The sequence below is a fragment of the Rattus norvegicus genome, chromosome 2 (assembly GCF_036323735.1).
Source record: "Rattus norvegicus strain BN/NHsdMcwi chromosome 2, GRCr8, whole genome shotgun sequence".
NCBI classification, from domain to species: domain Eukaryota; kingdom Metazoa; phylum Chordata; class Mammalia; order Rodentia; family Muridae; genus Rattus; species Rattus norvegicus.
This window is the reverse complement of record NC_086020.1, coordinates 213122127-213194215: the sequence shown is the minus strand read 5'-3', so window position 1 is coordinate 213194215 and position 72089 is coordinate 213122127. Positions and strand designations below refer to the sequence as shown.

Below are 72089 nucleotides of genomic sequence, written 5' to 3'. Positions count from 1 at the left end.
CACATACAGATAAGGCACACTATACACACAGACACACTATACACACAGACACACTATACACACAGACACATACACACTATACACACAGACACGCTATTCACATAGACACAGACAGAGACACACTATACACACAGACACACTATACACACAGACACATACACACTATACACACAGACACACTATTCACATAGACACAGACAGAGACACACTATACACACAGACACACTATACACACAGACACACTTTACATAAACACATACACACACTGGCAAATATACATACACAAACTACATATACATACATAGACACAAAACTACACACACACCATGTACACACATGCTTACAAACACACACATAGACATAGACATACACACACAGACACACTACACACAGACACATGCACACATAGGCAAATATACATGTACAAACTATACACACATATATACACACGTAGACACAGACACACTACACATACACAAAATATACACACAGTACACACACACATACAGACACATTGCACACAGACACAGACACACAGACACACTATACACAGACATATACATACATACATATATACATAGACAAATATACACAAAAACTATACACACATACTACATACAGACACATACTACACACAGACATACACTACACACCCACAGACACAGGCACTCACAGCATGCACATGTGTACATAAATACATAAAAGGAGAGTGAAACTCATATGGGGTCTTTCACCCCTTGTGAAGGGAAGGAACTTGGACAACCTGGTTTCTAGAAGCTTCCCTGCCACTCAAGGGTCCTTTCTCCTGCTGCCCCTTCTCCATTTTACAGGCTAAGAGAGAAGCTCAGGTCAAGGTCAGAGCCAGTAAAAACGTCAGGACTCTTTCCTGCATCTGGGGTCTCAGAGTACCTAAGACTCCAGCAATGTGCTAATTAACACCTTCAGAGTTTGCTCTCATCTAGCTCTTCACAGGAGACAATTCCTAAATGCGTATTTATCTGGTTGTGCCGGTGGCAGACATCTGCACTGCACTTGAGCATCCCTAAGGGGCTCAGAGGCTAAACATAGCTTCCACCTATGGGTTAAATATAGTCTTCCCTCCCCCACACCCCAGCAGGCGGATGCAGACAGAAGCCAGGAGGAACAACGGAGCCTCACACATCCAGCAGAGCTCCAGCAACAACTGCAAACACTCCCTGTGAAGATGGCAAATATTTTGATAATCTTTCCCCCGACAGGATTCTCCTGCGCTGAACGAATGGACACAGTCAGGAGACATCTCTCAGAATCCCACAGGAAGAAACATTACATCAGGGGAGGGATCGGAGCGCCTTGACTGTGGAGGGGGGAAATGGCTTACTCTCAGGTACACATAGAACGGAGCGGGAGGAACCGCCCTGAGGTGTCTGTGGAATCCTGGAGCTCCTGATGCAGGGTGGGCAGGAGCTGAGCCTTTGCAGGACAGCATCCAGAGAAAGGTGACAGTATGGTGACAAGCACAGCCTTGGGGTCGCCCCACCAGAGCTGAGGGCTGTGTCTGCTGCTTCAGACCGAGTGATCTTAACCAAATCCTTTCCCTTTCCTCAATTTCCCTTTCCTGCTCCTCAATTTCCCTATTGTGAAATGGGATATTATCAAGGTTCAGCTCTTAGATCAGCCCTTGAGGATGAGACACAGTGATGCCAGGTAGGCATGGGGCACAGGGACTCACAGCCTGACTTGACTTAAAAGGAGCCCAATGGCTCTCCCATCCTGAGCCCCTCATCAAACTTCCTTCAGGGGGACCCAGGGTCCTCTCCGCCTCCAAAAGCCTCCCCCCGCCAGGAATGGCAGGAGAGGCCTTGGAGACCATTGCTCCAGGGAATGAGCCTTCTTCATTGCCACTGAAATGGGGCCTCATTTTACCAGAGGAGGATTTGGAGGATATCCCCGTCCATGTCTGTAAGGAAAGCCCTAGAGACTCCTTCAGGTCACATGTTCTCAGAGACAGACTATTGCTTTGAAAGACACATGGGCAAACTAGGAAGTGTTTGCAAAAACTAGACAAAGTATAAAGCCATGGGGGTAAAAACAGACTGTACGATGAGCAGAGAGTGGGCAGAGTTACGGGGCCACTAAGGGTTCCTCTGTCCTCACTTTATGCACTTTTCAGGCCCTGGCTCTAGGGCTGATGGGCAAACAGGATTTTGTCTTTGGCCATGGCGCCTACAGTTCTTGTTAAACAGGCTTGCCCTGGGGCCTGGCGCACTCCGAGTGACTCCCAGTGAGACAGCAGGTGCCTGAGACATAGGAGGCATTTCCTGTGCCTCTGAGCAGTCAGGCATCCTAGAGAGCCCCACCTCCGGTGTCTTCAAAAGTACCTGAGGGACAGGGTAGAACCTGCACTAAGGCCTGGACAGTGGCCTGCAGCTGAAGAACTTGTGCCATGTTCTAGCCTGTAGACAGAATCAGAGTGGGCACAATGGTCCTGATACATTTTTTTCAGGAAAGCGATATAACCTTTCTAAATTTGGAAGGGATCATCCCACTGGCCCCCAAGGAGAGAAATCCAGCAAGGATCCACTCACAACATGGCATTATCATGTACAAAGTTTACATTCAAACCTACCATAATTGTGTTACCAAAAAAAAAAAGGTTCATGTTTTATAAAAGGTTAAGTTTTATACTGGGCCACATTCTTAGCTATCTTTGGCTGCATGTGGACTCTGGGCTTCAGGTTAGACACATCTAGAGGGGCTAATCTTCCTCACACATGTCCCTCTTCTCCGACAACCTTACCATAGCAATAAACCATTTTCTGAAGCCAAGACTCCCACTGCTTCAATATTTCCAGGATCCCAGTCTCTGGTTTGATGTTATGGGGGAAAGCCTATGTCTAGAGGTGAGATAGGTACACAAGAAGAGGACTGTTGACAAGAAAGTCAAGCACATTGACCATGAAGGAGTCTTTAAAACAACAGATCTCAACAGGTCTGTGCCAATGACTTATCAGCTTAGGCCCAGGACAGGTGGCCACTGCAACCTGATCCAGGTTCTCAGACACGACAGCCACAGTCGAGCAGTGCAAATAGCTCTGATGACCACCAGGCCCTGTTCTGGTGTGGCTGCGTTCTGCACAGATTCTGCAGAGAGATGACCTGCATGGTGGGGCTGCCCTGTGTCTCTGACTTGATTTCTACTGCTTTGGTCACTGACTGCTCTCAGCAGACCTGAACCCAAAATATGTCATAAAGACAGAAAGTCAGATCACAACCAAGCCCCCTCTAAAAACCATTCATCCTTATATGGCCTGGAATCAGCCGGCTTCCGCCTTCCAGGGTGTACCAGCCTTGTCTTTCGAACCTTGCTTGTCTACTTCATTGTTTCCACAGGAAGGAGAGCTGCTTTGTTTCTTAGTTTCCGCAATACTGAGTTAGGAATACGCATGTCACTGTGGTAGGTACAGAGGCGGCTGCCCACACACTTCAGAGGTCTTGAACCTGACCCTGGCCACACCCATTGCTGAATTCTCTGGGCAACAGATAAATGGGCTGAGGCCAGCGAAGGCAGCTGATCTTTGCGGTCTGAGCTCTTAGGTGTGTTCTATCTCAGTGAGAAGATGGGCTGCCTAGAAGTTACCTAGAAATAGAACTGTGGCCAGGCCAGGTCTTTAAGATGTAGAGAGGAGGTAGATAGTATGTGCAGTTTGTAAAATGTGGAGTCTTGCTAGGAGAAATAAAAAATGCACTCATGGGTTGGGGATTTAGCTCAGCGGTAGAGCGCTTGCCTAGCGAGCACAAGACCCTGAGTTCGGTCCCCAGCTCCGGAAAAAAAAAAATGCACTCATAAACAGGAAAATATAAAGTTTCATTTTATAATTGATTAATTACTCATGCACAGGAATGAGATGCCCGGACGGCACAGGGCACGTGCAGAGTCAGAGGACAGCTTGCTCCAGTCCAGGGGTTCTCAACCTTCTTAACACTGTGACTTCTAACACAGTTCCTCACGTTGTGGTGAATCCCCGACCATAAAATTATTTTCTTGCTACTTTATAACTGTAATTTTGCTATGAATTGTAATGAAAATGTCTGATCTGTGATCCTGCTAAAAGACTTGTTTTATCCCCAAAAGGGTAGCAGTCAAGTCTCTTCTTGTACCATGCAAACATCAAGGAACAGAAAGATTGGGGTGGTTGAAGTGTAATGACTGGGCGTTATAAGTACAGGTGACAGTTACTGAGTGCTCTCCCTGGGACAGGAGGATCAGTGAGGGGGCACCGTTATCAAATGGACGAGGACAATCAGGTCCAGTGGATACACACTGCCAAAGTTACACAGCCAGTGAGGGAGCAGACTAGAGTCCCTCTGGGGGTGTGGCCATGGGTGGGATATAGGGGGTCACTGTACGTTTTGAAAGCATCTATTCAGTGGGAAGAATGACTGCAGAGAACCATGCCGGGAACTACCTCTTTATCTGGGGCCATACCTACCTTGGCTTTAGCTAGCAACTCTTCGATTTGTTTTTCTTTTAAACTTTTGGTTCACTGTTTTGCTTATAAAGAGGTCTCACTCAGCGTCCCAGAACTGGCGTTGGATTTACAGTCCAGATATTGAACTTTTGAGGTTTTTTTTATCGTTTACTTCAAGAACTACAGAAAAATAAACAATTTATGTCTTCAACTAAAGCATGTATCATACCTCTAAGAGTTGATAGCTCTAAAACACAGTGCATGTACTCCAGCTCCCCAGTCCTTGTAGGAGAGCATTTCGACCCATTCTTACCTTGTTTGGATTTCAAGCACCTTGTCTTTAAATGGCCGTCAGATCAAACCACGCGTCTTCTGCTTAGAAGTCTGAGTTGGGTTGGTTCTGGCTCTACTCGGTGTTGTTTTAGTCTCTGTGAGGAAAGGGTGGACTCAAGTGAGAACCTGAGGAGTAGGTTTCCGTATGAAGCTGGTGCTGCACACAGAACTAACACATCTTGCTTTTGAGCGTCTTGTGGGCCTGGATCTGAAGCTACAGGGATAATCACATCTCCCCAGACCAACTCACTCTACAACACAACCCTCATTTTGCATGTAGGTCTGAGTGCTCCAGGATCCTTTGTTTTGTTTTGTTTTTTCTTCCTTTTAAAGATTTATTTATTTATTACATATGAGTACACTGTCTTCAGACACCAGAAGAGGGCATCAGATCTCATTACAGATGCTTGGGAGCCACCATGTGGTTGCTGGGATTTGAACTCAGGACCTCTGGAAGAACAGTCGGTGTGCTTAACCATTGAGCCATCTCTCCAGCCCCTCCAGGTTCCCTTGTAGAAGAAGAAATGAAGTAACGAAATTGACAAACCTCCTGAGAGGGAAACTGGAATATTATTTTATATCACTCCACTCTCCATGTCTCTACACATGATTGCCTAGGTTGCTTAAATAAAACATAACTTCAGTTGGGTTTAGTGGCACAAGCACTGGGAAGTTAGGAGGAGGATTAGGAGTTTGAAGCAAGCCTTTAGGTACATAGAATCCAAAGCAAGTCTGAGTTACATGAGACCCTGGCCCAACAACTCTTCCTGATCTATTCCAAGTGCCTTTTCAATTCTCTTCTACTAGTGATGGGCCCACAGTTCAATCATCATTTCCCTGTTAGCCATAGCTACTTCTGTGGTGACCTGCTTCTGGGTACAGGCTTGTACCAAGGTTGTAACTGCAATCCTGTCTATACTGATACCCTTTCTTCTATTGACTGATTGGTTGGCTGGTGTTATTTGAGACAGTATCTCACTACGTAGGCCCAAGTTAACTTGAACCCTCTGTAATCTTTCTGCTTTGGCCTTCTGAATGTTCATACTAAAGTGTGCATCACTATACCTGCCCACCCTTCCCTATTTATGTCAGGATACTTAGCTTCTCTGGGGTGGCCTTCCTTTATTACTAAAATGAGGTTCATGGTTGATAAGGGCTATTCTATTCCTTAGCACTGTCACTTGAATTAAAGAAGTTAAGGAAGAATTAATGAGGTCAAACAATCATCATGGTCAACAATGATGTCATATTATCAATACTGAAAAGAGAGGCAAGGAATGGAGGTGGCCATTCCTAACCCAACCTCAACCCAGTGTAAGGATCCCTGTGCTCCTAAGGTCCCCCACAGGTTAGCCGGAAGGTTTTCATAAGCTCCAGAGGCCGTGCCAGAAGTCACCCAGAGGCTGGAGGAGCGTAGACACAGGCCCCACTGATGCCTGCTGGGTCAGCAAAGTGGCAGCCAGCCAGCCACTTCCTATCTGTCTCTCTGGCCTCCAGCCAGCTGGCTGGCTCAGAGCAGCAGCTCCTATGCAAAATGTAAAAGAAAAAAAAAACAACCTTTTCTGTATCAGGAAGTTAACATCAGTCGGGGGAAGCTGCGCTCTCTCTGGTTCTGCCTAGCGGTGAGTAACCTGGGGGTCAAGCTCCTTCAATCCCAAACTGTGGCCTTCCTTGGGCTTGCCTTCCTAACACCCATCCGGTCTGGCTGCTTCTTTGCCTGTTGTCTCAAGAACTGATGAATTTACTCTCTAACAATGACTCATAACTATTTCTTTCTCTTTTTTTTTTCCCCAGGGAAGTCTGGTGTAGAAGAAGCAATCACCAGGTAAGGGAATCTTCACTCCCTTTTTGACATGGTAGAGGATGGCTTGGAGTGTGTTCAGAGCACAGGCTGGAACCACACTGTCTGGGTTCAAATCTGGATCCTCCACTTACAATGTTAGGAATGACTGGGGACAAGCTATTTAACCTCTCTGTGACTGTGTCCTCATTCGCAAATGGAAATAATAGTAGGACTTATATGCTAGGTTACGGTGAAGGCTAATTGAGTTGACACATAGAAAGTATACCTATCAGTGTTTGATATATACAAACTCCAACAGTGGGGAATGGGTTATATAAACTCTACATAGCCATTAAAATATCCATAGTAGCTTGGATATACATCCATGATCTATTATAAGTGAAATTGGTTTTTAAAAATGGCACCGTATATATACCATTAAAAAAGAAAATAAATCCAGGACAGAAATGAGGTCTCCACAGTTGAGAACGCTAACTTTTCTCATACAGGACCAGAGCAGCCACACCAGGCAGCTCTCGAACACCTCGAACTCCAGCTCCAAGGGATTCATACTCCTGTGCTTTCATGAGCACTTGCACACATGTGTCCATAGGCACACGGAGACCCAGTACATCTTTAAAGCGAGAAAGAAACCCATTGAAATGAAAATAATAAAGTATGTACTCTTATTATATAGCAAAAAGATATTTCTGTTTTCCAAATACCCTGTAGTTTGTATATATTATGTAGGTAATTAAAAAAACAATAAAAGTTATTCAGAAAGTGTTCAAATGCAGTAGATGTACAGTAGATCCAGGTGAAATAATCCTGCTTTAAAACCATATCAACGGGTTGGAGATTTAGCTCATCGGTAGAGTACTTGCCTAGCAAGCACAAGGCCCTGGGTTCAGTCCCCAGCTCCAAAAAACAAACAAACAAACAAACAAACAAAAACCATATCAACACGATCCCCCAGGGGCCTGGATCATTAAGGGCACCCGTGAGGCTAAGCCATGATCCACATCACGAGCTTTAAGGGAACTCCAATACGACCACCAAAAAGAAAAAAATCCATAACATTGAATGTTCTTGTGAGTGTGTTGCATTTCGGCCCCTGCTTTCCGTGGGATAGTCAAAAACTCTACCTACAGAGTCAGACCTGAATCTTACCTAAACAATAGCTGACCCTAATACGTCAAATTGCCTGCCCACTGCATAAAAGCAATGGGCTGAGCAAGGCTGTGCGTGCAGAGGGAGTCACTGGAGTTTTGAGCACAGGCGGGACAGGACAGGGTGGGGTAGCATTCCTCCAGCCACTGACTCAGAGGTTTCAAGGAGGAAATGCAAGCCTGGGGGCTAGTGAAATAAAGGAAGAAGATAAGCATCACATCCCTGTGCTCATTTGTGGAGAATGTGATTGGGGAAAGGAAGGCAATTCTGCCCCTGAACCACCAGCCTTAGTAAGTCACTACTCACCCTTGCAAGACTATTACAACCCAGGTACCCTCAATCTGGAAAGAGCACCAAACCCCAACCCCTGGACACCAGGGATGCTAATTCACCTCATCTGGAGCCAAATTGTAAATAAGTAAGACCCCACCCCAGGCATCCAGCATCAGGGCTTCAGATAGAAGTGACTAGTGATACATGGAAGCCTGCGTGACCAGAGAACAGGCATTAGGATGAATCCAGAAGACATTGCCAACATCCTCCCTTGGCTTGGCCTCCCTCGCTTCCTCTGATGCCTGTCATTTTATGTCTCCCTTTCCTGCAATTTAGGCCATAGTGGGTCCTTTGAGAGACGACATAATCTTTTTCTTCTCTGCATGAGTAGCTTGTAATTCTCTCTCCCTGGAGGACCATTACACCCCACAGATGTGAGGAACTGAGGAAGAAAACTAAATGCTAGAAAATTAGGAAGAAAGCTAAACGAGAGAAACTGGTTTCGTTTCCTGCTTTCAGGTGTCAGGGCCATAGGGCCCTACCCCGTACACTTTATTGTTGTCTCAAACTGCATAGGTGACTGTATAAAAGAGGCCATCATGATAATCTCTCAAACACCTGAACTGACTGGAATTGCTTCTTTCTTCCCAAAGAATAAAGGTGTCTGGGGTGGCCTTTGCTCTACACGGGACAGCCCAAGGCTCAGGCAGGAGGTAGGTGGCTGTTCTACTTCCCCATGAGAGGTGACAGTGATGACAGCATTCCGACATTTCTAGGAATGCCCATCGGGATCTGCTTCCAAGCCTCAGGCTTGCGAAGGTAGGGATCGCACGTTTTCTATCAGGAGAACGGAGGGTATCTTTTAAGAAGGTATTTCTTCTGAAAAATCTTTGATAGTCTTTGTTTGGAAATGTGGTGGGGGAGGGGGAGGGGTGCTGTGAGGATGTCAGAGTTATTTCTCTTCACAAGCATGTAGTTCATGGGGCAGAGAGAACAAGGGGTCTACAGATGCCAAAGGAGAGTGGTTGGTAACGCTCGGCACTAGTGGTAACAGCAGGCCTGTGAAGTGGGAATCATGTGACTGCCAAACAGCCCACACTGCTTTATGTCACATCGCTTTTCTTGTCCTCTGGTCCTTCCCAGACTGTGGTCTGTTCAAAGCATACCCACCAGGACAGTGGGACCAAGGAGTCGGCCAGACTGGGAAGTGGTTTGGAAAAAATGCTAAATTCTAAGTTGCTCTCTTGAGCTGCAGGAAGGCGGGACCGAGGTCTATACAAGTGTTCGCTAGTGTCTCCCTGAACATGGAACCGGCTCTCTTAGCTTATTACGCGCTACGGTTTGAATGTGTCTCCCAGGGGTTGGGGATTTAGCTCAGTGGTAGAGCGCTTGCCTAGCAAGCGCAAGGCCCTGGGTTCGGTCCCCAGCTCCAAAAAAAAGAAAAGAAAAAGTGTCTCCCAAACACTGGGTTGGGAAGTTGAGCCTCACAGTCATGTGTTAATGGTATCTGAATAGAGCATACCTGAGAGTAATTAGGAATAGATATATACATTCATTCTGTGACTTTATAAGAAGAGGAAGAGAGACCTGAGCTAACACACGCGCTCTCTCATCACGTGATGCCTCCTGCCCTATCATGACAGAGCAAGAAGATGGGGCACTTGTACTGCCCACCTTCAGAGCTGTGAAATAGTAAGTGTCTATTCTTTATAAATTTCTTATACATTTCACATATCTGAATACCTTAGGGTATTCAGGGATGGTTACAGAAAATTGATGAAAACATCCTGTGTGTGGATGTCTTAAACTAGAGGCATTAATTTAGGATTAATGGCTCAGTCAGTAGTCAGCCCTCCCTCTGTTTCTTTTTAGAACGGGAAGCCAGAAGAAGGGAGATCCTTTCCTGTGCTAGAGAAAAGGGAAGGGTGGTTCACGGAAATCCTACCGTGTTGTCTTAAATGTCTCTGTTTATTATTTAGGGGATGGTACACGAAAGAAAAATCTTCATCCTGATAACTTGATTCTCCTCTGTGTCCAGGATGTCACTTCTTCTGTGAGATCACAGAAGAATCTTTTCCCTTGATGGGCCACTGTGTAATTAAATCACATATCTACTTTACACAAGTAATGCAGTTTTGAGAAAGGGAGTTATGTATAAATTATCTTTCTATGCTCAAACCACAGAGTAAGTGAGCCCCATGGATGCTGTGTTTTCCTTTGCTTTTCAGATGCTTTGGGGGTTACACTCATAGCTTTAGATACTCTTTAAATAGAAAAGGAAAGACAGGCCAACTTAATTAACAGTCTGAGTGTCTCAGAATTCAGCCAACCATACACATGCACTCCTGGTAGGACAGGGATTGGGAAGTGGGAAGATAGAAACCAAGAAAGGCTGGCCAAGGGGCAGGCTCTTTCTCAAAACAAGCAGCCTTTTCCTTCTGCCTTCGCAATGGCTGGAGGCCCTGGATCTGAATGGAAAACCTAGCAAGCAGGATTTTGCTATCCCTGACATACAGCGAGAGCCAGGGAAGCCTTACTCCTGCTGCGTTACTACTGACCCTCTCTGTTTCCTTCCTCGGAGATCTTGCAGGATACCTCTAAGAGAGGAAAACTAGATCCCAGCAGATACTCATTTGGAACACTGGCAGGGAGAGGCTTATCTTACCCCAAAGTAACCAGAAAACTCAGTACCTCAGAGATCCTACTGAGCATTTCCCCAAGCAGAGCACAGTGCCAGCATTCTAACCACCATTCCTCCCCAAAGCTCACAAAGTTCCCTAAGGCTGTGAGCTCATAGCAGCCTCAGCGGATGCTTGTGAACTTTAGGCCTAGTACACACAGGCCATTCAATCCCGTAACTCATGACTACTGGCCAGTTCTGTACCAGACACTCCTCTAACCCCACTTAATTTCTTGTTTTCAGCCTTTCTGTTTTCCAAACAAAGTGATTACTAGTTTTCTACCCATAGAACAAACCCCTCAGATGAGTAAGTCTAGCTCTCTGTGTCGGAGACGTTGACTTGTGGGCCACCAAGGTTGTTTTTGGCTCCTGGTAGCACACTGTGGTGGCTATAGAAGGCAGGGCTGTCACTCACCTCATGGCCAGGATGCAAAAGAAAAGAGAAAGAAACAGAGTCACAGAGTCCCACAGTTCATCCAACAGCCCATTCTCAATGACCAAGGGAAGTCCCAGCAGACTTCACCTTATGACACCATCTCCCAATAGGTCCACTGGGGACCAGACATTTAAAAAAGAAAAAAAAAAAAGGATAATACGTTCATTAATCCTTTGAGCATTTCCAACAATGTATCTTGACTGGGGAACAAACTTAACATAGAGAACTAGGAGAAACACTTTTCCAAACTACAGCAGTGACTGCTCCGTCCCGTGAACCCTTTTTTTTCCCTTTACTAAAAATAGGGTGGGTTTTTTTCATGCAATATGTTTTGATTATGGTTCCCCTCCCTCTGCTCCTCCCAACTCCTCCCCACATCCCCTCCCATCCCACCCCCTTTCTGCCTCTCTTTAGAAAACAAGCAAGCACCTGAAAATAATAATAAAATAAGACAGCTACTTTTGGTTGTTAACCGTCTACATCTGGAGCTAAGAGGGTAAACCTGTGAGTGATTTTTTAATTGAACCATTTGAAGTGGGAAGACCCACTTTTAGTCCATGTCTTTTAAGGTGGGAAGATCCACTTTAATCTGGGCTATGTGAAGGACTCAGGAGACAGAAACTTGCCCTCCTTGCCTGCTTACCCTCGGTGTCCGGCAAGTGCATTCCTTCACTGGCATTAGAGCCCTTTTCTTTGGAATTCTGGCATATCCTGGAGTACCTGAGACACACAACTTCATGGACTGAACAACTACTAGATCCTTGGATCTTCCGTTGGTAGACAGTCACTGTCGGACTAGCACAGAGCTTCTCAACCTCTGGATCACAACTCCTTTGGCAAACTCTATCTGCAAAAATGTTTACATTATGATTCATAACACTGGGAAGTTGCAGTTGTGAAGTAGCAATGAGAATAATTATATGGCTGATGGTCACTGCAACGTGAGGAACTAACTGTACTTAAAGGGTGGCAGCACTGGGACGGTTGAGAACCACTGAATTAGCAGGACTGAAGCCAGTAAGCCATTCTAATAAATCCTGTGTGTGTGTGTGTGTGTGTGTGTGTGTGTGTGTGTGTGTGTGTGTGTTCATTAAGTTCTGTTCCTCTAGAGAACCATGATAATATAATAAAATACACAAATCTGAATAGAACAAAATAAACAAACAGAAGATAAAGAGCCTCCCAAATACATGAGAAACAGATACAGATGCAGCTACGATTGTTCCCACATTCAGGAATCCCATAAAAACACAAAACCAGAAGCCATATTATATATGGAAAAATGTAGGGTAGACAGACAGACAGACAGTTATAACTTTATGAGACAAGGAACCTCTAAAGATGATGTTGAGTTTGTTGTCTATTGGCCATCTACTCCTAGACATGAGGCCTACTCTTTATTTTTTTTTTCTTTTTTCTTTTTTTCTGGAGCTGGGGACCGAACCCAGGGCCTTGTGCTTGCTAGGCAAGCGCTCTACCACTGAGCTAAATCTCCAACCCCGAGGCCTACTCTTTAAAGGAGTTTGTTTCTGCGGTCAGACTCCTTTGGAGAACTCTTAAGTTTTCATTCACAGTTGGAGAGGGTTTCTGGGTTAAGAGTAGGGACTTGTGTTTACTTCTCCTTTCAGCTCTAGAACCTCACGTGCTGCAGACCTGCCCAGGTCCTGTGCATGCTGCCTCGGTCTCGGTGAATTCTTATGTGCATGGGCATCAGTGCCGAGATATATCTAGAGGGCCTTGTTCCTTGGTGTCCTCCACCTGCTCTGGCTCTTAGACTCTTTCTACACGGGTTTTCTGAGCCCTGAGAGGAGGGATTGGATACACACATCTCTCATTTACAGCAGCGTGTTCCAAGATCTCTCACGGCATGTTGCCTGGCAGAAGGAAGTTTTTCTGATGATGGCCGATCTGCTTCACTGCCTACTTGCTTCTCTGGCAGGCCTGGTTGGTGGGTCCCCGGGGTACGCCAGCTGTAGTTGGGGGCTGCTTCCCGGGCCTGTGTGCCCTTGGACTCTTTTTTTTTTTTCAATTATTTATTCATTTATGAGTACAGTGTAGCTATCTTCAGACACACCAGAAGAGGGCATCAGATCCCATTACGGATGGTTGTGAGCCACCATGTGGTTGCTGGGAATTGAACCCAGGAACTCTGGAAGAAAAGTCATCGCTCTTAACTGCAGAGCCATCTCTCCAGCACCCTTGAACTCTTAACACAAGCTGTTTTATGATTCTTTTTTCTTTTTTTTCTTGGATTTTTTATTTACATTTCAAATGTTATTCCCTTTCCTGGTTTCCCGGACATAAGCCCCCTATTCCATCACCCTCCACTTCTTTGGATAAGGGTGTTCCACTCCCCAACCCCCCTTCCTGCCACCCTCCAACATTGCCCTACACTGGGGTCCAATCTTAGCAGGACCAAGGGCTTCTCCTTCCATTGGTGCCCAGAAAGGCCATCCTCTGCTACATGCACTTCTTAGAGGTTCATCCATCTTTATCTAGTTTTGGTGGCTATATATATATATATACATATATATACACATATATATGTATATATACATATACATATATATATATGTATATATATATATATGTATATATATATATATATGCCACATGTGGAGCAGGCTCTGAATGGCCGTGCCTTCAATCTCTGCTCCAAACTTTGCCTCCATATCCCATTCTATGGATATTTTTGTTCTCCCTTTTAAGAAGGATTGAAGCATCTGCATTTTGGTCATCCTTGTTCTTGAGTTTCAAGTGGTCTGTGGATTGAATCTTGGGTAATTCGAGTTTTGGGCTAATATCCACTTATCAATGAGTGCATATCATGTATAATTTTCTGTGATTGAGTCACCTCACTCCGGATGATATTTTCTAGTTCAATCCATTTGCCTATGAATTTCATGAAGTCATTGTTTTTGATAGCTGAGTAGTACTCCATTGTGTAGATGTACCACATTTTCTGTATCCATTTCTCTGTTGAAGGGCATCTGGGTTCTTTCCAGCTTCTGGCTATTATAAATAAGGCTGCTATGAACATAGTGGAGCACGTGTCTTTGTTGTATGTTGGAGCATCTTTTGGGTATATGCCCAGGAGAGGTATAGCTGGGTCCTTAGGTAGTGCAATGTCCAATTTTCTGAGGAGCCCCCAGCCTAATTTCCAGAATGGTTGTACCAGTCTGCAATCCCACCAACAATGGAGGAGTGTTCCTCTTTCTCCATATTCTCGCCAGCATCTGCTGTCCCCGGAGTTTTTGATCTTAGCCATTCTCACTGGTGTGAGGTGAAATCTCAGGGTTGTTTTGATTTGCATTTCCCTGATGACTAAAGATGTTGAACATTTCTTTAGGTGTTTCTCAGCCATTCGGCATTCCTCAGCTGTGAATTCTTTGTTTAGCTCTGAACCCCATTTTTTAATAGGGTTATTTGTCTCCCTGCGGTCTAACTTCTTGAGTTCTTTGTATATTTTGGATATAAGGCCTCTATCTGTTGTAGGATTGGTAAAGATCTTTTCCCAATCTGTTGGTTGCCGTTTTGTCCTAACCACCGTGTCCTTTGCCTTACAGAAGCTTTGCAGTTTTATGAGATTCCATTTGTCGATTCTTGATCTTAGAGCATAAGCCATTGGTGTTTTGTTCAGGAAATTTTTTCCAGTGCCCATGTGTTCCAGATGCTTCCCTAGTTTTTCTTCTATTAGTTTGAGTGTGTCTGGTTTGATGTGGAGGTCCTTGATCCACTTGGACTTAAGCTTTGTACATTCCCTAGGTTTTCTATCTCCAAGGTTGTTTCCCTTTGTGCTTTCTTTATTGCTTCTATTTCCCCTTTTAAATCCTGGATGGTTTTGTTCAATTCCTTCACCTGTTTGGTTGTGTTTTTCTGTAATTCTTTAGGGGATTTTTGTGTTTCCTCTTTAAGGGCTTCTACTCGTTTACTTGTGTTGTTCTGTATTTCTTTAAGGGAGCTATTTATGTCCTTCTTAAAGTCCTCCATCATCATCATAAAGTGTGATTTTTTTATCTTAATCTTGCTTTTTGGTGTGTTTGGATATCCAGTATTTGCTTTGGTGGGGGAACTGGGCTCTGATGATGCCAAGTAGTCTTGGTTTCTGTTGCTTAGGTTCCTGTGCTTGCCTCTCACCATCAGGTTGTCTCTGGTGTTAGCTTGTCTTGCTGTCTCTGACAGTGGCTTGGACCTCCTGTAGGCCTGTGTGTCAGCACTCCTGTAGACCTGTTTTCTTTCAGCTGAATCTGGGAACAGAGAGCTCTTCTGTCAGGTGCGTTGGCACTCCTGACAACTGGCTTTCCGCTCTCAGCACAGGCAGAAACCTGAAGGGTCCTGTCCCTGACTGCTCCTAGGTTCCTGTGTCCAGGGGGCACAAATGACACTAGACGATTTCCTCTTGGGTTGGGAATCTGTTTTATGATTCTTATTCTTAGGTTTTCAGATCTCTAGTGTCTCCAAGATCTTTATCTCTCTGTTTCCAATGTTCAAGTGACCAGGTTAAGGACAGCCAAGCTTGTCTCTAAAAATGTTTTAGATTAAGGCCAAAAGGGTTCAGTTCTCTCTAGAACTGGGCCCTCCTCTCCCCTCTGCTTTCTCACTAGACTGAGAAGCTGAGCACCCTCAGATTCTTCTTTCAATGCTGGACCCTTAATGACCTGTTGCTTTTGCTCCTGGATATAAATGTCTTAGGAACATGTAGAAGGACACACCCATCAGGGCTGGTCCCCATTGACCTTTCAGCCTCACGTGGCACTGCTTGTGCTCTGAACTCCTGGCACTTGGTTCTCCCATGCCCCTGTTCCCCCACTCTGAGGGCCTTTGCTATGGCTAATCCTTCTGTATGGAACACTCCATCCCTTTCCACACCCTCTCCCTGTGAATCTATACATATCTTTTGTTAGTTCTCCATTCCTATGCAGTAAATTACCACCAAACACAGCCACTAAAAAAATTTGTTCTCTCCCACTTTCTTTTGGAAACAGCTTAATCAAGTGGGTTCAGCTCATGGTCTCATACCCATGCTGCCAGCCAGGCTTCAGGTATCTGGAGCAAAAGGGTCCCTCCCCAGGCTCCCTCACATGTATAGTGGTAGACTTCAGTGAACTGACTCAGCCTGTTGGTGGAGGTCCCAGTTCCTTGTTGCATGGCTCTCAGTAGCTCATCTGACATCATTAGATGCAGATGTAGATTCTCCCAGAATGTTGCTGCTGCTGTTGTTGCTGCCGACAATGGAAAGTGGGCATTTTTGTAATCCAATCTCAGAAACTGCACACCCTCCTCTGTTGTAAGCTATTGGCCACACAAACTAAACCCCACGCAGTATGGGAGACTTCAAATGGAATGTGTAGAAGAAGCAAGCCAAAGATTCCCTGGGCTGGGTTAGTTATAAATTCCTTGTCCTTATTACATATTTTTTGAGTTTTGTGATGAAAGTTAGCCTTCTCCGTTAGACCATAAGATTCTTGAGAAGCGGGCTGGAGAGATGGCTCAGTGGTTAAGAGCACTGACTGCTCTTCTGGAGGTCCTGAGTTCAAATCCCAGCAACCACATGGTGGCTCACAACCATCTATAATGGAATCTGATACCCTTCTCTGGTGTGTCTGAAGACAGCTACAGTGTACTCATATAAATAAAGTAAATAAGTCTTTAAAAAAAAAAGATTCTTGAGAAGCACTGTTTGTGCTACTCGTGAGGCAATTAGACTTTGCTGAAAAAACATATCCATGGAGACTCAGTGGCTCAAAAAACAACCATCTATCTATGCTAGCCATCCCATGTATCCGTGGATACACGGAGTTCCCCTGACCTGGATCAGGCTCAGCTGATTAGGCTGAGCTAACTCATGCAACCTATATCATTCTTAAGTAAGATGGGACTGACCAGTCTATGATCACTTCCTTTGTTGCTCTGGCAGATGATGGCCATTGGCAATTGGAAGTATAAGGCCTTTGTTCCTTTCTCCATCTAGCCAGACAGCCTGGGCATGTTCACCTTGAAGCTATAGTGTTTCACGAGGTTCAAGGAATGGAAGGGTATAAAGTCTCTTAAGATGAAGATTTTCAAGGGATATAATATTACCATCACTGGCAAGCTTCTTCACCCACAAACTGGATAACCACTGCAGACTGCTGAAGGGCTGATGTGTAGCTGCATATGCCAGGTATTAAACATATACAAGTCATTATTTTCCTTTACCCTAATGTCCTATGTCATCTTGACCTTGATCTGGTCCCTCTGGCCCCAGTCCTAGCTACATTTGCTTATTCCAGCTAAGCTACATCTGTTCTATACTTCTCTTGGTCTCTTGAATGTAACCAATGACAAATACATGAGGGCCTCTAAACTGTAATTAATCAACAATTAATTCCTGGGGCCACAAGTGGATAGGTGGGTACCATGTGACTTACCCATTGGCACAGCTTCTCTAATGCTGGTCAGAGGCTTCCTCTGCTGAGGCGTCTGGACTCCTTCTGGCTGTCCTCCTACCTGTCCTTTAGCCATGATAGTTCTTACTGCTCAAGCCCACTGACCCTCTGGACATGCTTTCTTCCCAAGTTAGTAGTCTCATATCTAGATTCTTCCCTTTCTTTTTGTGTCGTTTCATTTCTTTCCACCCCCCCTCCTTGCTGTCCTGATCTTTGTGTATATGCTAAGCAGTTGCTAAGTACTTTACTCTAAGTCTGATTCATCCTGACATCAGTCCTACGACACAGGAACTATTCTACCTACCATTTTCCTGATGAAAAGATTGAGATGTGTACAGTTCACCTGCCTACTCAAGGCCACAAACTGTGTGAGTGGGAGAACCAAAATTAAACTCTAGTCCTGCTCCTAAAACCCATCCTTTGTTGCTCAGTTGTGGGTTCAGTGGCAAGGTCCTGCTAGAATGTTCCTTCTCTTTATCTGAACGGTCTACATGTTATCAGCATTTTCTCAAAACTGCCATCTCCCTCGTCTCTTGCTTTCCCCTTTTATTTGGGGTAATGCAGTTCAACAGATGCTTCTGTAATGATACAAACGTTCTCTGATAGTTGTCATGATTGTTGCTAAACACATGTGGATTTGGGGCATTTGATAGGTTGTTAGAATGAAGATACATAAACACATAATACACATATAATTATATATGTGCATTGTATGTATGTATGTATGTGTGTGTGTGTGTGTGTGTGTATGTATGTACACACGAGAGAGAAACAGAGAGACAGAGAGAGATAGAGGGGATCTAATGAAGTGTAGCCCTAGCCAGTTGGGCCTTGACCTTATTGTATGGCTTAGGATGGCATTGACATTGAATTCCTGATCATCTTGCCTTATCCTTCCAAGTTTGGAGATTACAGGAATGCCTCCATGCCCAGGTTATACAGTGATGGAGTTCAAACCTAGAGCTCTGCATATGCTAAGCAAGCCCTCTACATTTCCAGCTCGAACAGCAGCTGTGTTTGGAGTTGATCTACTGCACTATAAAGCACAACTCGGGGGTCTCTTAGTACAGTCTGTAATTAGAAGGAGAATGGGAGATGTGGGTAGGAATGAGTGCATGGGAGAGAAGCAACAGGAAAAAGCTACAGGACTCTTTCTCATGAATACTGATTGACCCAATGTTAATGTCTCATAAGGAAAATGTATCAACGTATGTTCAGATTCCTGGTCTAAGATTCTTCCACAATCCCTGCTTTCCAATTAGCAATCATAAGTGTGGCACCACGAATGCCAGCCTTATCAATGATGTTGAGACTCTCCAGAGACAGCTTTTCTGAGCAACGTGTAGGATGAAATATGTCCATTAAAGATAAAGGAAATCACTGCAGCAAGACTTTATCAGTGTGTGCGGTTGACATCAGTCCATCGTCAACATGACCTTTGGCCTGCAGCTTACAAGTTCACAGAGCTTTGAACTTCAAGTTTTCTGGACATGTGGGTTTTAAAAGTCCACAGCCATAATTCTAGAAACTTAAATGCTATACTTTTATCAACTCAAGACAGGCTCCAGGACTTTTATACAAAGAGATAGCAGAAATGGTTGCTTAAGCTTGATTCTAGAGAGCCTTCCAAGACTTCCATTTCTGTTCTTCAAAAGCCTTTACTGAAGAAGTGTGCCATGTTACACAAATAAATAATTCATTTCTTAGCTTATTTATAAATTCATCCAACCATCCATTCACATATCTACCCACATAGACAGGCATTTACTTATCTATATTTCCTGAGCACATGGGGAGTTCTCAAATATGGGTGGTAATGGGGAGGGAATTTGAAAAAATTAGAAACACAAATTTTAATTACATTTTTTATTTATTTATACCCCTCCCTCCAGCACTTCTCTTTCTCTGTCTCTACAAGGATGTCCTCATCCCACCCACACCACCAGACCTCTAAACTTCCTGGGCCTCCAGTCACTTGAGGGTTAGGTGCATCTTCTCTGACTGAATGCAGACCTGTAAGTTCTCTGCTGTATTTGTTGGAGGCCTCATCTCAGCTGGTGAATGCTGCCTGGTTGGTGATCCAGGGCTTGAGAGATCTCAGAGGTCCAGGTTAATTGAGAGTGCTGGTCCTCCTACAGGGTTACCCTCCTCCTCAGTTTCTTCCAGCTTTTCCCTAATTCAACCAGAGGGGTCAGCAGCTTCTGTCCATTGGTTGGGTGCACATATCTGCATCTGACTCTTTCAGCTGCTTGTTGGGTCTTTTGGAGGGCAGTCATGGTAGGTCCCTTTTTTGTGAATGGTCCATAGTTTCAGTAATGGTGTCAGGTCTTGGGGCCTCCCCTTGAGCTGGATCCCCATTTGGGCCTGTCACTGGACCCTCTTTTCCTCAGGCTCTTCTCCATTTCCGTTCCTGCATTTCTTTCAGATAGGAAGAATAATGGGTCAGAGCTTTGGCCATGGGATAGCAACTCCATCCCTCACTTGATTTGATGCCCTGTCTTTCCGCTGGAGGTGGGTTCAGTAAGTTCTCTCTCCCCTACTGTAGAGCCTTTCATCTAGGCTTCCCCCTTTGAGTTCTAAGAGTCTCTCACTTCCCAGTCTCTAGTACATTCTAGAACATCCTCCCAACCTCCTTCCTCCTGAGGTCACCTGTTCCCCTTCTTTCTGATGACCCTCAAAGGGGAAGGGGGACACAACTTTTTACCAATTTAATTTTTTAAGATTTATTTATTTTTATGTGTCTGAGTATTTTGCCTGCAATTATGTGTGTGCACTACAAGTGTGCCCAATGCTCACAGAGCTCAGAAGTTTGTTATTTCTATTTGTGTGTGTGTGTGTGTGTGTGTGTGTGTGTGAGAGAGAGAGAGAGAGAGAGAGAGAGAGAGAGAGAGAGAGAGAGAGAATATGTATATCTATGTGCACATACATGCAGATGCACAAGGAAGACAAAAGAGGGCATCTGATTCCCTGGACCTGGAGATACAGGTAGTTATAAGCCACCTGATATGGATGCAGGGGACCAAGAGGTCCTCTGAAAGAATAGCAAACACTCTTGGCTGTCTCTCAGCCCCAATTTGATTATTTTTTTAATTTTTGAACTTTCCAGATTTATGATTATAACTCAAATAATAGTTATAGAGCCCTTGTCTCAGTAGCACCTTCTCCCAGATACTTCTTAGATATTTATTTACTCTTTGGATGGTCATGTCTAACACATAGACTTTTAGAGACTAGAATTTCGAGATCATAAAGGATATGGTCATACTTATGTGTAGGGAGTGGTTCTGATGCTAAGGTCCTGTTCCCCAATTGGTTCTTGATTGATCAATAAAGATGCCAGGGGCCAATACTGGGAAGAAGGAAAGAGGCAGGACTTCCAGGGCCCCAAAGGTAGGACACAGGAGGAGGAAGGGAGATTTGGCCATCCTTCTGAGGGAAAAAGGTGACCAACCATTTGAGATCTTGGGTGAAGTGACCATAGGCTACTTCCCCAGATGGGAAACACAACTAAGCTGAGGGCAGTTTTTGGTTGTTGAACAAGGAGAAGGTAACTGAGACACTAAGCAGATTAAGAGGTACTGAGCTAAGAGTTTTGGGAGGGGCATGCTAGCTGCGGGAGATTAGAAGTGCCCAGCATTTGAGCCAACCAAAAAGGCAGGTTGAAATTGATCTACATGTGTGTGCCTATGTTTTTCCTCCAAGGATCCAATATTCTCTGGGTGAGGGCTGGTAGCTCTGTCCAGTCAGAGCTTAAAGCAGGATAGCAAAAGCTATACACTATACTAATGAAGCTTACTTCAATAGATGTAATTTATCTCTTCACTTATATGATTCTTCTGGGGAGTTCTTGGTGGCAGGGTCACTGTCTTATTTACTGCTATATTTTTTGTCTTCTAGAACAATGTCTGGAACAGAACAGGGACTCAATAAGCATTTATTCTCTAAAGAAAATGACAGTTGTATGATTAATGCTTACAACATATTCCCAGGAGAAACATAAAGCCACAGAAAATAGGCTAAATCCATGGTCTCTATGAGTCAATAAGGGAGTCCTTTAGGTACACATAGGCACACACGCACACATGCACAGTCCCTGAGAAATTGGAAGCAACTGACTCGGAGATGTGCTCTCATGAATTCATCAAATCCCTCCCAGAACTGGTTATATTTTCAGCCTTTAATTCACAAACTGTACTAATTCAGACATGGATTCCTCTCACATTTTCTCTTTTGTTTCTAGATGTTTTGAAACTTCATCCAGTTCAAAGTTTGTCCTTCATCTATTTCTAGCAGTACAATAATAGATAGGCTTCCACCCCAGTGCTGGAAAGTGAGCATAGGATTTCACACATGCTATACAAGTATTCTGTCACTGATCTACATCCCAGAGCCCCCATGAAGGCTTATATCCATCTAAAGTCTAAAGAAAAGAAGAGAAACAACTGTACCATGCATGCATGAAGGTCATAGGACAATTTATAGGGGTTATTTCTCTCTTTCTACATTTGGGTCCTGTGGATTGAACTCAGGCCACCAGTCTTGATGGCAGATACCTTTTCCCACTGGTCATTTTACCAGCTAAGAAAAGCTTTTTTAAGAAAATATGAACCAGAGGTCCCAGGGACTAAACCACTACTCAAAGAGTACATATGGACAGACCCATGGCTCCAGTTGCATATGTGGCAGAGGATGGCTATGTTGAGCACCAATGGGAGGAGAAGCCCTTGGTCCTGCCAAGGCTGGACACCCCCCCAGTGTAGGGTGAATGTCAGGGTGGGGAGGTGGAAAGGGGGTGGTTGAGGAGGCAGAATACCCTTATAGAAGAAGGGGCAGGGGGATGGGATAGGGGACTTATGGACAGGAAACCAGGAAAAGGAATAACATTTGAAATGTAAATTTAAAATGTCTGATAAAAATATAAAAGATGTTTATTCTGCTAGTGACTTCTGCACATTCTTCTCTTGGTGCCTTTTCACGGGATTCAGTGACAAAACCCATATAAAATATCCATCCATTTATTAGATTACTTGAGCATTCATTCAAAAAATGCCTACTATGTACCAGACACTGGTTTGTGGTGGGTCTGCTTCCATTCTTGCTGCTTTTAAAAATTTGAAGTAGTTATCTCTTAGAGATAGATGTTTTTGGTTTGCAAACTAAAAGGCTCCCCTTTCCCTGGCTAGATGGTGATCATCTGGGAAGGAAGGGGAAAGGGGAGCCCCACTCCCCGCTTTGGAATTTTCATGTACTCCTGTGTCACAGGCAGGGCCCCTTTGAAGTTAAGACGAGCTCTAGAGATGATTCAATTGGCCATCCAAGGTCTCTTAGCTTATCAAAGATGAGGCTGGGATCCTCACTAGTGATGCTTGGCTCCAAAATTGCTATAGCTGGCCTTCATCAGACGACACTGTGAATGCCAGAACTGGTGGCTTGTGCCTCCATGAATGTGCCAGAGAGCTGAACTAAGAGCTGGCCTCCATCAGCCCCTCCAAACGTCGAAAGGACTCCATGTAAATGGATGCAGACAGTTTGGCTGATCCACGGCAGTTAACCTGGCAGCACTCAGTCCCTCACATTCTGGACAGACAACAGCTCTTCAGGAGAAGCGTACAGACATAGGTGTGATGAATCATTACTTCTACTCTCCAGCTCATCAGGATAAAAGCTGCAAGCTTAGCCTTGACTATACCCTTTGTGGATTTCTGTCAGAACAAGCCACTGACTTTAATGTACTGGGGCAACGCTCAGCCAACTTGGACCGATTTGTGATGAGATGCAGCAAAGGGTGACATCTGCCAAAACCCATGAATTTCCTCTGGACCAAGAATGCCAGCATCTTTCTCTAGTGGAAGGATGACAGGTCCACCTCCCTGTAGGCAACTGCACACTGAGAAAGCCTGTATAGGCTGAGCGTGGTGTAAAGAGCCAGAAGTAGGGCTGGGACCTTTTCATGGCTCAAAGCAAGCTCTCCTGCCTTTTAAATCCCCTAGACAATATTTTTTTATTTGCTAGAAATAGAGTCCAGGGTTACTAACACGAGATAAGCATTCTACTGCTGAGCCGCACCTCCAGCCCTCTGCCCTTGTTTAAAAAACAAAACATGTTTAAACAATGGTCATGTAGATATCCATTCGGTTATAGAAATTATTACAAAAATAGATCTTTTGTACTTCCCTACTTTTATGAGAAATGAAATTTTGAAACAAAAAAAAATCTGTAGATCTCATATCTAAAAGTTGGAATCGCAGCAACGATTTATCAGCCTTGGCCTGAAGCCAGCAGACCTGGGAATTAGTCCCAATTCTGCTACTAATTTTGTTTTGCAAACATAAATTCCTTTTGCTCAAAGACCTCAAGAGAATAAATTCAAAGGCAGTTTCTTGGCCTATGAGACGGACATGAGCTAACTGATGCCTGCATGTGTCAGTATAGTCTTCTCTCAGAGCAGATCCTAAGGCAAGGATTTGGTCACAAATAGTGGGAGATTTCTGGAGGAGGATTCTAGAGAATGGGATGGCAGCAGGCATCATGTGAGAAACACGGTACAGGAAGGCCGGTAAAGGTGGCTTAGGGGTCAGCGGCCACCATGAAAGCTTTGGCTTCCTCCGAGAGATTCTGCAGAACCTACCCTGCCTAAGGTGGGGAGGCTACAGTTTGTCCACCATTTTCTTTCCTCACTACTCTTCTGTTCTTGCTGTGACCAAATATCTGACTAGTGGAGACCTAAGGGAGGAAGGATTTATTTTTTTGTTTATTGAGAGGGTGTAGACCATCATGATGGGGAGGGTATGGCTGAGGGAGGAGCTCATGGCTGTGACCACAGGCATCACCCTGGCAGTAGGAACATATGGCTTGGACTCCTTACTTCCTCATAGCTCAGTAAGACAAGCAGGTCAGGAAGTAGGACTGGACTATATATTTTAAGGCCTGCCCCTCAGAGGATTCACTTCCTCTAGCTATGTTCTGCCTCCCTAAGGTTTCATGACATCCCATAGTATCTGCAGTTGGGATCCAAGAGTTCAAATGCATGAACACATGGAGCAACATACCAGTAATGGGGCATTTATCCTGTCTGCTTTATGTAGAAGCTGAATTCATCATAGGTATAGAGAGGACTCAGGCAGGCAGGTGTGGGTGCTAGAGTGATTTTGAACTCCCCCAAACCAACCAGCCTCCAGCTGACTTGAAAGCTTACCAAGGTAGATGCTGATGTCCAACTGGAGGATACAGAGACCCATCACAGCAATGGTGTTGGTAGAAATAACTTGTGCTTGGAGCAATGGCAAAGAGAGGATGCAGGCTCTAGGCTAGTTACTGTGATCAGACACTCTCCCATCAGCCACTGGGTACCCAAGATGAAGGTCCATATGCCCCAAGGTGAGAAGGCCAGCAGGCTGTGTAGACATGGGCTGCATGTGCAGGAAGGGATGCACTACACTAAATGCAGAAAAAAATATGGATTCAGGGTGAGGCATGAAGCCTTGCTCTATAGAATCAAGTATAAAAAAAAGAAAAGAAAACAATGTGGCATTAAAAGATCATCATAAAGCGATATACTGTATATCAAAGTCCTATTGGTTTGACCGTAAAATAAATGCTCACCGGATGGCACTTCTGGCTATTAGGTTAAAACGCTCTTTCACTTCCAAAGCACACTTAGAAAGATGGCAACAGCCTTGTCAGTTCATAAGCAAGGGCAGACTAGCCCTTGTGCTAAAAGTTTGTTAGTCTCTAGGAAGGTGGCAGAGCCTTTAAGAGGTGGGGCTAACCTGGGCATGGGATTGTATTTCTAATCCCAGCACTCAGTCTGTTTTGTGAACATGTGACCCACGAAGAAGAGACACATGTAAGAACAAACTTCTTTACTCTGATGCCAGGCGCCTGCCTTGTTGGCCTCTTTTCCCATCCCTTACTGAGAGGTAGAGAAAGTGAGGAGGATGCAGGACCCTGTGCCTTCCCTGTCCCCCTGCCCTGCCATTGGCCTGCTAGGGCAGGCGGAGAGGGTATGTCAGATGCTAAGCGGTTGGAACAAGGCTGAGCCAACTCTGTGGGTGCTGCAGCCGCGCTGATGCTGGCCCTTGGAAGCATTACTAAGTAGTCGGAGGGGCAGCTCTGGGCACCTCAGCACTTCAGAGGCGTCTCCTGCTGGAGGGATTCATCTGATGGTCGGTGGGGCAGGAAGGAAGTAGGGAAGGCTATGAAGTCAGCAGAGCGGGTATCAGCAGTGGTGAGGAGAGGATGTTACTCAGTTCCTGTCATGCCCTGCAGTCCCGAGCCCTGTGCCTGGTTGCTCAGAAGGATCAGAAAGCGAAGGGTCAAGAAGGACATCTTGTCTGGTGTGGTGGCGTATGCTTTTAGTCCAAGCACTTGGGAAGCAGAGGCAGGAGGATCTCTGTGAGTTCAAGGCCGGCTTGGTATACGGAGTAAGGTCGGGGAGAGCCAAAACGACTCAGAGACCCTATCTCTGAATGAATGAACGAATGACATCTCGATCCTGCTGGAACACAGCAGCAGCTTCCTCACAGCATCCACTCTACCTATAAAGTTCGTCTCCACTTGTCTATGCAGAGCATGCAGTATCCTATGTCTGATTCAAATGCCTCTTTCCTTTCCTGTGTGACCAATATTATATGAGTTGCCTTAAACAATATCTAGAAACCTGCTAAACGTTGTTTTGTAGTGTGTCTGCGAAGGCCTTCCCAGAGGAGACTGGCAATGAGTTTGAGTGGATTAGGTAGGATTAAGGCCGACAGGGGCCATCCAAACAGCTAGGCCTGATGAGGACAACACAGAAATACTTGAATGTGTATCTATCCGTCTCTGGGATGAGAGATGTACTCCTTTCTTCTTCTGCCCTTGGACTTCACAACTTCAGGGTTTCTGGCCTTTGAACTTTAGGATTTTCACCAGTACCCCTCAACCCAGCCCAGGTTCTCAGGATTCTTTTTTTTTTTTTTTTTTTTTTTTTTTGCCTTAGACTGAGAGCTACAGCACTGACTTTCCTGATATTAAAGCACTCAGAGCTGTACTGAGCTGGGCTCCAGTGTCCTTGGGTCTCCAGTTTGCCGATGATCTTGCCATTATACAACTGTAAGTCAACTCCACTAATCTTCCTCCTGGATATCTATGTCTACGCTGTTGGTTCTGGTGCCAGAGTCACTGACACACTGGGAGTGCAGGCGGCAGTAGGCCTCTGTAAATAAATTCATACACCAGGTAGGATGTGTTCCCACTAACGTCATTGATCTCTTCTCTGTATCTTACAGCTTAGTCCAGAGGCTGGAACCTGAGGACAGAGTGGACTGCCAGAATCCATGGATTGAACCAAGGATGGGAGACAACACTAACACTGAGTCTCTTAGCTATGGTGCCAGAAGCTCTGAGAGGCACCAATCACAAGCCCACTCTTGTGGCTCACTTAGGAGTGGAAGCCCTCCTCCTGTGAAGCCTAATGAGAGTCTCTCTCTGACCTCTGAGTATCCATGTGCTCCCTGGGCAGGAGACAAGCAAGGGGAAGTTCTATTTCTGCCTCTTCCTAGTTATATAGCTCTGAACAAGTCAGAAGAGAGCCAAAGAACTGACCAGAGTCATCATCAGCTCTAATAGGGCTGCTCCATGCAGGCACTGGCACAGGAACTCAGTTACTTCAACTGTGGGCATTATTTATCCCGTCTGCTCCAATCCCAGGAGCAATGCTCCAAATGATCTCAGGGACTATCCTGAATGCATCTAGGGATAAGCGTGTTTGGGAAATTGGACCTCTCTACAGCTCTGCCCCGGCTCAGGCCAGATCCTAAGTAGTGGGGGTGGCCATGCAGGTGGACTGGGGGCTGCTGTGGGCTAGCATCTAACTAAGAAGAGGCCTGTGGAGGTGGGAAGCTGGCTCCATGTCTCCCAAGTGGGAGCTTGCCTGGATCTCAGACAGTCCTGCCTTTCTGGTTTGGGCTTCCCGGCTTTTGCTGCTGTCCTCCGGGGCAAGCTATTTTAGGTAGCAGTCAAAATAAAACTGAGATTAACCCAGAATTCTTGGCAGTCAAACAATACCATAATTATGTGCTTTTTAAGTTCAGAAATGAGGCATCTGGCACTGACCCACCAGGGTTTGGGGGGCGCCTTGAGGATAATAAGGCCTGCGTCTTGGGCCCTGTCACCTTTACACATCCTTAGTCATGGGCAACCACTATAGAACCATAGCTCTCTTCGAGGTGTTACTTTTGTCTCCAGAGACTCATATTGCCAGAAGAATAGTGTAACTTGCTTGCACACCAAATCCTGGCCCGTTGGACGGGTGATTTATTATTCATTTCTATATCATAAGTCCTCTCTCAAAAAGTCCTGATCCCAGTGGCCCCAGGGCAGTGAGCGAACAGAGAAGCTTGTGTTCTAGGGCTGAAGATCAGGGCAGGAATTCACTAGAGGAGTATGTGTGCACTTTGAGGAGTGCAGACCCCAGAATCCAGCAAATAGGCCCCTTCCTCTTTGCTGGGCGCTGAGGGGGAGGCGAGGGGATTAGACCTCTGAGAGCAAAAGCCTTTACTCCAGACAAAAGAATGGGAGATTCAAATAGACGGGAGGGGTCAGGATGATGTCAGCAAGGTCACTGCCTGAAGAACAGTGGCCACAAGCGGAGGCTTTGGGCAGATCTCTGAGCTTCCTCAAAAGACTTCAAATTCCTGAATGAGATAAAAAGAAAATAGAGCTTAGTTCCAGGTGTGTCCTCAGAGGTGTGATGGGGAAAAGACATAATCATCCCTCAACGCCAACCTGGCCCTAGGGACAAGGAGTTTCTGGACAATTAGCAGGAGTGCAGACCTTTTAGACAGAAAAGTGGTCTAAAAGGAGATTAAGTTAGGAAGCCCTCCCTGTTGGCTTGGATGAAAGCAGACACCTAGCTGGTGACAGCCCTGGGAGTAGGTACCTCACATTCAAGGGAACATCATGGGGGAGGTCCTGCCTCTTTTCTCACCAGTCATGGCTACCGGCACTTTTGCTGCTGACTGTTGCTGGAGACTCTTTCCCTCTTAAGTTTTTACAAGATCTTCCATTACTCCCATGGCCATGAGTCTGCTCTCTGGGGAGGGTCTCCTAAAGATGGAGTCTTAACTTTTGCCTCGGCACACACACACACACACACACACACACACACACACACACACACACACACCCCTGAAACATCTTTCATGGCCTCAGGAGGCAGAAAGAATAACCACTCTTGGGATGCTGTTTCTATGACCGGATATCCAGAGAGATGAACTTAGATGAGAGAAAGGGCATTGAGTTTTCTCTAGGAGGGAGATGAGAAAACACGGTGATAACCAGTGAGGGAGGCTAGGAGTTTTAAGCAGGTGGGATTGGAAGGCAGGGCCTCTGCCGTTGCTTGGACTCAGCCGATGTGCTTCCCACACAGAAGAAGGGCTGTCCAGTTCTCACTTCCCTGTCTTGTGTGCTGTCTAGTAGGAAGGAATCGTGGCATCTATAATGAAAGAAAAAAGCTGCCCCAAAATTAGCCACATCCCTCTGGGGACTTTGTGGCAATATCTTCTAGGCTTCTGGAGGCCTAGAAGGAGTGGACTGACCCCTGTCAAGGGCAGAGGGACTTGGATGAATAGGATTGGTGGCAGTAAAGTGATAAACAAGACCTAAATGCTCTTCAGTGGGCTGTAGTTATGGCTTGAGAAGAACATAAAAGGGAGGAGAGCTCACAGAGGGGAACACAGCCCTCTCCAGATAGGAAGCTGACTAGCTTCTAGTGTCTAGACCTCCATGTCGGCCTCCCAGCTGGGATGTTTGTAAAGATACAGGTCCCATTCGTTATAAGTGGGCTTCCTGGGCTTTTGTCTGTTGCTAACCTAGGGCAATTGTCTAGAACTGTGCCTGCTTGGCAGTGATATCTTGGGAAAACCTAAGGTGCATGGACACAAGAGCACCTCCTTTGCTGGACTGAGACAGAGCAACATCATTGGGCATGCAAGCAGCACTTGCAGGCTCCAAAAGCTGTTTTAAATTCTTTCTAGTGCTAGATGGGTACATTAATGATCACCGGTAAGGAAATGTCCATGTCCTGCTGGTACAGTGAGGATGTGTCTACAGCTCCCCTCCTACCTCCTGGCTTGGGTGCCAGAGAACTCTCCTCTGAAAGGTACTTTAGATGAAGTTAAGGTGTGAGCCCTTTCTCTAGGATGGCCTCAGAAACAATGGCAAAGGTCTCATGAAATGTTGCCTCCAAAGCCCAGATGTTTGTCTGTTTGGTGATTCTAGATTCTGTCAATCAATACTAAGAATGACATGGTATATTAATTTGATTGTAGTCTAATTTATTAGTTTTTTATTAGTAATGTTATCTTACATAAGGATTTCCTTTGTACTAACAAACCATAAACACATTAAGTGTTTAGTTAGAAGGTTTAGTTTTCCCTTTGACATTTAGGTCTGTGCTAAATTCTTAGATTAGGAATTAGCATTTGGGTGTGGTCTAAGGGTTCTACTTCTTCCCTAGTAACCGTAGGTTGTATCCTAATTTATTTACCAAACCTGTTTTTTTTTTTTCCTCAGAGATGCACAACTTTGCCTCTGTCCTATGTGGAAATTTCACGAATAACTCAGTCTGACCCTGGACTCTTTGTTCTGTTCCATTGGTCAACCTTTCTATCCACACACAAGAACACGTTGTCTTTGTCCCTTTGCGATAAGTTGGTGCCTGGTAGGAGGGAGGTAGGAAGATGCTGTCTTCCAACCTCTTCAGGAGTTCTTCACTATTCTTGGTCATTTAGATTCTACTGAAATTTTGGAATTATTTTGTCAATTACCTCAAAAATCTCTGTTGGGATTGTAGTGGAATTGTCTTGACTCCATTGTCCTGAAATCTACTAAGGTTACTGCACAGCCGAAAAATAAACGATGCTGAGTCCATAAACCAATTATGCCTCAGCTTATTGCGTCATTCGACTTTTTAATAAAGTTATACTCTTTACGTAGTTCTCGTTCTCTGGCTTATCTTACCGGTTGTGTCTTAGGCGCAACAGCTTCTTTAACTAGCTGTCTTTTCCTCTCCTCGGCACGGTAATGGTGTATCATTTCCTTGATGGTGCCATGCATCCTACAGAATTCACTACATTTGTTGTTTTACAAATGTTATCATTTAAAAAATGTTTTTGTTAAATGAAGCCATTAAAATTCTAGCTGAAGAAGGCACATCAGGGTCGTGATTCTCATGTATTGATTTTGCAACCAACAGCCTTGTAGACCTCCTGTTTTCCTAGTAATTTCAAATCTGCCTGCTTCTTCTACTGACTTGCTCATGCCCCCTTTCTTTCCTTATGTGTTTGGTGATATTTAATGGTGCCCTCATATTAGTCTGATCTTCATGTGGAGGAATCCTATTGTCATAAAGCAGAATGCTTCTGTGTACGTATAGATGACGCTTCCAATACAGGACTACTCGAACCTCTTAAGAAGGCCTCGGGTATAACGTGGCATCCCAGCCTTGGCCCTAGCCTAAGTTCAAGCCCCAGAACCCACATGGAGTCCACAGTGTTGCTCTGACCTCCCCACACATGTTGTAGCATGTACTCACTCATCACCCCAACACAACGACAATAAAAATAGCAATAATAGTTATAGTAACAATTTTCAAAATTAAAACTGCATCTGCCTGGGCCCTGTTAGTTGAACCAGAGATTATGGTAGATGTAATTAAGGTAAGGCTCTCCATGTGAGATCACCCAGGAATGGAGTGAACCTTAAGCTACTAACAAGTACTTTTAAGAGAGAAGACAGGGCAGCCAAAAGGCATAGAGGAAGCCATGGGAAAGTCAAGTACAGGTTGAAGAGACACCTGCCAACAGACCACTGAGACTCTGGAACTGCCAGAAGCTGGGAGAGGCAGGGAAGGACCCTTCCCTAGAGCTTCTGGGGATGTGACCCTGATGACACCTAGATTTGGAGCTTCTGGCTTCCAGAATTGTGAGAGAATATATCTTCGTTGTTTGAAAAACTTTATAGCTTTTGTTGGCCGTGGGCCAAGTTTCTAGGAAATATCTTTGGAGACAGAGAGATGGTCCTAGGTGGATTACTAGGGAACACTCCCAGGTGGGTTACTGGGGAGCACTCCCAGGTGGGTTACTGGGGAGCACTTCCAGGTGGGTTACTGGGGAGCACTCCCAGGTGGGTTACTGGGGAGCACTCCCAGGTGGGTTACTGGGGAGCACTCCCAGGTGGGTTACTGGGGAGCACTCCTAGGTAGGTTACTGGGGAGCACTCCCAGGTGGGTTACTGGGGAGCACTCCCAGGTGGGTTACTGGGGAGCACTCCCAGGTGGGTTACTGGGGAGCACTCCCAGGTGGGTTACTGGGGAGCACTCCTAGGTAGGTTACTGGGGAGCATTCCCAGGTGGATTACTGGGGAGCATTCCCAGGTGGGTACTGGGAAGCACTCCCAGAATCAACGTCTGGAAGGCTGTCAGAGAAGTGGTTCTGAGAGGAGGGCAAGCAAGCATGAGGATGCAGCCCCAAAGCTGGGATGCTCATTCAAAGTTGTCTGAAGTAGAGCCCTAGAACTCTGCACCAGCCAGCTATTGGGCTGAGAAGAAACCTGCATAGGACAATTGCCTTCACACTAACACAAGGCCTAGAATGTTCTTCTCTGTGAGCCTTAGCAGGCACCACCCCAGCCTTCATGCTGACTGGGACCATACCAGCATATCCTACAATCCTCTCTGAGCACGTCTATACTCTTCCTAGTGCAGTGTCCAGTTCCAGCACACAATCTCTCAAAGGCTTGTCCTCCACATTTACCCACAATTTAAAATAGGCATCTATTGTGAAAACGTCAGTGAGCTCCACATACTAAGTTCTCTAGAACAAACTCCTTTAACGAAGGCAGAACTGTCCCATGTGACTAAAGTGCCATGTGGTTTGTTTTTCCAGGAAAGCTGTCTTTCTACATATCCCCTCTCTCAGTTCCTCCAGATGTCTGCATAGATGCTAGTTTGTTTTGAACACATGCAGTTGCTTGCTTGGTGAGCTGATCTCCCTGGATGGTTCTTGCCAAGCCATACAACTGACTAGTCCTATTTATCACTCAGATCTACAGGGACAGCCTCACTGACTTCCCCTAAACCGGCTCTCTGGCCGCACCATGGACTTTCCTCTGCAACCGTCCCTCTCTGCCACTTCTTTGACTCCTGGCTCTGGGCTGACAGTGGGTGTGCAATCTTTGGGGTTAGGTATTCAGTCCTGTCCTCTAATGCTTAGGGTCTGACTCAGTCTTCCACGTACCCTGTGCCTTTGGTACACAGCAGAGGGTTGTATGTTCGTGCATAGCTGCTGACTTTTTAGATGACTCAATGATGTACCCAGCGGTTGCATTTCTGTGTGTCTATGTCTTGTATTCTGCATGTCAAAACGGCTCCCCTAATACCTACAAGCCAGAACCCCTTGGGGTATATAGCTCCATTAGACAGTCTATGTGAGGTCTGCAGTATCAGCCCCACAAAAATCCATGCCCATAGCCTTGCTGGCCGAACTAGAGGAATTTTCTCAGTCACATTCAAAACATCACTGAGATGTCCCCTGTAGAAGAATCCACATAGTATACATAGATAACCTCTCCTCAGGAAGCAGAGCTTACCTCCTTCCCCTACCAGCCCTGAGCATGGTTTGCTTCCAAGCAATACAGAACAGGAAAGGTTGGGGAGTAACTAACCATGGAGAACCCTGGCACACCCTATGAGGTCAGATGATCCAGGCCAACTAATGCTTCAGTGAGTCGTGCTGACGGCATGGATCCTTGACAGAGTGACATGAGAACCATGCTGCACTTCCAGGGTCTTCCAACAAACACATCATTTTAATTTAACCAAAGCACCAAGTGAAAACAGACTAGAGGGATGGTCAGATTGGCCCAGTAACCCCAGCACTCATAAAAAGTCGGGTCCAGTAAAAGGAGTCGGTTAACTCAGCTCTGAGACCAGACTAGTGGATTCCTGGAGGCGGCTGAGTCAATGAGTTCCTGACTCAGTGAAAACTGTTGCAAAACTTAAAGTGAAGAGGAGGGCTGGCCTCAGTGCCCTAACCTCTGCACGCATGCATTTGCACAACATGTGAACACACAGGCATGCGCATACGCCAGGCAGAGAGACGGGAGGAAGGGGTGAGTGAGATGGAGGAGCAGCTTACATAGCACTTGACCAACACCTCCTGTAACTGCCAAGGTCATTAAAACAAAGGAAAGTGAGGCACTGTCAGAAACAAGCCAGAGAAGGCTGAGAATGACTCCAGGGCAGTGTGGCCTCCTGGTGAGATCCGGGGAGTGAACAGGATCCGGATCCAAACCTAGGATCCTCACTGCGGCAATGGTTCCAAAGGAACATAACGTGTTAACAATAGGGACACCAGGAGGAGAGGGAGACACAGGAACTCTGTCTTATCTTTGCAACCTGTCAATCTACACACACACACACACACACACACACACACACACACACACACACACATACACACACACACATATTTTTAAATCTAAGAGAAAGCACAACAGTGGTTTTATGCCAGGGGAAAGCCACCGGACCTGCTGAGCCCTTGAGTCAATCTGTTTTTATCACCGAGATGCAGATAGGAAGGAGGCTGAAAGGGAAGGCCACATAAGGCCAGGGACTCAGCTTCAAAAACACGGAACATCTGTGGAAGCCTGTGTCGTAGATAAATAAATAGTAGATGTTGAAAGTAAGCACTTCTGGTGCCACTGAGGCCAAGCACGCTCTCTCTTTGATACCGCATGGAAGACGTAGTCTGCAGGGAAGACTAAGGCCCACATTTCAGGCTTTCATGAGAGCAGTCAAATCTGGGGGCTTCTAACCAGCAACTTCTCCCAAAAACTCCTATGTAAGAAGGAATCTGGTTTGAGTCCCCTACCCCTACTGAGAGGCCTTTTCCCCAATCACCTGCCTCATCTCAGCAAAGAGAAGGAAGGCAGTAAGCCTTAGACACCAGACCCCACAGACCAAACAAAACCATGTTCCTCTGAGTAGTAAACTACAGGAGTGTTTCTGTTTATAATCACGCCAATGAGAAGTGACTATATTTATCTTCCGTATGGTTTGCCACAGAGGGAACGCATGGATATCTTTTGGGGTGTATATCTGCCACATGGTGTCTCCGTATTGTAGGCATGAGTCAGAAGAAAATAGGGCTGTACTAGATTGGCTTTGAAGTCACCAGAGGCCAAGGAGCAGGGTGATCTGGCCTGGGCTAACCTTTGAGGAGGTCATGTGGTATTCGGGGACAGTGGTGAAGCTTACGAATAGGTGGTGACAACGTCATATCTCTGAATGGGTCAACAGCACCAAGTACAAAGGTTATGACGTCCAGGTGTGGCAGGGAACTCAGCAAAACAGGCAAAACTAACTGTGACCCCAGTAGAACTCCAAGCAAAACAGAGTGTCATGGCAAGTACTCAGAGCTACTGCTGGGCCAGTCAGGAGGGAATACGGGGGATTCTGAGTCCACATGACTGGTGGCCTAGGGGGTTTCTATAAGAAGCCCTTTCCTATGGTTAACTCCTATAAACCTCTCAACCACCATATTAAAAATCCTTGGCTCCCAGATGAGATAAACTCTTCTGCTAAATGCCCTGCACGTCCCTCTGTGTCCTGTCTTCCACTATGACTGGCTGTCATGGTTTGCTTGCCTAGCTGGACTGTCAGCTCCTAAAGGGCAGGGATGGTCTGTGCCTTGCTCTGTGATTTACGTCTCAGCAGTAGCACGGCGCTGGGAATGTGATTAGGCTTGGTGGAGATTTGCTGATGACACTAGAACAATGTGGAGTCTAGGCCCTTCTCGAGTGGTATACTGTGGCTTTGTGTACTCACTTGCCACAGCCTAGAATCATTTGGAAGCAGAGTCTCCATTGAGGAATGGCCTGGTGTGTCTCTAGAAGAGAATTTTGGCTGGTAGTTGGTGTAGGAAGACCCACCTCACTGTGTGGAAAAACATTCCTTCCTGGTCTTGAACGGTATCAGAGAGCTAGCTGAGCATAAACTTGCCTGCCAGCCAGCAAGCAGTGTCCTGCGTGGCACTTGCCATACTTCTTGTATGTGCGTGTGCTTGTGTGTGTGCATGTGTGCATGTACAAGTGTGTGTATGCATGTATGTGTGTGCGTGTGTGAATAAATGTGCATTCAAGCGTGTGTGTGTGCACACACTCATGTGTGTATGTATGTGTGTGCATCTACACATGTGTGTGTGTACGTGTTTGTGTGTATGTGTTTGTGTGCATGTATGTATGTGTATAGTGGGCGCGAGGGGGAGGTGACAGTATGTAGAGTAGCAAGCTGACCTGCCTTTGAATTCCAGCCTTGAGCTCCTTAACGACGGAGTGTGACCTTGAATTGTGAGCTGGAACACAAACCTTTCCTCCCCTAAGTTGCTTTTAGTTAGAGTGTTTTAACACAGTAACAAAGATGAAACTAGAACACTCTGGTGTTCCCTCTGCCTTGGTCAGAGTTGACCTGGACCTCAATGGCCGCTGTCCTAAGCTGAGAAGGAGCTGTCTACAGATGCGTCTTCTGTATTCTAAGTGCTAAGCCACAGACCAGTGGTCAAGTGGCAGAGCATCTCGCCATCATCTAAGGACACTCTCTGGATCTGTTTTTCTTTGTTTGAGATAAGATTTTTATGTGGCCCAAGTTGTCTCAAAACTGCCCATATAGCCCAGGATGACCATAAACTCCTGATCTTTCTGCCTTTACCTCCTAAATGTTTTGGTAACAAATCCATACACACATACCTGGCAAGGCCCTGGATCTGATTTCCCAGACAAACTCCGCATCCCCCAGTTTCCTTTCTCACATGATCACTCTGAGACACGAGCTCAGTCACGTCAGAAAATGCAGGTTATTTTGAAAGCTTCATAAGAATCAAGCACTTTTTCCTTGAAGACTACATCCCTTAAAAGCACCGTTACAATGCTCCCTCGTCTACATAAACTATAACACATTACCAAGGAAGAGCTGTGGTCAGCTGGGCCTAGTGGCAAAGATCTGAAGTCTGCATGAACTACAGAGAGAGGTGGAGGCCAGTTTGAATAACCTGATGGGAATCTGGCTATCCCCCAGACACATAGATAAAGAGAAAGATGTGTAAATACCTGTTGACGTAAAGTCTTGAGAGACAGCTCAACGATAGGGCGCTTGACTCGCATACACAGAGTCCTAGGTTTAAAAAAATTGGTAGTGGCCAAATTTTCTTCTGAGATTCAAGCACAACTATTGAAAGCCTAACACTTGGCAGCCTTCCTATGGATTCTATAGGCAGAACAAAGGGAACATTCGTGCTCTAGAAGTATGGGCTGTCTCTATGAGTGGGTAGCAAGATCATGACACTGAAAAGCTTCCGTAAGGTAAGGACCAACGTTCTCTGAAATGTCTTTTGAACAAAGCAGCAACCCACATAATGGGTAATTTTTCCTAGCTACACATCTGATAGAAGGCTAATATCCAAATTACAAAGAATATAAAACACCAGCAAGGAAAAAACCCAATTAAAAGTGGTGTACATCTCTAAACAGAATTCTGAAAAGAAGAAACACAAATGGCTGAGAAACACTTAAAGAAATATTCTGCGTCCTTAATCACCAGGGAAACGAAAATGGAAACTACTTTGGGATTTCATCTTACAAACCTCAGAATGTCTATAAATATAAATAAAACAAATGACAGCTCATATAGTCAGGGTACAACTACTATAAAAATCAGTGTGGTGGTTCCTCAGGAAGATGAGAATTAATCTAACTCACGATCCATCTATACCATTCTTAGACACGTACCTGAAGGATGCTTCATCTTACCACGGAGACACTTGCTCAACCATGTTTATTGCTGCTTTATTCATAGTAGCCAAAAATTAGAAACAAGGGCTGGAGAGATGGCTCAATGGTTAAGAGCACTGACTGCTCTTCCAGAGGTCCTGAGTTCAAATCCCAGTAACCACATGGTGGCTCACAACCATCTGTAATGAGATCGGATGCCTTTTTCTGGTGTGTCTGAAGACAGCAACAGTGTATTTATATATAATAAATAAATAAATCTTAAAAAAAGAAATTAGAAACAACATAGAAACTTGCTGGCAAATGGATGTAACTAGAAAAGAACATCCTTAGTGAGGTAACCTAGACCCAGAAAGAGAACTATGGTATGTATTCACTTATATGTAGATGTTAGCTATTGAGTCAACGATGACCAAAAAGCAAGCCATAGAACCACAGAGCTTAGGTATGGAGCAGGAACTAGGGGGGACAGATAGATCTCGTTAGGAAAGATGCAGGATAGATAGTAAGGATGGGTGGTAGTGGGAGACTGGAATGAAAGGAACAATGAGAAGGAGGAGGGAAGGAAGGAATGAAGGAGGGTGTGGTGGTTTGAATAGGTGTGGACTCTATAGGCTCATGTGTTTCGATGCACAGTTCCAAAGTGTGGCTGTGTTGGAGTAGGTGTGTCCTTGTAGGAAGTACATCACTGTAGGGATGGGCTTGGAAGTCTCCTGTGCTCAAGCTGTGGTCAGTGTGGTTCACAATGTCCTTCTGTTGCCTGTGGATCAAGATGTGGAAGGCTCGGCTCCTCCAGCACCATGTCTAAATGCATGCTGCCATGCTTCCCAACATTATGATAAGAGAGTAAACCTCTGAAACGGTAAGCCAGCACCAATGAAGCGTTTTTCTTTGTAAGTGTGGCAGTGGTCATGGTGCCTCTTCACAGCAACAAAACCCTAAGACAGAGGGAAGAGAGAGAGACAGCTAATGTTAAGGGCCATTTGAAGGGTAGTAGGGAAACCTAATACAGTAGAAGCTTCGTGTGTGTGTGTGTGTGTGTGTGTGTGTGTGTGTGTGTGTGTGTGTGTGTGTGTGCGCGTGCTAAAGGAAATTACCAAAGAATGGAGGGGAGGACAGAACCCCAACTGGACATCTCTCACCACCAAATGATGCTTTCACTACAGGGAACAGTTTACATCTAATTGAGTTGTTAACCAAAGAGGTCCCATGGGAAAACCTAAATATTGCAGACTGCCAAACTGTGGGTTGCTCTCCACAAAGTGATGGCACGGCCCCATTGGTGAAGACAACACCTATATTCCTCATTAAACATGGAGACATAGAAGTGGTGCCTACATAGAGCTTCACCCCTATGTGCTGGCATCTTTAGTATAGGAAGGCACTCTGCACACTACCAATGAAGAAACGAAAACACCAACCTAGCCACAGACCCTCTGATCTTCGGTGGTGTCCTGCCTACAAGATTTTTTTTTTCTTTTTCTTTTTCTTTTTTTTTTTTTTCTTTTTTTTTTTCGGAGCTGGGGACCGAACCCAGGGCCTTGCGATTGCTAGGCAAGCGCTCTACCACTGACTAAATCCCCAACCCCTACAAGATATGTTAATGCTAGAGTGGCACAAAACTTCTGGGAGTACCAAGCAGGGTTTGATTTGACTTAAGACCTCCTCCAGGAGATGGAACCCATATCTGACACTGCCTGGGTAACCAAGAAGCTGAGACTAGGTAGCCCAGGAACCTAGGGTAAAACCAAATACTGTTCTACTGGAAGATTGTAGCAATAAACGTAAAAGTGAGGAATGACTCCTAATAGCCTTCTGCTCTACTCATAGATCAGCGTCTTTCTCAGCCAGCATCAGACGATTCTTCCTGCCATCAATGAGAACAAATACGGAGACTCATAGCCAGGCAATACTCAGAGAGTGAGAGGCCTTGGAACTCTCAGCCCTAAACAGGATGTCTCCATCGAATCTCTCCTCTCAGGGCTAGGGAACCCTATGGGAGAGAAGACAGAAAGAGTGTGAGAGCCAAAGATGGAGGGCACAAGGAAATAAAGCCTTCTAAGTATGCACATATTCTCACAGAGGCTGAGGCAGCATGCACAGGGCCTGCAGGGCCTGTACCAGATGGGGTTCTAGAGCTGAAAAGAGAAGTGGACACACGTCCCCATCCCTAACCCAGGCACTATCACCGACTGATAACCAGTTGCAAATGAAACAAATTATTCTTAAGGGTAGGTCACATGTCCAGCCATAGATGACCAACAGAAAACAAACATAATGTCATCTTTAGAGGCTCTTTGTCTCAAAATGTCACATCACTTGGGGTTTTATTTTATTTTAAATTTATTTAATATTCATATACTTAATAAAATTTATATAAGTATATATATTTAATTGAATGTATATTCTTTTTTGTGCCCTGCGTGCCCTTTGGATATTTGTTATGGCTTCTGGCTTGGTGTTTTTAATAGGATTCCTGAGTGTGTGGATGAGTAGGTGGGTCTCGATGTCTATACGTGCTTGTTTTACTACGTGTTAGCCTCTTTATCTTACTATATTTTATTATTTTCCCTTAGAAGCCTGTTTGTTTTCTAATGAGAGACAGAGAGGTAGGAGGATCTGGATGGGCAGAGAGGTAGGAGGAACTGACAGGAGCAGAGGAAGGGGAAACTGTAATCAGGATACATTATGTGAGGGGAAAAAATGTAGTTTCAATAAAAAGGGAAAGAAGAAAAAATATAAAAAGCAAAACCAAAAAATTAAAAAAGACACCAAACTACTCACTTAAAAAAAAAAAGCCAAGTTTCCCTAAATCCTGGAGAAAGGAACGCACGTATGTGTAGGGAAATAGTGCGATTGGCTCAGGCGTTATGCTAATACAGATAAAGAACACGCAGCAATGGTGACAGGAGGATGGAAAGGAGGAGGTAGTAAACGAACCCAGGGTTCGGGAAGATGTCACACGGATGGAGCCTTCTTCCTTGGATCCAGGTGAGTGGAAGAAATTTTTCCAGAAGAATGGAACAGAATCCTAGGAAGAGGAGTAAAAATGAGCAAATATAATTTTTAACTCCTATTTTGTTTTCTGTGTGCGTATTCAGCTCTGAGCCCTTCACAGTTAGGGACCCCAGCTCCCAGACCTTCACAGTTAGTGACCCCAGCTCCCAGCCCTTCACAGTTAGTGACCCCAGCTCCCAGCCCTTCACAGTTAGGGATCCCAGCTCCCAGACCTTCACAGTTAGGGACCCCAGCTCCCAGACCCTCACAGTTAGGGACCCCAGCTCCCAGACCTTCACAGTTAGTGACCCCAGCTCCCAGACCTTCACAGTTAGTGACCCCAGCTCCCAGACCTTCACAGTTAGTGACCCCAGCTCCCAGACCTTCACAGTTAGGGACCCCAGCTCCCAGACCTTCACAGTTAGGGACCCCAGCTCCCAGATCTTCACAGTTAGTGACCCCAGCTCCCAGACCTTCACAGTTAGGGACCCCAGCTCCCAGACCTTCACAGTTAGTGACCCCAGCTCCCAGCCCTTCACAGTTAGTGACCCCAGCTCCCAGACCTTCACAGTTAGGGACCCCAGCTCCCAGACCTTCACAGTTAGTGACCCCAGCTCCCAGACCTTCACAGTTAGTGACCCCAGCTCCCAGACCTTCACAGTTAGTGACCCCAGCTCCCAGACCTTCACAGTTAGTGACCCCAGCTCCCAGACCTTCACAGTTAGGGACCCCAGCTCCCAGATCTTCACAGTTAGTGACCCCAGCTCCCAGACCTTCACAGTTAGGGACCCCAGCTCCCAGACCTTCACAGTTAGTGACCCCAGCTCCCAGACCTTCACAGTTAGTGACCCCAGCTCCCAGCCCTTCACAGTTAGTGACCCCAGCTCCCAGACCTTCACAGTTTGTGACCCCAGCTCCCAGACCTTTACAGTTAGTTAGTGACCCCAGCTCCCAGACCTTCACAGTTAGGGACCCCAGCTCCCAGCCCTTCACAGTTAGGGATCCCAGCTCCCAGACCTTCACAGTTAGTGACCCCAGCTCCCAGACCTTCACAGTTAGTTAGTGACCCCAGCTCCCAGACCTTCACAGTTAGGGACCCCAGCTCCCAGCCCTTCACAGTTAGGGATCCCAGCTCCCAGACCTTCACAGTTAGTGACCCCAGCTCCCAGACCTTCACAGTTAGTTAGTGACCCCAGCTCCCAGACCTTCACAGTTAGGGACCCCAGCTCCCAGACCTTCACAGTTAGTGACCCCAGCTCCCAAACCTTTACAGTTAGGGATTCTGCTCACAGCAGGCTTATGGAAGGAAGGTTACTCCATTTTATGACTGACAAACCAGAGACACAGGCAGTTGAGTAATTGTCCAGACAGGCTGCAGATTCAAATCACTTCAATGTGGTTTGAGAGGTGAGAGGAAAGAGAGGAAAGGAGGGAGGAGCCCTGCTGGCTGGATTCAGGCTTCGTGGCTGAGGCTGGGGAACTGGAAGATAAAACTAAAAATAGAAGCTGGATCTTACATGCCATGGTAGGGTCTGAATCTTTTTTTCTACAGAATCTTCTGGAACTGGTCGGAAGGCAAATTCCTGACCTTTTCCCTTCACCCATAAATCAGAAAGTCTGGAATCTAAAAGGCTTTTCTGTTGGCCAGTAGTTCCCAACCTTCCTAATGCCATGACCCTTTAATACAGTTCCTCATGTTGTGGTGACCCCAACCATAAAATTATTTTGTGCTACTTCATAACTGTAATTCTGTTACTGTTATGAGTTGTAACATAAACATCTGACATGCAGGGCATTTGCTATTAGATCCCTGTGCAAGGATTGTCCCTCCCTACCTCAGGGCATCCTGTCTCGAAAACCTCTCCTCTTGACTCTTTCACACACACACACTCAGGACTGAGAGCGGCTGCTGTCAGCTATAGACACGTGAGTGTTTTGAAGTTAAGGAGAGGGAGCTACTGAAAGCAATGAGTTGGAGAGGGCAAAGTCTTAACACAGATACTCCATCCAGAGTTTTCTGTGCTTTCCAGTGCTGGTGAGGAGTCTCAACCAGAGAAAGACCGGTATATTAGGCTGAGCAGTGTGTGCTCCCCCGACAGACACATACATTGCTTAAGAATTCACGCCTGTCTAAAACCTGAGAATGTAGTCTTCTGCGGTCACGGGCTTGTGCGGATGTTAACATGAGGTCACGATGCATTCGGGTAAGCTTAATAGTGCCTTTGTGACCACCGAGACAAGGAAGTTTGGGTGGAAGGAGACACCCTGGCAGACATAAAGAAAAAGAGTCACGTGCCAAATGCAAAAACGAAACAAAAAGTCCACAAAAAGACCACTGGGTTCCTTTTGTGTCACCTGACAACTCCAGGACTTGGGGCCTAACCTGTAGTGTGATTGATATACCAGTGAGTTTGTTTCAATTGGAGGGAGGGGTTTGGTTTGGTTGGGTGTATCTGCCTGTCTGTCTGTCTGTTTCACTTATTATTTATTTTATTTTCGTGTCTTATTTTTTAAAAGAGAAAGAACATAAAGTTGGGTGGGTAGGGAGGCCGGAGGACTCATGAGGAATTGGGAGAGGGGAAAGCATCCTCAAAATAGACTTTATGACAATATTTTGAATTAAAATTAAAATAGTTTATTAAGAATAAAAGATGCTGGGGCAAGTTGAGCGACGAGGTCATAAGCCACGGAGGGCCACATGGTGCCTACTTCTAGGAGCAAGCAAGGACTGAGGACATCTTCCTTCTCTCAGAGCCTCCAGGAGTCAGCCTCACTCATAGCTCACTCAAGATTTTTTGGCTCCTGAGGTGTGAGACCAGTTTTATTTGATGTGGTTTGCCCTCCAGATGATCATGGGGTGGTGGGACCCTTGAAGGAGAGCAGCTCTGTGGTAGGCTGTTAGGTCCCTCCCTGAAGGTGCTGTCCTCAGAGGGAATGCTGTTCTTCTGGAGTGAGTTCTCACAAGGGCAAGGTGTTATAACAGCTGGAACCTGGCCAAGGTCTCTGTGGGGCTTCCTGTCTAGTCATGCTATCTCTTGCCGCCACAGGTGCTCTGCCATGATAGCATCTACCGCTGGGCCTGCACCAGAAGCCAAACCAATGGGGTTTACGTGATTTTTTTTTTGAGCCTCCAAAACTGTAAGATAAACAAGACTTGTTTTCTTTGTAAGGTTACCGAGCCTCAGGTATTCCCTTCAGCATTGGGTAACAACAACAGACTACCACAATGCATTTCTGTTGCGTTAACTCATCGAGTTCGTGTTAATTTTTCTGAGGAAGCTCAAGAAAATTAAGATAGATTTATCAAATGGCAAGACGTGAAAGACATAAGACTGGGTAGAAAGTGAAGAAGTATGAACGGTTACCACTTGGAGGCTTAGAATGTGTGGTCAGAGATGAGGTTGAGCAGTATATAGGACATAGGTTTGAATTAAAAAGGCTGGATTTTAGTTTAAGCACCCACCTATGATAAGCCTGAAGCATCATAGTTTTCTCAACGTCAAAATAGGGACAAGATGGCCAACCTTAGTGTATTAAGCAAATTGAATGACATACTTTTAAGAAATCTGCTCATTTCCAAACATGGAAATCAAGGAATGAAATACAGAAACACTTATCTAACAGGCAGCCCCAAGCCATAATCACAAACTTAACCCACCAGGAGCCCACCCTGCAGGCTGGCAGCAGAGAAGTTTGGGCTCAGCCTCTTCCTCCTCCTCCTCCTCCTCCTGCTGCTGGTATCAGCGCCAAGGATGAGCTGAGCCCGGAAGGAATGCACTGAAGCTCAACAGAGCTGGCCTCGGGTCAGAGACGAGGCTGCCAGGCACCAGATCTTTCACAGTGGTTAGCAGCTTGTCCAACAGCGTGTCTGTGAAGTGTACCTCGGCGGGGCTGGACTGGGCAGGGCAGACCAGCAGCTAAGTTCAAACAGCCTGGTAAGCTCTGCTGGAGCCCGACGTTGTGTATAGCTGTGAAAAGCCAGTCCTCGACCCGAGTTGGGAGAAGTGGAGGGAGAGTGGCAACCCAAGGGGGCAGACGAGTTGCAGAATCTGTGGTCAAAATGAAATCGAAGACAATGGAGAATTCATATTCGAAGTAATTATTCGAAAGGTCATACTTAGATTAAACCATTATTCCGTTGTTGAGCTGAAATTTGAATTTGACTCATATCCTGTGTCCTTGTTTGCTAAGTCTGACGGTCTTAGGATCCTTCAGATCAAGGAAGCTTAATTTCGGAGCTGAGTCAGAGAGCAGGGCCCCTGGAGAAGAGGGTAGGGCTTGTCAGAGCTTCGGTTTCTCTGAGAGCATGCTTTCCTCGAAAGGGTGGGCTTGGACCAGGTACTACCTCCACCCTCCTTGTCCAACCTTGAATGCTACTGAACACTCGTCCTCCCCTAAGCATTGAACTAGTCTTCTGGCTTCTGGTCTCAGCCGTACCACTGGGCTATAAACTTCGACTCCCCGAGAAAATATCTTCACTGGGTAGTCTGACTTCGTGCCAAGCTCAAGGGATCTTGGTTCCAGTTAGAAGGGTACATCGGGCCTTAGCGGGGTTGCAAGATGAAATCCCTGGCATGCAGGGAAGACGAGAAGTGAGGGATAGGCTACGTAGTGAGCACAAACTACTGAGTAAACACATAAGCACTTAGAGACTCTGACTGCCCAAAGCGAAGGTCCTCTGCAGTTTTATAAATCCCGTAATGACTTGTTAAAAAACTTGATAATTGGATCTTGCAATGCAATATTTTAATATTCAAAGGTGAAGCGACTTAAAGGGTGCACTGTGTAATGTCTCTGACCCGGTTACCCTTGCCTGTAGAGTGTGAGCCTCTGTGACCCCGTGACAGAGCCAGCTCCATCAGGCCGTCATAGGCTGTAACAAGCGTAAGTCCCTGAACTCAGAAGGACCCTACAGCTAGTTTAATTCTGCTGCCACCTTGCAGCTCCTAAGAACTTCCAAGCCAGGGGCTTAGAGACTGGACACCCAGTTCTGTAAATCCCGTCCTTGGGGAATAGGATGTGGTCCAAAGTGTGAGCCAATGCCAGCCTGGAGACCCTCTGTGACAGAGACACAGGAGGTAACACCAGGAAGCACTGTCATTGGAGAAGTCAGGTCTCCCAGACATGGATGTGGACCCCTGGGTGAGTGCCCATCCCACTACCACATGCTGGCAGAGTCGCACGTGAGGCACGTTAGGCCAGGACAGTTAGCATGTCCAAAGGGACGGTCTTTAGCCCAGATAGGTATAAACAGCACACAGCCTGGCATCCATTGTGGTGATGGAACCTTCTGGTCACAGATTGGGCCATCCAGTTTAATCCCATAGGGAAGAGTGTCCTCCTCACCCACCTTTCCACTAGCTACTGTGGGGAAGTCCTCACCCAAATACGAGCTTATTAATATGCTATAGAGGAAACCTGGGGTTTCCATCAAAGATCAGAGGACCTCAATCAGAAGGTGTCCCTGGGCTGATCTAATCTGCCCACTCAGCATTATTTTCCTATCTTGTCTTCCTGCTCAACCTTTGCCTCCCCCGCCCCCACACTCCGGGCCCATCCTCTTCCAGCCCCCTGATTGGATTCCCACAGGTAGCTGAGCAGAGCAGAGGTCAGGAAGGGGATAGCCTTTCCCACCCTTTCTGTTCTAGTCCGGTGGCCTGGCCTAACGTCTTTGCTATCTTAGGCCATAGGCAAGAGACACCAGCTGTCAAAGCCAAGAAGTCAATGGGAAAACCAGCTGCCTGCTATGTGTTTATTTCTAATAGGAAGTCAGGAATTACCCCTGGAGTACTGGCTGTGTTTCCAGCTGTGTGCCCGCTGGCTTCCACATCCTCTGCCTCTGGCTGGCTGGATAACAGCTACAGATGAACACAAGTCCACCTCTGGACTACACTCAATGCCTTCCAGTCCTTGCTTGGCTGACATCAGGCACCCAGCACCCAAGTCTGCCAGGCCTCTTCAGGAAATGCGTCACAGAACTCAAATAGTTCAAGAGGTGGGACCTGGAGGCAGCTCTAACTGGTAGGGATTGATGGTTGGGCCCAGGCAACCCAGTGACAGCAATGTGCACACTGAGATATCGGCTTGCAGTTTGAAAAGAACATACTTACTAGAAGTCGCCATATTATTAATAATATCTGATGTTTCCATGGAGACAGTGCAGTGCAATGTAAGATCCGACTTGGGTCAGACCACCTGGACTTGAAGCATGACTCTGACACCTGACAACTCCGTGACTAAGAGGGTGTTTCTGTGCCTGGGTTGTTTTATCAATAGAAAGAGGATAAAAGTGTCTACTTCAAAAGGCGGCAAGGATTAACTAAATCAACACCTAATGCCTGGCCCATAGCAAGTGTACAATGACAGGTCGCTATCGTCTTCACCATAACACTCTCAGGCAGTGGGACTCAACCTGTGGGTCATGGCCCCTTTGGGAATTGAATGACCCTTCACAGCGGTCCCATATCAGATATCCTGCATATCAGATATTTACATTACGATTCATAACAGTCACCAGACTATCATTATGAAGTAGCAAAGAGATAATTTTATGGTTGGGGGTGGTCACCGTAGCATGAGGAACTGTATTAAATGGTATCAGCATCGGGAAGGTTGAGAACTAATGCTCTCAGGGATGCATATGGGCATCCTTAAAACTAATTTGCTGAGATGATACGGATATTAAGTGATAGGGTCCAGGTTTGAATTGGAGCCTGGGTCTCCCCCCCCCCCCAATCACACTGTTAGACCGTGGTCTAGGGTGAAGACTGGGAAAGTGCTGGGTCAGCACCTCTTGCCAGCATTTCTGACTACTCGCTTTCAGTTTACCCTGGGTACCGACCGTGAGGGTGTAGTTGACGCAGCATGTGCCAATGAAGACACAATCTCTCCGAAAGAGTAATGTGGCAGCTTGAAGGTTTTAGCAGAGAGAAGAGTCAGAGTGAGGGACATCACACTTGCTGGGCTCTTCTGAGAGGAATCCAGCAGAGTTGCCTAAGTAACTACGGAGATCAGGGTGGAGCCTAGGAAGAAGGCAGAGGCTGCAGTTTTAGGCTGTAAGGCAGGCTTTGGAGGGGGTGCTAATGGTTCCTAATAACCCCCCAAATCTCAGTTAAGTATTCCTTGTGTGGGCTGTGATTGAAACCAATTCTCCTGAGGGAATCAGCCTCGCTTCCCACCACCTGCCAGGTCCCATCATCTCTCACTCACTTGAGCATCTGGGTCTGTTCAAAATGGAGCTCACACCTATGAGAGGCAGCTGTTACCCACGTCTGTCTTTGTCCTTGCCTAAGCTAAATGGGTCTGAGAACAAGCTCGCTGGGACTACGTCTCTTGCGTTCAAACACTGACAGGAACCGTGAATTTCTGCTGAAGTGCACTGTTTTACAAGTTGAAACAAGGGCATTTTTTGTAAGCCTGCTATTTAGAAAACAAACAAATAAAACCCACATACAGCTATTTCAGAAATGCTACCACACAGGAAAGAAACCCTCTTGCCAAAATGCCACCATATAAAGAAAGTGATTGAAGGGAGGCCATGGAATGCCACCTCCTTCATACTGAGACTTGGGAAGAAAATGAAGAGCTTGTGTAACTTTGCAAACATCTTTCCTAACCATTCTTCCTTTTTCAGACATATAGTGTATTTTTATTAAATATGGTGTTACATGTCCTTATAGCATATTAATAAAGCTACTTAATCACCTCTGTAGTTGGGACCTTTTTAGGAGTCCGGGGAGATAGCTCGGTCAGTAACATTCTTACTGTGCAAGCTGAGGGTCTAACTCTCAGAACATGTGTTAAAAACACTGACCATGGCAACACCCACTTGTGGCCCCAGCAGTTGGAAGAGACGGGAGGGGGTCCTGAGGACTTGCTGAGTACCGGGTCTTGCCTACTTGGTAAGCTCTATGCAGTGAATTGGCTTAAAAAACCAAAGTAGTTGGTTCCTGAGAATGATGCCCAAAGTGTCTGCTGGCACATTTGGCATATGTACACATACATGTTCCCGACTTCGCATATGAATACACACACACACACACACACACACACACACACACACACACACACACACACGACATTTTAAAAGTTTAGGATAGTGGGAAATTGAATAGAACAGTTAAGGGATTTCTGGAGTGGCTATTAGAAGACCCATGCTCATGACTTGAGTACTAGCTTCACTATTTGTGGGTACAAAAATAAATAACTTCAAAACTCAACAGCCGAACGCTATAATAATAGTCTATTCTCTCTCGTGGTGTCTGTGGTGAGGAATTTGGTTCTGGCTCGTGAGGGCAATGATGAAACGCATTAGCTAGAGCTGCGGCCATCTGCATCTGTTCCCACGATGACTTGCTCACTTCATGGGGACACTGATGCTGACAGATGTCAGGGACCCTCAGCTCATCTCTAAATCCATCTCTCCACAGATGCTTGCACATCCTTAAAGCAGAGGGCTGTCATCCTCCAGGATGATCTGATAGACTATCTTCAACCTATCAGTCATTCTACTCTTCCCTCCTCTCTGCCATACTGTTATGGTCCCACGGGCCAGGTGTAAATCAGTGGGGGGAGATTGTATGGAATACGGCTAGAAGACAATGAGCCATGGTCGCCACCTTAGGGGCTCTCAAATTAACCAGTTCTGGGGTCTGGGGTAGCTTCTGCTGTAGTTTGAACATATCCTCAAAGAGTGGCCTGTTGGTGAGCTGTGAGTGTAGCTCTGTGGAAGAGCCTGACCTTGCCTAGCAAGAGCCTGGGTTCATGTGCTAGAAATATAAATTTCCATATTCATATACAAATGGTATTTGGAGGTGGAGCCTTTGAGAAGTAATTAACATTGGATGGGCTCCTGTATTGGTATTTGTGGATTTATAAGAAGAGATATAAGGGACTGGAGAGATGGCTCAGCAATTAAGAGCACTGACTGTTCTTCCAGAGGTCCTGAGTTCAAATCTTAGTAACCACATTGTGGCTCACATCCATCTGTAATTGGATCTGATGTCCTCTTCTGGTTTGTCTGAAGGTAACCACATGTACTCATACACATAAAATAAATAAATATTTTTTACAAAAATAAGAGACATAAACTGGTATGTTTTGCCATGTGATGCCCTGCTGTGTCATAAGCAACAATAAAGCTTTCACTAGATGTCATATGTCGGTCATGCTCTTGGACTGCCCATCTTTCAGGGCCACAGGCAAATAAATGACCTTTTTGTTGTTGGTTTGTTACATAGCCAGACTGGCCTTGGACTTGGGACCCTCCTGTGCTGGCCTCTGCACTGCTGGGATGACAGAGCAGCACCATTCTGTCTGCCCATCTTCCGCTCACTGAAGTTATCTCAGCTTACATCAGAGGTGACAGTCCCTCACTGCAGGAAGTCATCGCAGAACTCCAGGCAGGAACTTGGAGGCAGGCTTGCTTACCACACAGCATTACTTCTGAGTTAGGAATTCACTTCATGGCCAAATCAGTACAGCAGAAGCCAAGGGCGTCGCTGGTTGGCTCATGTTGGGCTAACTTGCTATACAGCCGAGGACCACCATCTAGGTGAATGGTACCATCTACAGTGAGCTGGGCCCTCCTACATCAGTCAACAATCAAGACAATCCGCACATCCATCCCATCGAGACACTCTGACTTGGGCCATTCTTCAATCAAGACTTTTCTCTCGGAGAATGCTGGACTGTGTCAGTCAAGTTGACAGCAAAGCTAGCTAGCTCACCTTCTGCAACCTTGCAGTATGTTTCAAGTATCCCGTTCTTACTTTCCCATAACACCCAACACCATCGTCTATCTCCTACTAAAGGCTTCTCTTTCCAGTCACGAATGCATGGAAACTCAGAGTCAAGTAGCACTACAATATCACCTTGTCCAGTTTGTCTGCTGGAATGGTCAGCCTACGTGTTGTATATTCTTCTCTGTGACAAGACTATGCTCGGTCTCGAGCTTTTGAGTTTCTGCAGTGGAAGATCCGTAAGATTTATTCATTTAACCTCGTTCAGCAAGCCTTCTTCACTGCTGAAAGGTGCACCTTTATGGAAAACTCTCTCACAGCTCTGCCTGGAGGCACTTGACTACTTTGGTTCAAGCAAGTGGTGTTTTCCCAGGCTAACTCCTTTGTTTAGAAAGAGATGTGGGACTTCGCTGAGAGAACAGACAACCCATTCTCCCCCGGCTACTCCTAGGTACATTGAACTCATCATTTGCTATCAAGCAAGCCAATATTTACTTAGTGGGCCTCTTTGTATAAAGATCACCCATTGGCCCATGTGCCTGTCATCTCTCTGTCTACATTGCTGTTGTCTGCTTTGTGAAAGGAGGGTTAAAATTTAATGGTGCCGAGAATACAATGTCACGTAAAAAGAACACTTAAGACAGACATGGGGGGATGTGATGGTAGGGGGTGACAGATGGTGGCAGGAAAGGTAATGGGACAAGACAAGGACGTGGGCTTGTAGCCTGAGTGGCAGGAGCTAGGAACAATGGCCACCACCATCCACCATCCATACTGTATGTGACAGTTACCTAAGATTTTCCTTTATTATTGCAACTATATTGGCTCTACCTTCTAGATTTAAAAAGCTAAGGTTTAGGACATGAAGTTGGTAGGTATGTAGCATATTAAAACTTAGCACTGAAATCATTTCCCCTGATTAGAGCCCCTTCCCAGTGTTAAACCCAGGTAAGATGCAGTTGGCGAGCTGTCCTGATCAGCACTGGTTTTCTCCCAAGGGATAGACTCTAAAATTCTTACAAATCTACCTCAGGGGCTCCCCATAGGAATGGCACGGTGCTTCTCCCTCGGGAGCCTTCCCTACTGCGGATCTGAGAAGCTGGAGAGATATCTTTGTGGTTATTCATTGCACTTGATGCTCTTACAGAGGTGCTGGGTGCCATTCCCAGCACCTATATGGTGGCTCAAACATCTGTAACTCCTGTTCCAGGGGGCCAGATGCTGTCCTCTGATCTTACCAGACATGCATGCGGTGCACATACATACATGCAGGCAAAAAAACCCCTTACATACATAAAATAAATAAGTGGGGGAGGGTGGAATCTAAGAGCTTCCTTGGGCCTCTCAAATTACAACCCTTGGAGCACTCTCTGTAGCATACTCTAAAAAAAGACGACTCTTCCACACACCCAGGGACCACAACAACAGCATTCAGTCACAGGTAGGCTAGATTTGAAAAGAGCCTTTATGAGGCATCCAGGAGCAGCCTGCTTCTTCCTTCTAGGCTCCTTCTTGGATACCTCTGGAAACACCTTACTTTCCCAATTGCATTGGTAGCCATAAAGAGTACTGAGCCTAAGGCCAGCAGAACCCTTTGTTCTACCTTCCCTGTTTCACTCTCCTGTATACCCCTGACTGACATGGTTTATTGCATCCTGCAATGCACTTCCTGTCTGCCCTCAAGGAAACCTCCTCAGAAGCAAGCTGCCGTCCAGTATGAAGGAAAAGAAAAACAAAACAAAAAGGAACCAAAAAGCAGCAAATGAACAACTTTGCCCAAAGTACAGTTTCTCTTTCCTCCTCAAGGCCTTGCCTAATTTTACCGTGAGTTTGGCCAAGACTCAGAGGCATTTAGCTTAATTATCTCCAGGGAAACCTAGCTAGAAATCAGGCACATACATGTCTGCCCTACCCAGTAGCTATACCCTTGTTTGGATTCTGGGATCTCTGAGGGTCAGAGGACCACAAACTAACAGACCCTTCTCAGTAACCGGTGGTGGTGGGTGTGTACGTGAAAAGTCACCTGGGTAGGGCCTGCCATACAGGGTAGAAGCAGGTCCTTCCAGCAACCCTCTGGCCCTATTAAGAAGCTGTGGAGGGGTCAGGGGGGTTGCTCTCAGCTCTGCAGTGCGGAAGCTGTTCAGAGTCAGCCTACCCTTCAACAAATGAGTAGAGCCCCTTTCAACAGCATTTGTGAGGGGAGCAAAGTGGCCTACTGATCAAGAAATGATTGTCATATATTCTTATGGTTATGCAGATACTGCAAATAGTAGATTTTTAAACTAAAACGTGTTGTGTGGATTATAGGTGGGTGACAGAGGGCTGATGAGGTAGCTTAGTCTGTAAAGTGCTTGAGCAAGGCCTGAATTCGATGCTCAAAACCCACATTAAAAAACAAAACCCCCAAAAATGGGTTGGGGATTTGCCTCAGTGGTAGAGCACTTGCCTAGCAAGCGCAAGGCCCTGGGTTCAGTCCCCAGCTCCGAAAAAAAAAGAATAGAAAACAAACAACAAAAAACAAAACAAATCTTGGTTTGGCTGTGTGCGCTTAAAACCCCAACATGGGGAGGCAGAGATAGGTGAATCCCTAGAGCTCACTGGCCAGCCGAGTCTACTTAGCAAATTTCAAACCAATGAGAGACCCTGTCTCAAAAGATGATGAACAGTCAATGGAGAATGACACTCCAAAATTATTGTGTAGCATGCACAGACACAGGCGGGTGACCGAGATGCATAGCTCTCTTTCCAACCCACTTCCCATCTATTTTCTCCTGGACCTCTCTTGTTATTCGGTTGTCAGAAGAAAGTGCCCAGGACATCCCTTGTCTCTCCCGGACATTGAAAGCTGTGGTGGTAATGGTGGCAAGGACCTGTTTTACCCCACTTATTTGGAAGCTTCCCGACTTGAAGGGTAAGTCTCGTGGATATCTTCCTGGCAGAGATGATAACACAAGGAGAAGTGTTTAGAATTCTTCAGAAGATGGGAGCTTTTATGAATTCATATACAGCACCTGTGCTTTTAATCGTTAGACACCTTTGGATTAAAAGGTACTGCAACTCAGACAAATAGAGATCTGATGCTTCTCCTGTGCTCTGTCTAGGGAAGGTGGCTGATTGTCCATCAGCCATTGGACCTGCAAGCATGTCGGTGAGAAGATACTGAGAATATCCAATTTGCTGTGTCTTCAAGGATGATACAGAAGGGAGTTGACAGCAGCAGTCACTAAACATTCTGGGCTGGATGCCATGTCTATCTGGGATCCGGTAGAGATGCACCAAGCTGAGATGCTACAAGGTTGGGCTCAAGTCAAGTCTCCTGCCTCCACCCTTCCTGAATGTCTTTAACAGTGAATGTTTGCAAACACTGTAACTAAAGCCGAGGCTATGTTCTTAATCCCTAAAGTAACAGATTCATAGGGAGTTTAGGACCTTAAAAGGAACACTAATACCTTTTGCTGAACAGAGCAACTTCATCGAGGCAACAGAAAGGGAGAGGCCATTGCTAAATTTGTTCTTCCAACAGCCTGTGGGCACATTTAGGGAACACTGGGTTGGCCCAGTACGTAGTCAAGGTGCTCCAGGCTCAAAAACTCAAGTCCACACCCTCCACTCTCTGCCACACCTTAGTTTCGACTTTCTTTCCCTTTGCCCCTCCACAGTCAAACTTCGTGGAAGAGATTCTCCTCTGTCTTCTTTAACACAACTCCATACTCCTAAGCACCCTTACCTGACTTTGCAAATGCTCTCCCCTGAGAACACTTGTCGCCTCACACCGTTGCATACAGTGGCTCTTCAGACCTCCTCAATCCTTTCTCCTCGTGTACTATTCTGAATCTTTGGTTTTACTGGTGTTCCTTGACTCTTTCTGTTCCTTAAATAATTTTTCCCTCAGGACTCTGGTCTTGGTCTTTTGTTTTCCTAATTCTTCATATTCTTAGTGGACATTTGAAAATTGTAGTTGACCAGCCCATTCAGCCAGCCTTCTGTTGAAGAATTTCAGACTTTAGGTAAGAATCGGAAATAGTCTAGGTACTGACTTTCTAGCTTCCCTTGCAGCTAGAGTATACACATCTGACACTGTTTCTAACCATCAGATAGAGTTGAAATGTCTTTGAATAGAGTAATAGAGTAAAAGAAATGTACACATCGGCAGACTCCATTCTGATTAGACTAGATGCTTCTATCTACAGGCTCTAGAAACAGTGCTTATTGACCAGTAATACAGGCTTTGGTATCTGTGCCCAGACTATTATGGTTATCATGAGGGTAACCCTCAGCTTTCCTGAGACCCTTCTCTTACCTTTCCTCTCTAGAGTGGTAGCATTACATCATCATATTCACAGTGCTGTGGTATCATTCCATGTGGCTGACCAAATCTCCTAATTATCTCTCAACATCGCCTCCCCCATACTGCATCACCACCAAATCACTTTAGGGTCTCATTTGCATTCACCAGCACTATTGAAATAGCTCACTAGTGAGTTTCTCTGCTTTATGCCTTCTCCCTTCAATCTGATTTGCACGGCCGCTAGAGTTGCCTCTCCCAAGCATGAAGCAGGCCTTGTAGTTCCCTGTTTAAAACTGTCCTACACTTTTCCACTGCTTTTGGGATAAAATATAACCCCTTTGGCGTGATGTTAAGCTTTTGTCTTACACATGCACATTGCTTTATATCTCTAGTCCTTTTATAACTATGATCTTGGAGACCCATGTCAACTCCAACCTCACCAGTAGTAATGTCCCACCAAGTGCCTCTAGTCCTGGCTGAGAGCCAAGACTGAGAGTTAATTGGAAGATACTCACTCTAAGAGGGTGGAAATGTCTGCTTCCCTGAACCTGGTGTCCAATGTCTCCAGAGTGAACAGACCCATAAATGCCTCCTTTCCCGTTTCCCTCCATTACTAGCTATGATGTCTGATATAAATGATGGAAAATGAAGATTTATTTTTATTTTGGTTCACGGTTTCAGGTGGTTTAATAGATGGTTGCTTGGCCCAGGCACCAGGACAGAACATCATGGTGATGAGAATTTGTGGTAGATGAGCCTCTTCATCTTGTAGTGTGGGAAGCGGAGAACTCAGCAATGAAAAAGGATCATGGGGAAAAAATTGAGCTCCCCAACAACATGACCCTAGTGACCAACTTCCTCCCATTAGGCAGGAAATTCCACTGCCGCCCCAATAACATATTCCAAATTTGAGTCTATCAATAGGCAAAACCATTCCTTAACCCAGAGTCCTCGTGATGTGATCCTCCCTGGAAACACCCTCAAAGACATTCCCAGAGGGAAGCTTTCCTGCCTCCTAGGTATTTTGTGCTGATTGTTTTTTGTCAGCTTGACACAAGGTAGAGTTATCTGGAAGGAAGAATCTCAGTTGAGAAACTGCTCCCTCCAGATTGCCTGTAGGGTAATTTTGGATTGAAGATAGATGAGGGAGGGCACAGCCAGCCTTGGACATATAGTCCTGTATTATATAAGAAAGCACACTGGGCAAGATATGAGTATCAGGCCAGAAAGCAATATGTCTCCATGGCTCCTGCCTTGAGTTCTTCCCCTGACTTCCCTCAGTGATAGAATGTGACCTGAGAATTACAAGATGAGATAAACCTTCTTCTCCCCAAGTGCTTTTGGTCATGGTGTTTGTTGTGTGTTTAGGGCCACAATAGGAATCCTAAAACAATATTTAACTCAATCAAGTTGACAGGATTAACCACCAAACCATTGACAACCCTCCTAATGCTGTGACCCTTTAATACAGTTCCCCAACCAGAAAACTATTTTGTTGCTACTTTAGAACTGTAATTTTGCCATCGTTATGAATCATTATGAGTTGTAATATAAATATTTGATGCATAAGATATCTGATATTCAACCCCCAAAGAGGCTGTGACCCATAGGTTGAAAACTGCTGCTGTAGAGACTGTTAATGGAGAGTCTTTCCAGATAACTCTATCTTGTGTCAACTTGACAAAAGCCAATCAGCACAAAATACCTCATAGGCAGGAAAGCTTCCCTCTAAGAGGAAGTTGATCAGTAAGAACATGTCTTAGGGGAGTTCTAATTTTCCCATGATCCCTTCTTGTCTCCTCCAGCTCCTCATGACTGCCAGCACTCCTTGGTTCGTGGCTACATCACTCCAATCTTTAGTCTATGGCCACACAGTCTTCTGCCCATGTAAAGTCTCCCTCTGCCTTTTATAAAAATACTTGTAGTTGCACAGAAAAGCTCTACCCAACAACCCAGAATAATTCCCTCCTCTTCTGATCTTCTACCACCAAGGCCTTTTTGCCTATAAAACATCGGTCACTTTCAAGAGATTATCGGCCTGTCACATGCATTGTTTAAGGGATGCCTTGCTCATAAATGCTGCCAGAGCCACATGTAGACTGCCCGGTCTTCTGCTCTTCCTCACTGCTCCTGGCACAGGTCCCTGCTGCTGCGCCCAGCTCCAGACGCTCTTTTCCACTGTTTGATTTCTCTTTGATAATCCCTTGGCCATTAATAATTCTAACTTCCTGGTGACAACCTTTTGACTTTTAGTAAGTCACAGGTTTACTTAGTAAGTCACAGGTTTACAAAACATGTAATTGTTTTGATGGTTAATAACCTGGTAGATATTAATGTGACCATTTAAAGCTGGTCTTTGTGGGAGGGGAGGGTAGTCTATTTCCTTTATCAGAACAGCACTGTGGGATATCGGGAAGAGAAAGACAATTTCCCTAGGAAATGTGGATTATGGCTAATAAATCATAGTGGGGACATATCTGCCCAAGGTCCAGCTGTAATGATCTTACAGAGCCCTCACTCGTGATGCCTGTCAGTGTCATGATGATTCACTGTCACATGGTCTGGGGCTACATTCTTGCTTGACATGATATGCTGTGAATGAAACCGGCTGAGACAGTGGCCTGTGCACCAAACTCAGATGGTAGCTAGGTTGAGGTAGGAAGAGAAAGAAACATTCTGATGTCTCCTTTCTCAGCTACAACATTCAAGGAAGTCCTGGGCATTAGAAGGGTTCCAGATCAACATCTGACTGAATACCCACATGGTCAGTTCTCCTGCTCAAAATGCTCAGACTACCATTACGTTTAAAATTACAAGATGGTTCATGTTAGCTGCAAAGCATTATGTATGCCTGAAAATGACACTAAGAAGTCCTTCAACAAAAGAAATGATGGTGCGTGTCTATGTGAGGACATGTCTACAGTAACTCTTCTTCATATTTACTTATTAAATATGTAGGGAGCACACACTATGCATGCTTGTGGAGGTCAAAGGAGAACTTGCAGAAATCTGTTCTCTCTTACCACATGCTTCTCAGGGATTGAGTTCTTGTTAGCAGGCTTGGCAGCAAATGCCTTTAAGCATGGAGCCATCTTGCTGGCCTTGAATGTGGTAATTCTGTACTGATCTCCACCGTGATTCCCACTAGAAAGGGATATATTTGCTTGTAAGTTTTGTCCAATATGTCCTCATAGTTCTTATTATCTTTTTCTCATTGTCACTGTATTTATAAAAATATAAAACACGAAGTAAAAGGAAATTAATGCAATATCCAAAGTGGATATTTCAGCAGACAGAAGACAAAAAATAATTCTGAAGTCATATTAGCAATTACTTGGAAATTATGTGATACAAGTTGGTTCAAGTTGAAGAAAATCCAATTTCTAGAAACTCCCATTATTTTTGCTAGGAAATGCATCTGCCCTCACATCGCTCCCAAATTAACTTAAGATTAAATGTTTAATGTGTAGATGCCTGATTCTCACTCACAAAAGGAATACAAATATTACACGAATCACCTCATATCCACACAACTTTCACTATTCCTCCTCACAACTCTCTGTGAGTAATTTGCTTAAAGCTCTTGATGTGGCCCCTGCCCCTTTCCTGTTTTACTTGAAAGATCTCAGCTTAAAGGTACATGATAAATGGGGGGTTCCTTATCTTAATACAAGGCACCAGAATCGGTCCCGGTTGAAGGAATTTGTACTCTAATTGAGCAAAGATTATTCTTTCAACTCTCCTTTGATATCTGGCATTGGACCAAGGAGTCTAAAATTAGCTGCCTTCCGAATCCAGGTGCGGCTGAGAAGAAGCAATTCCATTTGCCCCAGGAAGTCACAGGAGATGTTGAAATTGTTCAAGGAGGATTCTGGTCAAGCTGCTTTCTGCAAAGAATGGAAAGCCACCTTACCGAAAAGATGAAAAGGACCACTGAGAACATCACTTCGGAACTTTCCATCTCGTAGCTCAGAATGGAGTGATGGGCCTTTCTCAGCCTTGTCCTGCATCAACAGAACAGCGTCCTGTCCCTTGCCCTCATCTTCTCCTGTTTCTCGTAGAATACTTACTGTTAAAAAAACAGCCAGATGACATGTTTGACGTGTTAGAATTCTCACGACTCTAGGGCTGCCATGTTATGAGAAGACACTTTGGCTGGCAGTTCCAGCTTTCATGCACTTTCTAGACTGGGGTACTACAAGTGTGAGAACAAGTTTCTAGAAAATTCCAGTCCCCAACCACCGAGATTGGGGCTGGATTTTGACCCTTCCCAGGTGATGAAACATGAATGGCAAGCCTTTTTTTCCCCAAGCTTCAGCTACTATCTGTGAGCATAGGAAATAAATGTGTGTATGTGTGCGTGCGTGCGTGCGTGCGTGCGTGCATGTGTGTGTGTGTTATTTCTTGTTAGTTTGTGATGTGCCAGTGGTCACTGGGGCAGCCACACTGGACCACAGCAATCACAATGTAAGAATGTAGCCAAAATACCAAACCAACCTTGTGTGAGATACAGTGGCCAGTGACAAACTTACCTTACTTTATCCTAAGTCATCAAAACTGAAGATCAAGGGCCAATGGTTCATTTTCATTCCATAGAGCTTAGAAAGGCTGAAACCAGTGTCTGGCCACACTTAAAAGCTCACCCCAAGCTGCAGTTGTCCACGCAGCAGGTGACTGGGCTTTCCCTGTTCCCTCAGTCTGTGTGCTTCCTCAGATGCCTCTTTGGGGGCATTTGCTGTCTGCAACTCCATCCTTCCAAGAGATGGAAGGACTCTGTGTTCTCTAGCCTGATCAGTTTCACAACCCATAGCAAGCTGAGCAAAGGTTTTCATGCTCAGACGACTGACCGTCCACTTGAAAGAGTCAAGCTGCTGTACCTCAGAGCAAATGCTGCCCTTCCTATGCCTCTCTCAGACCCTCAGACCTACTTTTTTTCTGAGCTGTGGGGAGAATATCCAACAATTCATAGAGCCACTCATTTATACATTTGACTCTCCCCTCAGGAGAAGCTATGAACACATGTGAGAAATTATCCAACAGATCTCTTGTGAGCTTCCAGCCTCCAGGTTGCTCCTAGCGGGTAAACAGCTCAGCCTGCTGCACTGGCAAGGCATTCCCAGTCTAGAAGAAAAAAAAATCATACCCCTAGCTAGTCCTCAAATCTTCAGATCCATCCACATGACCTGGATAGATGCATGCTCCTTTGATCAACTTTAGAACAGCGCTCAGTTATGATGTCTTTTATGCAACTAAAGATTGCCTTGGGCTTTTCACACTTGTTCCTAGAACTGTATCACTTTTCTTCCAACCTCACCAAGCCGAAACCTCAGACACTTCTTGCTGGCAGAAGACCACTCTCTCCAAAGGCACACATGAAAGAAGCTGGGTACTAATTTTGGGTGTCTTACTTAGGGATGCATTGCTGTGAACAGACACCAAGACCAAGGCAACTCTTATAAAGGACAACATTTAATTGGGGCTGGCTTATAGTTTGAGAGGCTCAGTCCATTATCATCAAGGCAGGAACATGGCAGCATCCAGGCAGATATGGTACTGGAGCTGCTGAGAGTTCCACATCTAAATCTGAAGGCAGCCAGGAGGAGACTCTCTCTTCTGCTTGAGCAGAGCTTAAGCACTAGGACTTAACCCCACCCCCACAGTGACACACTTCCTCTAACAAGGCCATACCTATTCCAACAAGGACACATTTTCTAATAGTGTCACTCCCTGTGAGCCGAGCATTCAAACACATGAGTCTATGGGGCCCAAACCTATTCAAACCACTATACAGAGCCGTGATTAAATGTCCCCCTGAGGCTTGCAAGGAGCCCAGACTTACCTATGGGGAGCCATGATGTTTCTTCTACCTTGGTTATAGCCACCAATCAAGTAAACAATGAATGTCATCCTACACCAGGCATCTAAAGCAACAAAATGCACTGGACAAAGTCATTCTCATTGCCATTCACAGATGAAGATGTGCATTCTCAAATTTGACTTCTTGGATACACCATCAGTGGACATGAGATGTGTCACAAATAATTTATTGATAGTAATAGGACGTGCCAAAGATTTGAAACACACAGCATAAGAATAGTGATGTTCCTCCTCACATATTTTTCTTTTCTTTTCTTTTTTTCGGAGCTGGGGACCGATCCCAGGACCTTGCACTTGCTAGGCAAGCGCTCTACCACTGAGCTAAATCCCCAACCCCACATATTTTTACACAACTTAGTGCCATCTGTTCTGTGCTCCTTAGTGAGAAAAGCTGAATATTCTGAACCCAATAAACTCACTGACTCCACAGGACAAAGTCCCATTTCCATGTGGGAAATGAAAGACTACCCTCACCCTTTCTCACAGAGAATGAACCAATGGCGTCAGACTATCAGGGAAGATGGCAGGAGGGACTATTCCTCTTTTGGACTGAGATAAGACTTTGTTCACTTGGCGTTTTGTCTCCTTAGGAAAGGGGAGATTGGGTGTCATAGCAACGGTGATTATCACCATGACTCCTCTACTTCATATCTCATGGAGGAATCAGGTGACGTGCAAAGCTAACCTCTTCAGCACTGTGTGTTTGTGTAGTGCTTTAAGCTTACAGAGTACTTTCACATTCATTGATATGGGTGCATTATGGTTTAGATATGAAGTATCTGAAAGACTTCAGTGTTAAAGGTTCGATCCCAGTGTCGCAGCGTTCAGAAGAGAACCCTTGGGAGGTGATTGGGTCATATGGGCACTAAAGTCATCAGTGGATTGTTCACTGACGAGTTCACAGTTGGATGAGCTTTTGGGGGAAGGGAGGATTGGTTAAACAAAGTGGGTCATTGGGAGTGTCTCTTGATGCGGTTTGTCTTGTCTCTGGGTCTCTTCAGAGACAAGCTCCCTCTCCTGTGCCTCCTGGTGACCATAGAGTGAGTAAGTTGGTTCCACCGTGGTGCTTCAGAGTGGCCTAGGAGCAATGGCAGGTGACAGAGGGTAAGAACCTGCGAAGCCATGAGTTAGACTCAACCCTCTCTCCTATTAATTGCGTCGTGTGCTTTGCTGTGACAATAGAACGCTGGCTAAGATGAGTAGGCTCAAAGCCATTTAAAGGGCCTTGGGAGTGGTTTTATCTCTAAATAAATCTAAATCATCTAAATGGATGGAGAAATAGCCCAGGTTGACTTGCTCTAAATCCACAGTGGGTGAGCAGTGGAGCTGAGGTTCAGATCTAGGCTCTTTTGTTGCCACACTGTGCTCTTCACAAAACACTCTGGTTAGGAGAAGCAAAGACACAGCTGCACCTTCAGTGTTGACGTCTAAAGGAACATGACCGGTCCTACACTGTTAGACAAGATGTCTGTCTCATGGTTTACAATGCTTGTTTCTTTGGAGTGGAAATACACCAGTCTCTCTTTGGTCTTGGGCAAGGTAGCATCCAACAGAATTCCTTCTGTTTTAGGTGCACAAGCACCACAGCCCCCTTCTACATGCCTGTGATGACTCCAGACTTGACAGAAAGGAACATCTCCATCTAGAACTTCAATAGGCAACCTAGCAGGCATGGTGGCACACGCTTGATAATCACAGCACTGGGCAGGCTGAGAAAGGGGGATCTAATCTTTAATGTGGCTTAAATCAAGGAATATTACAAAGAATAGGTAAGAAATGCCACACACACACACACACCACACACACACACACACACACACACACACACACACACACACACACACCTGTATCCCCACACATCCAAGTCAGACATTGATTCTATGACTGAGATGTTCCACCCAGGAAGTCACTTTGACAACTTTGGTGTCTAAACTGTGACCAGGGTCACTTCACTGCTCATCATATGTCACGTAAGGAACTTTTCACTTTGCAACAAAAGTGTTTCAAATCAGAGTGCTTACTGAAAGCAAAACTGAATGGCCACTCGAAGGGTGACGGTAGCACTCCCACAGACCAAGACATGAAACTCTGGCTTTGTTAACGCTGAGTCTTAGCCCAGAGCTGGAAGGCTGGATGGAATTCCGCCCTGTATTACAGATGTTTGGAGAACTGCTCAGTCAGCCTTCCTGGGAAAACAAGCCAGCACCCTACTCTATTCCCCCAGTGCTGGTCCTGTCAACATGGAGATCAGCGAAAGTGAGTCTAAATCTCCAGCTTGCTCAATTTCCCGAACACAAAGGGCAATATGCACAATGGTCAGATAAGAGATGATGAAAGCCTGTTTATGTCTCAAATGCTTTCCATCATCAAGAGGATGCTTTCTGACATGATTTGGCCCCCAGAAGGCATCTCAGACGTAGAACTAAACCTGCATGTCTTTTTATCACTGTTACACATGTGAAAGAGTGCGGGGGGCGGAGGAGTGTGTGCGTGCACACGTAGAAGGAAGGGTATTTAATCACTCAGAGTCATCTAAGCTAACATCTGACAGCAGGGGTTTTGTCCCATTTTATGTGTTTGTTTCATGTCCCATCTCAGGGTTATCTGGAATTGTGTTGACTTCAGGCCTCAGATCAGACTGGGAATCCCCGTAGACAGAAGCCAGTGTACCCACTACCTTTGAAACTCACCTAACCTTGACAAGCAAGAGACAGCATGACCCATGTTATCTGAACTTGTGGGGGGTTTTTTGTTTTGTTTTGTTTTGCTTTGTTTTATTTTTATCTAGAGTCCCTGGCACGTTGGTGTGTTGTAGGAAACTGTCGACAGCACAAAAAATGCACAGATTGGCAAATCAGGGTGTTGGAGCACTGCATAATGTAAGGGAGCTGCAGTAAGCGCTGTCTGAAGTGACCTAGTGACCCAGAAAGGCTTCTATTCTAGGAGTGCCTTAGCCCTCAGTAGCATGGTCTCCTCTGTCTTCTATAAATAAATAAATAAATAAATAAATAAATAAATAAATAAATAAATAAATAAAACAGCTGACCTAGCATCAACCAACGCAGTTCATGAGGTGCTGCTCAATTTTAGAGTCCTCCCAGGCCACTCTGTCTCTGCCATTTTGCCCACTGGTCCTGTACTGGCCCTCATTATCCCTCACCATACAGAGTCTGCACAGGGGAAGCCAGCAGCTGATGCTAGGGTTGTCCATCTGAAGACCAACCTGAACAGCACATCCTTGACTATTTTTACTAAAAGCCACACGTTTCATTGGTCCAGCTCCCTTGGGTCTCTTGGAGTTGGAAAAAAACAAAAAAACAAAAAAACCTGATAAAGCAAGTTAGCATCCCCTGCTGATTTTTCCAACTTCAGTTAAACTGTCCTAAGACAAATTTTTGCACATTGTTTTTAAACAAATACCTAAACAAAAAACTACAGGGATCTGGGTTAGCTGCTAAGAGGATAATTTATCATTTGGACAGAAGTATCTCTTTACCCACTGTTCCCCTCCCATAAGGTCCACTCCGACGAGTTCCCAGGCACAGCCTCGGAAAGAGACTGGAATGAGTTTGGATGCCCACAGTACTGAGCAAATGGAAAGGCGTTGATGATGACAACTGCTGCATCAACTTCTGTACAAAAGTCAGTCCTACGGGCATGGGCACCTGCACCTGTGTGAACTCTAGAGCTCCTTGGAAAGAGAGAAAGGCAGAGACGCTGTGCTTTACCAGTTGACCTCTTTCGGGCTGTAGAGGGACAGGTAGGACCTGCAGGCCTTCCAAAAACAGCAGACAGTTATGGGCCTGGAAGATAATGCCAGGCCAAAGAAGCAGAGGCATTTCTACCCAAAGGCCTCTTAACCCTTGTCTCAACAGAGAAATGGTGCATGCAGTAACTCTCTAGCATTGTTTTCAATTTTACTTATTTTATTTTATGTGTTGGGGTTGGGGCAGCTATGAGCACACACATGAGTTCCTGTGCCTTTGGAGTCCAGAGGGGCTGGATCACCTCGGAGCTGATTTTACAGCCAATTGTGGGCCTCATAGCATGGGTGCTGGAAACCACGCTTAGGCCCTGTGGAAGAGCAGACCCTTTGGGAGTTGGTAGGAGTCTAACTGCATAATTTCATGAGTAGGTTCAATGTGGATGAAAGCAAGATCCTGTGAGGTACATTTGCATGGCCAATGGGATCAGGGCAACTTTTACAGTTTGGCAAATCATCTGATAAAAGCCAACCTTCTCAGAAGGCACTGAAGCTTCTCTGCACTTTCCCCTCTCTCTTGTCTTTTCAGGAAGGAGACAAGGGAAGCTTCCTCTAGAGGCCAACATTCTCCCCCGAGTTATTCTTTCAACTTATCACCAGGCTCTTGGACACAAGGTGTCCTCTACATGGCTTCTCCCACCACCAGTGTCCTGTCTAATGTACAGAGTAGCCTGTACACTCAGATCTGCTCCTTCAGTGGTCCCCAAGACTATTCCACGCTTTTAAAAATGGCACTCACCCGGAAGCCCAAGTAGGGTAAGGCTGCAGGCAGGTTTGGAGAATCGAGTGCATGAGTCTTAGGCTTGGAGACAGTCAGCGTCACCCCTACCTATTCTCTGTGAGGACTGCTTCTATGAGACACAGACTTCCAGAGTCACACCCAAGTGCCCTGTTGGCATAAACTCTTAGAAATGTCACTGCAAGGGGTGACAGCAGGCTTAGCTGCCACATTGAGTACATGCAGCAAGTCAGAGGCGTCCAATGATCCCACAGGAATCTCTGAAGTCAAGTGGCCCTAAATAGGTGTCCTCACTGGAGATCACGCAGTCTTCCTGCAGCCAGAGCTACCTCAGTCAGGGTTTCTTTGCTCTGATGAAGCACCATGACCAAAAGCAACTTAAGGAAGAAATGGTTTATTTAACCCATACTTCCCTTTAACAGTTTATCACCAAAAGCCTTTAGAGAAGAAATCCAGTGGCAGGAACCCAGAGGCAGGAGCTGATGCAGAAGCCATGGAGGGGTGCTGCTTACTGGCTTGTTCTCTGCGGTTTTCTAGGTCTGCTTTAAGAGGAAGAGGATGGGAGGGAGGGAGAGAAAAGTGGATAGATGGAGGGAGGGGAGGGAGGGAAAGACGGAGGGAGGGAGGGAGGAAAGAAGGGAGGGAGGGAGGGAGAGAGATAGAGAGAGAATGAATCTAGGACCACCAACCCAGGGATGGCATCACTCATAATGGCCTCCCACATCGATCACTAATTGAGAAAATGCACTGCAGGCTTACCTACAGTCTGGTTTTACGGAGGCATCTTCTTATTTGAGGTTCCCTCCTCTAAGATGGCTCTGGCTTGTGTTACATTGACATAACTATCCAGCACAAGGGGAACAAGTGCCTTGGCTCTGAAGGGAGACAATTGTCTGTTCTAAAAGAGACCAGGAAGGTGGGATATGAAATGGGGGACTCCTTCTCCGCTGCTCTAGATCTCCCCCTTGGCCTAGTCTGTGAGGAATAGAGGATGCAGGAGAGGAGAATTCCTGAAGCCATACCACTGTCTAGAAAAGAACAGGCATCTGCTGAGGATGCAGGGAAGACATAGCCACAAAAGGTGACCTGGCTGCTCTTGGGGTTAGAACCAAGCTGGCTTATTTGAAGCCCAGAAGGAGAGTCCACATAGGCTAAGATGCTGTTAGGGAAATGGCCCAAATAAGACAGACTATTGTGGTCTAGAACACGTTCACTAAATCCCCAAAGGTGAAGTGGTCTTACTCTGCTTTGACCTAGCCAAGAAATAGCATTTTTAAGGCCTGGCAGACTCATAGGGATTCCATAGAAATATCTGAGCAATATTCTTAGGGACAGAAACATCCTAAGTCATGCTGGCCTACCAGAGTTTAGCAAGTCAATTGGTTGAGTCCACTTTGGCTTCTTGCTGTCTGCTGGTCCTCTGGGTACCACTGCCACCTCTCTTTGTCTATCCATCTATTAGGGAAATGGGATAGTAGGTGGTTGCTGAGGGGAGGTGTGCAAAGAACAGGATGGGACAAAGGTCTGTGTTTATGCAGCCCATGCTTCTCAAGCTGAGGCACTTGCAGGCATGGCTGTGGGTGGATGAACCGAGGAAGGTTCTAAGCCTGAGGCTCCCGCCAAGAGTGCTCTCAGTATAACCCTCTGTTCTTCTCCCAAACCCTATTCTGCAGAACCAGATATCACCCCAGCCAGTCATCATCCCCACATTAACCCTGCAGAGTCAAAGAAGCTGATGTAACCCTCAGCCTGTGGCACAGTTAGCAGGCTCCCGACAGTGTCCAAAGTGTGGCCGAGGGTGAAATGTTGCCCCACTCCTCTGAAAAGCCACCAACAAAGAGCCATTATGATAACAGGAAGGCGCCAGAAGCCAGGCACAGTAAAGACAGGAAAGAGTTCTCTTTCTCTACCCTTCAGCAAAACACAACAGAGGCTTTAACCCAACCGTGTCTGGCTAATTTCCTAAACAATGCCTGGCTTAGCCCTTTGGTTAGGCACCCAGAAAGATTAGAAGCAGAGCTGGGCTGGGCTGTGCCAGAGATGGTGCCTGGGAGTGTCGCTGAGTGGTCTCTGTAGCAGCCCACAGCACTAAAGGGACTCCGGTGACTATCTTCTGCTTTTTATAGCTTACTCCATTCTCCTCAGTTTACATTCTGGTGTGTCAATCAAACACTTAATTGATTGAATAAGAAATGTCTGGTGAAAAGCTACAAGATGCCAACTCCTACACTAAAGGGTAGAGAAGACGAGAGAAATACCTGTCCTGAAGCTGTTGGGAAGGAGACGATAAGGACACAGAAGAAAGAAGAAAATGACAGGCAGGCAGGTATGACCAGAGAGCGGTCAAACCACAGCAGGTGGCGGACGGTGAGGGCTGGGACAGACTGGTGGTGCAGGAGCAGGTCAGGAGAATAGAAGGTTGGCATGGGGGTGGGGACGGGACTCTATTAAGAAAGGTCGGCAGAGAGGAGGCATTATTATTATTATTATTATTATATTAATTTTGGGATGTCTTTTTGAACACGCACTGCAGTGTGGAGAACAGACTGGAGGAAGCAAGAGGCAGGGCAGAAAGGGGGGGTGGGTCAGAGGAAAGGGGTGTGGATCAGAGGAGATACAGTGATGTCTGAGCTGGGGCGGAGGAAGAGGGGTTGATCTAAGGGCTCATCAGATGGGACTTGAGTACCAGGGTGTTGAATGCAGTGTCTCTCTCTCTCTCTCTCTCTCTCTCTCTCTCTCTCTCTCTCTCTCTCTCTCTCTGTGAACCCATTCATTTACCTGCCTACACATGAAAACTTTACTACCCCCAATGGTGTATGTACCAGTAAATATTTAACAATTTGAGGCAAGGCCTTGCTTCGTGGCCCTGGTTAGGTTTGGACTACCTTTGTTGCCCAGGCTGGCCTCTAACTCATGGTAATTACCCTGCCTCAGTCTCCTGAGGGCTAGAATTTCAGGCCGTGTGATCATACCTGGCAACAACTAATTTAACAACTAGTCCCCTAATAAGCAAAAGCTAATGCCAATAAATAAATAAATAAATAAATAAATAAATAAATAAATAAATAAAAAGCTAATGCCAATCACTATGGTACAAATGCTTCCTCTGAAGCCCACTCCAAGCTGTGAACATGATGGCCCAGAACACAGAGATACACATGGTCGGTGTGTGAGCTGGTAGGAACTAGTCCACCCCCCCAACCGTTCCCACAGTTGGCCATGGCCTCATTTATTCGGTTGTGCACTTTGGACCATACTCCATCCCTGCAGCCAACTTTATGTGACCCTGTGCACATTCATGTCATATCATCTGCCCTTTACTGCTGACGACTGGGGGCGGGGAAGGGCCCTGAGGCAGAGAACACTGACTAGTCCTTGAAAGCCACTGCCCACGTCCAGACAGGCCTCTGTCCCCTACTTGTCACAGCAGAACTGACTTCCATAGCTCCATCTTCCTCTACCCACTATGCCCCATTTCTTGGCACTTGAGTCTTCAATCCAGCCATGCCAGGCTCAAGTTCCATTAAGGCCTCTCTGAGTCCTGTCTATGGAAATGCTGGCTTCTCGTCTTCAGCCACCCTGCTGGGCTTCTATACTTCTCAATCCACCCATACTTTCAGCAGAACACCTTTTAGCATTATTTCTTAGGATGAGGGTATCCAAATACGTATCTTGGTCCTTAACTCAGATGCCCTGTACCTACAGGAGCCTACCCTTGGCAGCTCTCAGGCCTTTGTGGCTGACATTGCATTCGCCCAGCCAGCTTAGCCAAGGGCATAGTTATGTTCTAAAGCTTCCTCTCTTCCCCATGCCTCTGACTGAGTACCAGGCCTTTATAGTACCCGCTTGCATGACATAGGTGATACTTCCCCGTCTCTACCAAGGATGGCACCAATTTCATGCTTGTCACTGTCATAGCCTTCTGAATGGGCCCTCTTATTCCAGCCCACAGTCGCCTCACTGTTGGGGAGCAGGACTCCCCAAGGCTCTGTCCCTATTCTTTGGTGCTCTGGGTACTTACAATCCTTGACTCTCACCCTGGCTTTGGCACCTTCCTGGTCCTTTGGTTTTGCTTCCTGTCTCCAATTTGCTTCCCAACTCGGCTATGGGCTCTGACCACTCCTGTGATTCACTGTCTCTACAGCCTAAGTGAGCAGTATCCCATTCGGTGTGAGCCCAGAGGCAGCGTCTCATCCAGGCTAACTCCAGGCCTCAGCCGAAGTCCTTGGGAAAGTGTCTATCTGCCTGTGTTTGTATTTCCTGGCCAGGCAGACACCCGCTCATAACCAGAGAACTGGGCTACCCCTCCCTGAAGCCTTGGGACTCCCTATTCTTAGGCATGAACTGGAAGAGACACCCTCAATGAATTTGTAAGGGGAGCAGCTGGTGACAGGGGACAGCTCAGTAGCCAGGACCTTGTCTCTTCCTCTTAACTTCTAATTAAAGACCAGGTGGCTTACCCCAGGCAAGTATTTACTTTCCCCCTGTGCATCCACGGTGTGACGGTGTGACTTGTGAAAAGCCATCTAGCAGGTGTGACTTGCAAGTGACATTTTTTTTCTTCCTTTTTAAAAAAAGATTTATTTATTTATGTATATAAGTGTTACATCCTTTTGCACACCAGAAGAGGGCATCGGATCCCATTCTAGATGGTCATGAGCCACCATGTGGTTGCCGGGAATTGAACTCAGGACCTCTGGAAGAGCCAGGGCTCTTAACCACTGAGCCATCTCTCCATGCCCAAGTGACATCTTCTTGTTAATAAAGTACTGGGTATGGTACTGCCACACAAACCATACATCCCATAAAAGAATGGCTGGTCTTCCCATGCTCACAAGTGAAGGTGAACACTTCCTGTTGACAACTCTGGAAGCCTTTATGGTCATTCTGAACCTATGGCCATGGAAAGTATTTGTGACCACCAGTTAACACATTTCCTTTTTCACACCTCCCTACTGAAGTTATAGTTGGAGGTGGATAGGTGAACGAGTGTCATATACATTTCGTAGAATGAATCTGGACCTTTTTCCACAAAACCAGTACCACCAGCTACCAACACGATAGACTTTTCTCAGAGGACGCTATATCATCACCAGCCACACGCTAGCACTGGTGACCCTTCTCCACTAACCCAGAACCACATGACCTAGTGATTTAAAAGTAATTTAAATGATTTGGGACAAATATTAGGAGACTGGTGCTTGCTCAGGGTCGGGTGCAATTGGAGGTGACAGCCCTGTACAGTTGAAGGCATGTTGCAGCTGACATCTGGTCTTCCGTTCCCTTTAGAACAGAAGGTAAGAGCATCCAGAGGATCCCTGAAGCTCACCTACCCTGCTGAGTGTCTTCTCTAACATCAGGAATGTAATGGTCAGATGCTGACTGGTCCACCTACCTCTGCCAAGAGCCAGGGCTGGCTGGGTGTGGTGGTACTCACCATTAATTCCAGTATTTGTGAGCAAGGCAGACATAGGCAAGTGGATTTCTGTGAGTTCCAGGCCAGTCAGGGCTATATGGTAAGATCCTTTCTTTAAAAATAAAGAGAGAGAGAGAGAGAGAGAGAGAGAGAGAGAGAGGAAGAAGAGGAAGAGGAAGAGGAAGAGGAAGAGGAAGAAGAAGAAGAAGAAGAAGAAGAAGAAGAAGAAGAAGAAGAAGAAGAAGAAGAAGAAGAAGAAGAAGAAGAAGAAGAAGAAGAAGAAGAATCACTTCAAGACCAACCACTGAGTTAAACTGGGCACACTCTACTCTAACTCAGCCCCTTGCTCTTTCTTTATACTGCTGTGATAACCACAGCTCTCTTCCATTTTGACAAGGCCAGTTGTGGCCTTGCCATGGTAAACCAATGATGTTGAATCTTTTGAGGACTATCCACTGGAGATTCCCATGGACTAGTGCTTATCTGAATAGCTGGAGCCAACCCTCTAAACCCCCAAACCTTAATCTGGCTTAATCTGCAAAACGGTGAAACAAAGGCACTTAAGCAACATGGCTGCGATTAAAACGTCATAGTGGAACAAAGACTATGATGTAAACCGTCAGAGGGGGAAAGGTTAAGAGCAGCAATATGTGGGTGTGGAATGAGATGGGTTACTCAATCAATTCTAAGGGGTAGATGTGTGCCAGATTAAAAGGAGGCTTTCTGAGTCTGCTATTACAACCAGCTTCTCATTATTATTACTACTATGTGTGTGAGTGTGTGTCTGAGTGTGTGTATTGTGTGAGTGTGGATGTATAGGAGAATGTGTGTGTGAGTGTGTATGAGTGTGTGAGTGTGTGTATTGTGTGTGTGAATGTATGTGTGTGTGAGTGTATGTGTGAGTGTGTGTGTGAGTGTGTGTATTGTATGAGTGTGAGTGTGTGTGAGAGTGTATGTGTGTGCGTGAGTGTGTGTATTGTGTGAGTATTTGTGTGTGAGTGTATATGTGTGTGAGTGTGTGTATATGTATGTGAATGTGTATGTGTGAGTGTGTGTGAGTGTGTGAGTGTGTGAGTGTATGTGTGGGTGTATGTGTGTATGAGTGTGTGAGTGCGTGTGAGTGTGTGTGAGTGTGTGTGAGTGTGTATGTATATGCATGTGTGAGTGTGTGTATGTGTATGCATGTGTGAGTGTGTGTATGTGTATGCATGTGTGAGTGTGTGTGTATGTGTGTGAGTGTATGTGAGTGTGTAAGTGTGTGAGTGTGTATGTTAGTGAGTGTGTATATGTATGTGAGTGTGTGTGTGTATATATGCATGTGTGTGAGTGTATGTGTGTGTATGCACGCAGGTGTCCACAGCATGTGTATGGAGGTCAGAGGACAGCATTCAGGGGTCTCTTCCTTCTGTCCTTCCTTCCACTATTAGATCTGGGAATCAAACTCAAATCATCATGCTTTTACATATTTTTACCCCCATAGCCTCTTACCAGCCATGGCACTGTGTATGAAGTAGCTGCTGACTTAGATTATGGTATCTGACTACCAGGACCCAACTAAAACAGAATAACCTAACACTATCACTGTCTGGGTGGGGTGGGACCCATGAAGAAGCAGGACAAGACAAGAAGAAATTTTTACTTATAAGAATTTGAGCCCAAAAAAAATTGGACTTTTTAGATTCTGAAATTTATGAACTCATTGAGTCTTATAAAACTTAAATGGAAATTTGAGGGTTGGAGAGATGGCTGAGCTAGTGTTTCAAGTGCTTGCTAGTTTTCTAAAGGAGGAGGGTTTGATTCGTAGCACCCACATCTCACACTGGGCTCCCAACCACCAAAGCTCTAGCTCTAGGGGTCTGGCTTCTGGCCTCTGTGGGCACCCACAAGCACATGT

At 45.7% G+C, this 72089-nt stretch overlaps 1 protein-coding gene and 1 long non-coding RNA gene across 2 annotated transcripts; one reads left to right on the top strand and one right to left on the bottom strand.

Annotated features, from left to right (window-relative positions):
- Nucleotides 1–5999: 5999 nt before the first annotated feature.
- Nucleotides 6000–12220, top strand: LOC102555173 (uncharacterized). Its single transcript, XR_005501269.2, has 2 exons — nucleotides 6000–6406; nucleotides 6579–12220. It is a non-coding gene; the product is annotated as an uncharacterized LOC102555173 (long non-coding RNA).
- Nucleotides 12221–26494: 14274 nt separating this feature from the next.
- LOC120100937 (uncharacterized) lies at nucleotides 26495–58361 on the bottom strand. Its single transcript, XM_063282822.1, has 4 exons — nucleotides 58314–58361; nucleotides 40516–41295; nucleotides 40316–40406; nucleotides 26495–28227 (listed from the first exon to the last, which is right to left on the bottom strand). Exons 1-4 carry the CDS (start codon nucleotides 58359–58361, stop codon nucleotides 28220–28222), a joined length of 927 nt encoding a protein of 308 aa, XP_063138892.1. The 3' UTR covers nucleotides 26495–28219.
- Between the last annotated feature and the right edge of the window lie 13728 nt (nucleotides 58362–72089).

Bases quoted from the DNA above. Each gene is read 5' to 3' on its own strand.
- LOC120100937 (XM_063282822.1), bottom strand. From the start codon at position 58,361: ATGGAAAGTTCCGAAGTGATGTTCTCAGTGGTCCTTTTCATCTTTTCG. The intron at 41,296-58,313 runs GTAAGGTGGCTT...CTAACTGTAAAG, and splicing joins TGGTCCTTTTCATCTTTTCG to GTCTGGGAGCTGGGGTCACA. The intron at 40,407-40,515 runs GTCTGGGAGCTG...TCCTCTTCCTAG, and splicing joins TGGGGTCACTAACTGTGAAG to GATTCTGTTCCATTCTTCTG.